This window comes from Hyla sarda, chromosome 2 (genome assembly GCF_029499605.1).
Source record: "Hyla sarda isolate aHylSar1 chromosome 2, aHylSar1.hap1, whole genome shotgun sequence".
Lineage (NCBI taxonomy): Eukaryota > Metazoa > Chordata > Amphibia > Anura > Hylidae > Hyla > Hyla sarda.
The window spans coordinates 236,063,479-236,135,567 of NC_079190.1; the positions used below are offsets into that span (position 1 = coordinate 236,063,479).

Genomic DNA, 72,089 nt, shown 5'->3' on the forward strand with positions numbered 1-72,089 from the left:
CTTTATTCTTTATATAGCGGTGCATAAACTCCATAAATGCGGGATGCCGAGAGTCCACGGGCAGACAAGGTAAACAGCTGTTTTCGTGCCGAACATGCAGCGCTTCTTCTGACCTCTGCGTGTTCAGTGCAAAAGCCGCTGTTTACCTTGTCTGCCCGTGGACTCTCGGTGTCCCGCATCTATGGAGTTCATGCACCGCTGTATAAAGAATAAAGACAACACTTGAAGTTATCTCCATACCGTGAGTGCTCCCTCTGTTTCTCTTTATTGCATAAGATGAACTGTCTTCACTAAGGGGTTGAGCACGGGAAGATTTACACCAGTGGTCCCGCTTACAAGTTCTGCTGCTGTTGCTAATACGCACCTGGAGAAATTATATTGAGAACTACAGCAGTGTCGGCCACTGTTTTCTTATCAAATCATATTGTATTCTGGTGAAAGGACATTTTCACTTAAAGGAAAATGGTCAGCCTGTCATACACTGGGCTATAGTGTGGGCGAACAGGAGTCCAATGAAGGGTCAAGAGAAGGCTAAAATATGTACCTTAGGTCCGGAGATACGTCCCCTAGAATATCCACTGCTATATTCTGTAAATTGCACATGTCCTAGTGTTGTGGAGTGGCTGGTCACATGACTGAGCACCTATGTATTTTAGTCAGTGACCACACAGTGTATTGGGTTTAGTGTGGGTGAACAGGTTGACCGTTTTCCTTTAAAAGGACATTCCCATCATAAGCACTTATGGCATATGCACAGGGGATACTATAAATATTTCATAGCTTAGTGTCCCACCTCAGGGATCCTCACCTTTCAAAAATATGGAGTTCCCATGACTCCTACTTCACTGATCCGTGCAGGCTATTCTACCCATAGATGTCAAAGAAAGGTGGGCACACCGCATTCTTTACCTAATTTCTATATATTGTCATGGAAAGGGCTATAAGGCTAGGTTCACTCTACAGAATGTCCGCACGGAGAATTTCCGTGCGGACATTCCGCAAACTGCAGGGACAGTACAGGAAGGTCTCATAGACAGCTATGCATACTGTGTGGAGTCCGCAGAAAGAATGGATGTGTTCATTCTTTGTGCTGACACGGAAATCGGAATTTCCGTGCCAAAAACAGGCACAGGAATTTTGCCGTGTGTGGAGAGCAGCAGAATCCCATTGAATTAAACAGGACTCTGCTGCAGAATTCTGCACGGAAATTCTGACATCTGAACCTAGCCTAAGGCTAAGTTTCTACTTGGTTTTTTGTCCTGCGTTTTTTGGGTAGAAAAAAAACGCCATTGCAATTTCCTGCGTCTGGCATTTTTTCTGCCGTTTTTTCATGTGTGTGGAAATAGCACCTTGGCAGTTTTTTTTGGGTACCCAAAATTTGTTGGCTACCAAAAAAAAAAAAAGGATGCAATAGTGATGTAGTTATAAAAATAACTACATCACTATAGTTACAAAATTTATATTTTTTCTAACTAAATTTTAATAAATTTTTTATAAAGTGTGTTTCACTTTTTTTCTCTATTTTTTTTATTTTTTTTTAGGTAGTACTACTACTCCCAGCACGGAACAGACTGTTCCATTATGGGAGTAGTAGTACCTGTACTTATAGACATATCGCCCCGGTGTCAGTTGTGACACCCGATGCGATCGTCAATAATATAGCAGAGATGCGGAACGGCTCTATACAACGCTCTCATCTCTGCGCTATACTCCGGCTGGCCAGTGATATGAATAGAACATCACTCATTCATATTTTCTGCCCAGAGAAAGGATTGGCCGGATTGTTGCAGCCAATCACAGCTCTCAGAGGGAAATATGAATGAGTGATGTTCTATTCACATCACTGGCCGGAGTACAGAGCAGAGATGAGAGCGCAGGAGAAAGCTGCTTCATCTCTGCAATAAATAGGACGATCGCAGTGGGTGTCAGTAGTGATACCCGCTGTGATCTGTTCTTAACTGCAGGTACTACTACTCCCAACATGAAGCGCACTCTGCTCCATGATGGAAGCTGTAGTACCTGCATTAATAGACAGATCGCAGCGAGTGTAATTTCTGACACCTGTTGCGATCTATTAATGCAGGTACTACAGCTATTAGCATGGAGCAGAGTGTGCTCCATGTTGGGAGCAGTAGTTACCTGCAGTTAAGGAAAGATCACAGTGGATGTCACTCCTGACACCCACTGTGATCCTTCTGTATAATATATAGATGCGGCCGGCCGCTCTTCTATGGTCCCCTGCACTGCCGTATATATACACAATTTCATATTTCCTGCAGAGAGCTGTGATTGGCTGGAACCATCTGGCCAATCACAGCTCTCTGCGGGAAATATGAATAGGTGTATATTTACGGCAGTGCAGGGGACCATAGAAGAGCGGACGGCCACATCTATACATTTTACAGGAGGATTGCAACTGGCGGTCTGTCAATTAGTACAGGTACTACTACTCCCATCATGGAACAGTGTGTTTCATGCTGGGAGTAGTAGTACTACCTAAAAAAAATTAAAAAAGAAAAAAGTGAAAAACATACACACACTACATTTTTATTGTCCGCTACATTTTTAGGTCCCTGCCCACCCACAAATTGATCCCTGTTTTAAAAATTAATAAAAATGTTGGTATAAAAAAGAAAAATTTTGTTAGATACAATTTTTTCCTTCACTACTTTTAATGGTACCCTATGAAATTTTATTAAAAAAAGGTATCTCCATCACTTTTTTTGGATCGCTAAAGTCCAAAAAGGAATAAAAACCGCCTGCAAAATGCCAAACTTAAAACCCACATGGTGTTTTTCTTGGCGATTTTTCACTCCCATAGACTTCTACGGGAGAAAAAAAACGCCACGATTTTGGAAAACCGCCAAGGAGCTGAAAAACGCCAAAAAAGAGTGAAAAAAAACGCCAAAAGGATTAAAAAGACGGGAAAGTGAAAACTGCCAAGTGGAATAAGAATTTTGCGATTTCTCATTGATTTACAGCTAACATCTGGCCGAAAAAATGCCATGCGGCTGAATTGGCGTTTTTCTTGGCTTTAAAAAAAAAAAAATTTTTAAAAAGTGGAAACTTAGCCTAAGGGTAAGAACAGAAAATGAGTGGATCCAACCAGAAAGGGGAAATATAAGGTGTTGTAATTACCTCTTCCAGGTACATCCATTTCTGCCTTTTCTGTCTAAATTTGTCGCACACAAAGTCGCAGTCTAAATATGTGCGACTTTTTTTCTGACTTTTGCTTTAGAGGATTTTTAGAACATGATGCATTCTAGTCTAATTTAGACGGAAAAATCCATTGATGCTGAATTTATCAAAAGCGACTTTTCAGCGACAAGTCGCATTGGCTGAAAGTACGCCGAAATGTCAGACCATGTTGGAGCAGGTTTAAATACAGTCTAAACCATAGATCCCGAAGTCTATGCACAGAATTTATCAAGAGCCGTGCGCCTTTTGATAAATTAGGCGCACAATAGACCAGCCAAACACACTGTAGTTTTTTTTATATTGATGCAGGATATAGACAACTTTGATAAATCTCCCCCACTGAAGTGATGTGCTAGTTGCCGAGCATGCGCAGTGTACTCACACACATCGCAGCCACCCCCCTGCTCCATGAGCTAGGCAGAGAGCAGCTGTGATGTGCGGGTATACTGCGCATGCGTGCTGCGATTCGCACATCGCAGTGTCTGCTCGTATCGGCGTATTGCCACTCCGAGCAGGCACATGTAAAGCCACCATGAAGGGGTCCTTCAGCGGCGGATCTGCAGTGTAAAATATGCTGTGGCTCCACTCGTGTGAACGTACCCTTAGGATGCGTTCTCATGAGCGTATTTTGACTCAAACTTGTGGCGTGTTTGGAAGGTGCGCGCTCTCCGCAGCAAATTTTCTGGTGCGGAAGATCCGCCTCAGACTCCACTGAAGTCCATAGAGAAACACACTGCGAGTTTGAAACAAAATACTCTTGTGTGAACAAGCCCCTCCCGTAGGCTTGCATTGAGGGGCGGAGCGTGACGTCACACGGGGGCGGAGGTGTGACGTCACACGCCGCCGGCCTTGTGGTCGTCCGTAATCAGACCCGGAGCGAACACGCTCCGGGGACTGATTACAAACGGGGTGCCGCGTGCAAGATCCCGGGGGTTCCCAGCGGCGGGACTCCCGCAATCAGGCATCTTATACCCTATCCTTTGGATAGGGGATAAGATGTCTAAGCACCGGAGAACCCCTTTAACAGCATACAAAATTAGTGCTATCTCGGGTATTCCCAGGTTGCAGTGCGGCTCGAGACATTACATCACCACTCAGGTGTTAAATTAAGCCTATCTGTTTCAGTAGATGGAGCGACCGCCGGGTGGAAGGACATCATTCTCCACAGGGCTCCAGGGAATTGTAGTTTGTGCTGCAAAGGATGGGATGACTGATGTGTGGGAGGGAGAAGAGTAAACTCACACTTACATACAAAGGATCTTGGGACTTGTAATTGGAAGGAGTGAACTCAAACAGGAAATAGCAATTTCACAAAAGGAAAATAGCAGTGTTATGGTGGAGGAGTCACAACAGCTATTTAGCCACTAAACAAGCATGGATCCTTCCTAAGCATGTCCATTACTGTCTGCCAGGTTAGCACTAAAGTCTGCTCATTTTGGGCTAAGCAGTCATGTACATAGTTACATAGTTAATATGGTTGAAAAAAGACATACGTCCATCAAGTCCAACCAGGGAATTGAAGGGAAGGGTGTAAGGGGATAAGGGGAAGGGATGTAGTTTTATAATTCTGCATAAGCATTAATGTTATTTTGTTCCAGGAATGTATCTAACCCTGTTTTAAAGCTGTTAATTGTTCCTGCTGTGACCAGTTCCTGAGGTAGACCGTTCCATAAATTCACAGTCCTCACGGTAAAGAAGGCGTGTCGCCCCTTTAGACTAAACCTTTTCTTCTCCAGACGGAGGGAGTGCCCCCTCGTCCTTTGGGGGGGGTTTAACCTGGAACAGTTTTTCTCCATATTTTTTGTATGGGCCATTTATATACTTATATACGTTTATCATATCCCCCCTTAAACGTCTCTTCTCAAGACTAAACAATTGTAACTCCTTTAATCGTTCCTCATAGCTAAGATGTTCCATGCCCCATGTAGGCAATTTTACTCAGTGATTGACATCTATCAGTGTATAAGTGTAAATATAGAGAGCTGTCAATCACAGAGTAGGACTGCCCCTTGACTACTTAGGACAGATGGAGCAAAGATGTATGTGAATAAATTATTAGTTATCCTGGAAATGTTCCTACAAATCTATATATTACTCTGCTCAGCTTCTCCTGCTTTATAACATAACACCTGGGCACTGTGTCAGATTTAAAATATTTGAATTTGTACATCTTGACAAAACATTTCTAATAAACTTCATAAAAAAATGATTTCCTTTTTACAGAAATCATGGTTTTCAAAAAACACTCCATACCATCCAGAACACAATCCTATCTGGCTGCAGCATCATCTTTGTCCCAGCTGAAACACAGGCAAGGACAAAATCCTGTAGGTGAAGGTTGGGCAAGCACCCTGCTGCCTGTCCTATCAGACTGCAGCATGGAAAGGGGGAGGCGAAGGAGTTAAAGAGCAGCCTGCAGTGATTGGATGAAGAGACCCAGCACTCAGGGATTCAGATGAGTCATGCAGAGTGCGGACACGCCCCCTCTAAAGCACAGAATGACAAACCAAGTGAGCAACAGATAGAAGGTATCTGTGAGAAATGTAGGTGCTAGACAAATAAAAATGATATTTACATGATCAGGATTAGGTTCTGAGTAATATAACTTTTGTGGGATATGACAGGTATGCTTTCAGATTTGACTGGATTTTCATTTTTGCATTTCATTTTTTTCCTTCTTGCCTTTTGTAATCCATAACTTTGTAAATTTCCCACCTATAGGGCCTGTTTTATGCAGCACCAAATTTAGTTTGTAATGACATTAGTAATTTAACCACCAAATCTGAGGCAAGGCCCCAAAAAATTTTGTTGGACGAATTTAAAATTCTAAAAATACATATTTCGTGTCTACGCAGCGCACTTTACAATTAAAATTACATGTTATCTTAATTTTATAGGTCAATACGATTACAACAATACATTTATATAAATTTTAGTTTACTACTTTTATGTAGATTTTTTTTTGTAAGACAATGCCTAAAAATGTCCTCTTCTAACACCTATAACACTTTCATTCCTCCGTATACAGGGCAGTATTAGGGTCATTTTTTTGTGCCATGATCTGTAGTTTTTATTGGTACTATTTTTATTTAGACAGGCCTTTTGATCAGTATATGAAGTGACAAAAAATCAGCAACTCTGGACTTTGGGAACTTTATTTTTATATTTATGCCATTCACCATGTGGGTTCATTAAGGTTATATTTTAACCCCTTAATGACAATGGACGTAAATATATGTCATGGTGACGTGGTATGTACACCATGATGTACATTTACGCACCACCATGATCGTGAGCACCAGCTATCAGCAGCCAGGGACCCGCCAGTAATGGCGGACATCCGCGATCGCGCCGATGTCCGCCATTAACCCCTCAGATGCTGTGATCAATACAGATCATGGCATTTGCAGCAGTGTGGTACTTTGCATGGATGATCGGATCGCCCGCAAGCGCTGCCGCGGGGATCCGATCATCCAGCATGGCGGCCGGAGGTCCCCTCAGCTGGATCTGGCCGTCTCCCGGGGTCTTCTGCTCTGATCTGAGATAGAGCAGACCAGAGCAGAAGAACAGTATTAGCAATCAACTCATTGCAATGAATAGTCCCCTATGGGGACATAAAAAGTGTAAAAAAAAAAAAAGTTAATAAATGTCAAATAAAAGAAGTAAAAAAATGAGAAAAATCCCCTCCCCCAATAAAAAAATAAAACGTTTGTTTTTCCCATTTTACCCCCAAAAAGCGTAATAAAAATAATTAATACACATATTTGGTATCACCGCATGTATAAAAGTCTGAACTAATAAAATATTTTGTTAATCATCCCATACGGTGAACGGCGTAAATGTAAAAAAAAATTTAAAAGTCCAAAATTGCTGCTTTTTTTGTCACATTTTATTCCAAAAAATGTTTTCTAAAAAATGAATACAAAGTTAAACCTAAGCAAAAGTGGTACTGATAAAAACTACAGATCATGGCGCAAAAAATGAGCCCTCATACCGCCCCATATACGGGAAAATGAGAAAGTTATAGGTGGTCAAAATAGGGCAATTTCAAACATACTAATTTTGCTAAAATGGTTTGAGATTTTTATTTAAGCGGTACAATTATAGAAAAGCATATAACATGGGTAACATTTTAATCGTATTGACCCACAGAATAAAGAAAACATGTCATTTTACCGGAAAATGTACAGCGTGAAAACATAACCTTCCAAAATTTGCTAAATTGCGGTTTTCTTTTCAATTTTCCCACATAAATAATATTTGTTTGGTTGCGCCGTACATTTTATGGTAAAATAAGTGATGTCATTACAAAGGAAAATTGTTTTTCCTCCCATACACTTCTACAGGAGGAAAACTGCATCTTGGGAGTGAAGAATAAGGGGGAAGTTTTTTGTGTTTTTTTTTTTGTGTTATCCCAAGTGGATGTGTACGTGTGTAAAAAGTGTACTGCCACCTTGTGATAGTGCCGAGTACTGCAGGCCATCATTCCCTTATGCATTTAGTATGTTCCCTTAGCAGTCCCTGAATAATAATCCTCTCATCTCCATAAATATAAATATATATATATATATATATATATATATATATATATATATATATATATACATACACACACACACACACACACACAGTTCAGCTGATAGCAAGCACATGAGCCCGTTCACTGTGCTCACAGACATTCGCCTATCCTTATACAAAGAACCCAGTATTCTGTATATATCCGTCGTGAGGTGAGATTTCCGAACTCATGCAAAAGTCGAACCGCTCGAGCGGTTCGACTTTTGCATGGGTTCGGAAATCTCACCTCACACCGGCATGGAGACGGTACAGCCGGCCAATCACAGCCTGCCTTACAGAGTACACACATTTCAGAAACCTTCTGCTATTGGCTTGCGACGCTAAGGTCTCTGATGGTTGGAAGAACGATGGGCGGGACTAAGCTCTTCGGGGAAGTGTACGGCTGTGACTGCTATCTACTTCCGGTCCCTTGGCGCACATTCATCCCATGGTCACAGGTTCCGGGCTGTATTGTACCTCAGTTATCCTTTAGTGACCATAGCATCTTATGTGTCCAGCATTAATGTAGCAGCGCTCCTCCAAGATGTGTATCGGGGGTTGTATTCACTGTCCCACACATAAGACTTCCTCACTGCTGTGTACTGTAGTGAACGAGAACTAAGTGTTCCTTCACATCCCCGGTCTAAGGCAGGGACCGGACAGAGCTCACGTGATCTACACCCTATCAGGTACCTGTGTGTATAGTATGGCCCATAGACGAGTGGAGTTCTATTATGTGTGTGATTTCTTTATATTGTATTTTTTTTCTACTTTTTCTAGATTAAACATTTAACTTAAACAATAAGAAAATATCCCACAAGGCTTTCTGGTTCATGCAGTCTCTGGCATCATTATTGTCATCAGCAGAGCGCACATCTGACATCCGATTGTGAGTATTTATAGGGACAGGTATTAATAAGATCTGATCTGTATTCTAAAGCACAGACAGGTGTATGACAGATGTGATCACCAGTCAGTAACCAGTCTGCCCATCCTGGTTTTTTATTATGTGGTATATTACACGAGTGATGGTATTGAGCCTTATGACACATTCCTATTAATGTGGGGAAATCTATTACATTGCTGACAATGTAGAAGATGCTGTATGGTTATGATGTACCTAAAGGCAGGGCTCAAGTCTTGCAGGAACTCATGGGAACTGAGTTCCTGCACTTTTTCCACAGCAGGAACGCAGTTCCTATTAGCAGGAGTCCTGCAGGACCAGTCCATAAAGGGGTATTCCGCCCCTAGACATCTTATCCCAGGGGTCCTGCCACTGGGGACCCCAGCGATCTTGGCTGTGGCACCCCAGACATCCGATGCACAGAGGGAACTTCACTGAATGACTGGCGAAGGGGGGGCAGAAGCTTGTGACATCACGGCCATGCCCCCTTAATGCAAGTCTATTGTAGTGGGCTTGATGGCCGTCATGCCCCCTCCTATAGCCTTGCATTGAGGTGCTGTGGCTGTGACATGACGAGCCTCCGGCTCTGCACCCAACGCTCTAAACGAATGCCGAGTGCAACAGGGAGAACACGTGGGTCCCCAACGGCGGGACCACCGCAATCAGACATCTTATCCCCTCCTTTGGATAGGGGATAAGATGTCTAGGGGCGGAGTACCCCTTTAAGTGAAAATCGTGGGTGAGTTCCCACTCTTTTTTTTCCCAGGACTTGACCCCTGCCTAAAGGGAATCCTATTTATAGAGCCATGTATTGGCGTGACTAGTCAACATAAGCAAAGCAATATTGTGCTGACATGTGTGCTGTATGAGGTTCAAGTTATACACTGACTTTTGTAGGGTGACAGCTTTGATTTTAGGTCTACCAGGACTACCCTTATAGAATGACCCCCCCCCCCCCCCCTACTGCTCTGTACACACTTTGGAAATATTATTGCGAATGTGGAATTTTTGGGTGGCAGAATCCTCCAGTGGAAGCCCATTTGTCAGTGGAACTTGGAATTTCGGCTCTTATTTTTGAATCCTTTGCATATTTGCAGAATCCACATTTAAGAGAGTAATTCAACAAGGAAATTCCTTGCAGAGTTTCCGTCGGCCCTTACTGTGGATTGGCTGGGAAAAAAGTCAAGCCAATGATTCCGTGTTACTCCAATAATGGGAACCTTCAATATCTTTTAGCATTTATCATTAGAATGGCTTAGGGAGAATTGCAGCATCATAGTTGTAGTCTTGTAGAAATTCTTCAATCTGTGCGTTCACAGCTTTTCACACCGCTCCTTTTCTACAATACTTATGCATCCTACAGAGTAAATGGAGGTATGCAGGCATTCTGATGCTGCATATCTTGTTGAGCGGTCCTCTCAAAGTGCTGTTTTTAGTACCTCTGGGGGAAAATTCCATCTGTAATCTGAAACCTCCCACGTAACTATACAAGTGCTGAACACTTAGCTTAGGTTGAAGTTTTAAAGACATTGGGGAGATTTATCAATACCTGTGCAAAGGAAAAGTGGAGCAATTGCCCCGTAGCAACAAAACGGATTGCTTCTTTTATTTTTCAGAGACCTCTATAAAAATTAAAGGCGCAATCTGGTTACTATGGGCAACTGCTCCACTTTTACTTTGCACAGGTTCTGATAAATCTCTCCCATTGTCCCGGCATATTCTCCCATAAATTCTGATAGTGAGCATGGAGTTGCAACTGCATGCTGGGTGGCTGATTCGCTTTGGCAAGCATCTAGTGCCCACCTAGTACTGTGCATAGGTACTGTTCTATTTATGGAGATATGTGCATGATACTCCCTGGGTAGTAGAGGTACCGTATATACTCGAGTATAAGCCGAAGCCCCTAATTTTACCCCAAAAACCCAGGAAAAGTTATTGACTTGACTATAAGCCTAGGGTGGGAAATGCATCATCCCCCCCCTTCATCATCACCACCTGTCAATCCCTTCATCAGTGGTCTTCAACCTGCGGACCTCCAGATGTTGCAAAACTACAACTCCCAGCATGCCCGGACAGCCATCGGCTGTCCAGGCATGCTGGGAGTTGTCGTTTTGAAACCTCTGGAGCTCTGCAGGTTGAAGACCACTGCGGCCTTCGTCATCATCCAGCCCCCCCCCTCCCCCCTTTGTTTTGTACTCACCTCCCCTCGGAGGGAAGTTAGGGTGAGCTGGTCCGGGCCATCTATGCTGCAGGGACCGTCCGGTGGGGATGGTTAGTCGTTGCAGGCTGTCCACTTTCACCGGGGGGGGCCTCTTCTCCGCGCTTCGGGCCCGGAGTAGTGACGTTGCCTTGACGACGACGCACAGGGACGTTGCGCGTGAACGTCCCTGTGCGTCGTCGTCAAGGCAACGTCTCTACTCCGGGGCCGGGCATGAAGCGCAAAGAAGAGGCCACCCCCAGTGAAGATGGACAGCCCGCAACGACTAACCATCCCCACTGGACGGTCCCTGCAGCATAGATGGCCCGGACCAGCTCACCCTAACTTCCTGCCGAGGGGAGGTGAGTACAGAACAAAAGGGGGGGGGGGGGGGCTGGATGATGACAAAGGCCGCAGTGGTCTTCAACCTGCGGACCTCCAGAGGTTTCAAAACTACAACACCCAGCATGCCCGGACAGCCGATGGCTGTCCGGGCTTGCTGGGAGTCTTAGTTTTGCAACATCTGGAGGTCCGCAGGTTGAAGACCACTGATGATGGGATTGACAGGCGGAGAGTTCACTCGAGTATAAGCCAAGGGGGGCGTTTTCAGCACAAAAAATCGTGCTGAAAAACTCGGCTTATACTCGAGTATATACGGTAACCCATTATGTCATATTGAGTGGCAGAGTATGCCTTGGCAACCCTTGTAAAAAATTAAAAATAAATTAAATATTACATGGGTACTTGACTGGATACTCCATCATGGGTATATGTCTGAAAACAATCATCTACGGTATTCTGTAGTATACTGTGATTTAGCTATATACTTTATTGGGCCAAACATTGTCTGTGACTACATTTAGTCTTCTTTACACCAGTGGACTGTGTAGTGAAAGGCATGACCAATTTAAGTAGTTTAAAAGTGTTCTTTTATTTTTCAGGAGTCGGTACCATGGGTGAGAGTTCATGTCTGCAGTATGTCAGCCCATATGCCTTTGAAGCAATGCAAAAAGTGGATGTGGTCCGGTTGGCAGCTCTGAGTGATCCAGAATTGAGACTTCTGCTACCATGTCTGGTCCGCATGGCCTTGTGTGCTCCGGCAGACCAGAGCCAAAGCTGGGCTCAGGACAAAAAGCTGCTTCTGCGGCTTCTATCAGGAGTGGAGGCAGTTAACTCTATTGTGGCCTTGCTCTCTGTAGATTTCCACGCATTAGAGCAGGATGCCAACAAAGAACAACAATTAAGGTATGTTATGTGTTTGAATTTTTTTTGGTTTTTTGTTTTTTCAATCAGATGCATTTACAAAAAAAAATGTTTTTCCTGTACAAAAGAGTAGAATTCCGATTAGTTTGTAATGTGCTTGTGACTGCCGTATTCTTCTTCATAGGCATAAGCTAGGGGGAAGTACTGGAGAAAGTATCTTGGTGTCACAACTTCAGCATGGCCTGACATTGGAATTTGAGCACAGTGATTCTCCTCGTCGGTTACGACTAGTACTTAGTGAGCTGTTGGCAATAATAAATAAGGTATGGATTTCCACTGTCTTGTTATAGACGTTACTAGTAACATTGATAAATAATGTCATTACTTTTCAGCCTGAATTCATGCTGTGTCCTTTCTGCAGATTTTCTTAGCTCTAGGGCAATGGTCTTCAACCTGCGGACCTCCAGATGTTTCAAAACTACAACTCCCAGCATGCCCGGACAGCCGATGGCTGTCCGGGCATGCTGGGAGTTGTAGTTTTGCAACATCTGGAGGTCCGCAGGTTGAAGACCACTGCTCTAGGGCAATGGGTGTTGTTTTTTAACTAGACATTTGACATTTATATTCTAAAGCACAGTTTACGTTCAGTGTAGTTTTAGTGTATTCTGATACAATGTATTCTGATGTTTTTTTTTTTTTTTTTTTTTTTATAATAGGTTGCAGATTCTAATGGTGAATATTTTCTGAAGTCATCTGAGCTCTTTGAAAGCCCTGTGCACATGGAGGAAGCTGCAGATGTACTCTGTATTTTACAAGCTGGTATGGCATTATCTTGCACATGTATTCTATGACACCTTTGAAATACTAGAATCTTTGGAAGTGTTACTGTCATTTTTAAAAAGTTTTGACATGTAGTCCAGACACATTCCGGAGATGCAATCGTGAGTAAAAGCCAGCCGAAGTGCACGGCAGCTAGCCTCACTCCCCAGCTGTCAATTAATTCAGATTTTCTCTTACTGGATTGGTCTATGTAACACCTACAATCCTCCTAGGAAAATTATCTAGCATGAATCATATACCTGGTAACAATAGATACTCACAGTATATACACCTATAATTGTCACCACCATATAATATCAAAAATCAATAAACTTTATTATAGCACAAGCATAGAAAAAACAAAATACAACTGGACAGACACCCCTAACCCATAAAATACATGTACCCCAAAAATTGCATGGGATCCCTGGTCACATCAAATACAATAATGGAGTATGCCAAATAGCTAATAAATCCTCCATACAGCAAAATGATGGTAATGTCTAGAGATGAGCAAACTTACAGTAAATTCGAGTCGTCACAAGGATAAGTCATCAACTGCCGAGCCGAGAAGTTCGTGACGAATCGAATTTACTGCAAGTTCGCTCATCTCTAGTAATGTCCTCAATACATAAATACACAATATTGAAAAATGAGAAACATCAAGCTATTACATTACCTATAGCAGGCATACTTCCAGTGGCCATCCAGGGACCCCGTGAACCCTCAACGGACGTCGTTTTGTGGGTCTCCCCACTTCGTCAGGAGGTATTTTTCAGTCACCAGACTTGCTATTTATGTGTATCTCCACCTATCGGCGCACGAGCCGATCACCGAAATCGCGATTCTGCGGCACCACTGGGCTTCCGCTTCCATGCAAACATGACAGCTTCCGCCCATGGATTAGTCTATGGACTGAAGTAAAAGAGTAGGATTGGGCAGCTGGCCAGGGAGTAAAGAGTGCTGCTGCGCACTTCAGCTGGCTATTGCTGGTGGTGGCAGCGGATCTCAGGACTGAGACCTAGTGTGATCTACACATGAACATTTTTATTTTTTTAGAAATGACACCAACCCTTTAAGCATCTTATCTAGTGCATTGTTGGAAAGGCGAGTTGCTATGTATTGTGTAGAAAGAGGTTGTGTGTACCTTTATTCAAACTCCTTCCCCGGATGCCCATCTCCAGGCTTCTTTTATTATAAGACAGAATATTTTCTTTTATGCCCATTAAATCTAACAGTATGTTTGCTATTTTGCTGTTCCTTTGCATAGAATTGCACACGCTTCTGCCGATCATTGACATGGCTGAAGCTCTCCTCCATGTTCGCAATGGGGCCTGGTTCCTTTGTTTGCTGGTTGCAAATGTTCCGGACAGTTTTAATGAAGGTGAGCTATTTATCACTGCAGACGTCAGACTTTATTTCATCTTTGTTGGTCTCTCTTTCACCTTCACTTTCAGCTTCCTATAGAGTTCTCTGGAATGTGCTGCAAATGTTCAAAACTCTGGATTGCAATGGTGTTTGTTAATGGTGTATTTACATGTTTCACAAAAATAATGTGATAAAAGCCAAATACACCGCTTATGTTTAGATCCCTGTCTCATTTGAAATATAATTTCTAATGGTTTTCCTATAGAACCATAGGTTACTTTTGTGTGTATATGTATTCCATTATAAGTTTTTATACTCATTTGTTTGGATCACTGTGTGTGTGATATCTGTGGAACCACTAACTTTCATGTTATTAGTGCCATCTAATGGTCAGCAAGAAAACTGCTGTATTCAGAATCAATATTCAAGCTGGCCAAACTCATTGATATCAAAGGGGTACTCCGGTGGAAAACTTTATTTTTTATTTTTTTATTAAATCAACTGGTGCCAGAAAGTTAAACAGATTTGTAAATTACTTCTATTAAAAAATGTTGATCCTTCCAGTACTTATTAACTGCTGATTACTACAGTGGAAATTCTTTTCTTTTTGGAACACAGAGTTCTCTGCTGACATCACAAGCACAGTGCTCTCTGCTGACATCTCTGTCCATTTTAGGAACTGTCCAGAGCAGCATATGTTTGATATGGGGATTTTCTCCTACTCTGCACAGTTCTTAAATGGACAAAGGGGTCAGCAGAGAGCACTGTGCTCGTGATGTCAGCAGAGAGCTCTGTGTTCCAAATTTTCCACCGGAGTACCCCTTTAACAGACTTGGTGTATGATCTCAAGTCTGTGATGTTCTCTCCATGTTTGCATGGGTTTCCTCCCACACTTCAAAACATTTTGAAAAGTTTAGATTGTGAGCTCAAATGGGGACAGGGACCAATTTAAGTGTACAACACTGTGGAATCTGTGATCATATATATATGAATTATTATAGTATATGCAAACCTGGCTAAGTGGATCTAAACACTTTGTATTAATGCTTGTAATGTTTATGGAAAAAACAGAGGAACTCTTATGTCTGAATGCTTTGCAGTTTTGTGTTACTGTTTTCCATGTAACACTTTACATACAGTAAGAGGTAACACAGGGAGTAGAGTAACGCATGACTGCAGGATTAGACTAAACAAAAAGCTTGTGTAGATACATGTAGGTCTGCATAGTTGCTCTACATAGAAAATGGTAGGATATTTTTTACACAAGATGAATAATATTTAATTGTAAATTATGTGTTTGTTATGAGTGAGCATAACCTTGAGTACGTAATTATTATCACTAATAGTAATATGACCTGAAAAAACACTAGATGCCAACTTACCCTGGCATTTACAAAGTTTCCTCCACAAAATCACAGTTGACCCATTTTGAGGCTATGTTCATACACAGTATATTAGGCCACAACTGTTTTACGGCTGAAAGAATGGACCAATCAAAATATTGCTGAAAAAAATTGACCAAATAGGTTTTGGTCTATATAGGTCTTTTTATGAGGCTTAAGAAAAAAAATGGCTATAAAATCTGTGTGGGAACATGGCATGACCATGCCGGTATCTATGAACTGTGGAAATATTTTATACATAAATCTAAACACCATTAAATACTCATTGATGTCATCAATATGTTATGTTTTTTTTATAGTTTGTAGGAGCTTGATAAAAAACGGAGAACGCCAAGATGAAGAAAGTGCTGGTGGGAGGCGCAGAACTGAAGCTCTTCGCCAGTTGTGCAAAATGAATCCAGCTCAGGCCCTTAAAGTACGAGGCATGGTGGTAAGTAGTTTAAGCGGTTTTCCTTTTTCCTTTATACTAACAGTTGTCATGCTTCAAAGAAAATTTAAGTGTGTTTTTGGCGTGTGCTTAACTTGTGACAGGTAGAAGAATGTCACCTTCCAGGGCTTGGTGTAGCATTGACATTGGACCATACCAAAAATGAAGCTGGTGATGATGGTGTGAGTAACATGGTGTGCTTCGTAAGCGGGCTACTCCTTGGGACCAATGCAAAAGTTAGGACCTGGTTTGGCACATTTATCCGCAATGGTCAACTGGTAAGAGTTCCATTTGAGAGATATGTATTTTTATTTATTTTTTATATTATTATGATTTATATATTTTTTCTGTACAATAATTATTGTAGATTTAACCTACTGTTGGTAAATTTAATGATAAAATTTCCATAGAACAACCAGATATTTTTTGCATAATTATATTTTTCCATTAATTTCTGCCTCTGTACGAACAATGTTCATTCTGATTTTCACCAGAGAAGACGAGAAAACAGCAGTTCAGTGCTGTGGCAGATGAGGAGACAGCTCCTTTCGGAGTTAATGGGAATTCTTCCAACTGAGAAAAAGCCACAGATATCAGAGGGAGGAGATATTGAGCATGGAGGACCTACATGTTGTGGACTGAAAGAGGAACATGTAGTCAAAGCCAGTGCCCTGCTTCGCCTGTATTGTGCCTTGATGGGAATCGCCGGCCTAAAGTAAATGCCCCTTTCAATTTTCACTGTTGTTAGCTTGTCTGTAATATTGTAACACAGGACTGGGCAAGCTTCGGTCCTATTAAGTATGCCAACCAGTGTCTCCTAGCCACATGGCTGACCAATTTATAAAAACTGTATGTATTTAATACTTTTTCATCCATCAGCTATGTTTTTGCATTGTTTAAATGCAGTGTAAGGGTCTATTCACACAGCAGAATTCCCACTTGCGGAATTAAATCCCATAGACTTCAATGGGATTCCGCACTCCCATTCATACTTCTGAATTTCCGCTTGCAGAATTCCGCAAGTGGAAATTTAAAAGTTTGAATGGGAGTGCAGAATCCTATAGAAATTTATGGGATTTAATTTGAGGGGGAATTCCGCAAGTGGGAATTCTGCTGTGTGAATAGACGTTAAAGGGGTACTCTGCTGCTCAGCGTTTGGAACAAACTGTTCCGAACGCTGGAGCCGGCGCTGGGAGCTCGTGACATCATAGCCCTGCCCCCTCAATGTAAGTCTATGGGAGGGGGCGTGACAGCCGTCACGCCCCCTCCCATAGACTTGCATTGAGGGGACGGGGCTATGATGTGACGAGCTCTCGGCTCCAGCATACGGAACAGTTTGTTCCAAACGCTGAGCACCGGAGTACCCCTTTTAACTGTAAGGTCAGTTTCACTTGGTTTTGCAAACACATTAGTGGTAAGAGGAGCTATTATACTTAGCAGTATTTTGTATCTATGATGTAACAAATAGTATGGGCATGGATGCTTAAACTAAATGGAATACTGTCATGAATAAAGCTAAAAATATTGGTACTGTATGATGGTATTTTTAAGAAATTGCCAACTCCTCAACCGAAGCAGCTTGCTTTTCATTGGCTTTAACCTTTTATTACAGTATTAGTTTTTATCATTTTAGGCCAACAGATGAAGAAGCAGAGCAAGTGCTTCAGCTCATGACCAGCCGTCCTCCTGCCACTCCTGCTGGGGTGCGATTCGTCTCTCTTTCTTTCTGTATGTTGCTGGCGTTTTCCACACTAGTAAGGTGAGATATGCACTAAACGCTTTTCTTTTACACATTTTAACTTAATATAATCTGAGATGTGAAACTGATAGGTCATCCCTAGCATATCTGCAGCAATTTCATTCTCTCGATCAATAGATAGAACCTCAACAATCTCTCATATTGTTGACATACCCCATGTCATAGATTTTTTTTTTTTTAACCGGTTGCCGTCTTAGGACGAGCCATCTCGTCCTGAGACAGCAAGCTGTGTATGGCGCAGGCTCCCAACTCAAGCCCGCACCATGCTGGCCAACCCTCAGCTGATTCCTGTAGCTTACATCATGCCCGCCCCCTCAATGCCAGTTAACATGCGGAGATTGCCGCGGCCAGCTATTAACCCTTTAGATCGCCGCTGTCAACGTTGACAGTGGTGTCTAAAGGGACATTTAAACCTTCCCTCGTTGTCCAATGGGAGCTGGAGGGCTTGCCTCTCCTTCTTTCCTGGCTCTGAGATTGAAGAGTCTGTCTGAACCAGGCTTTATCAACCGAGCGCACAGCATACAGATCAATGTGGTTTTATGGAACCCCATTGATCTGTATGAGGAATCTACTGATTCCTCCTAAAAGTCCCCTAAGGAGACTATAAAAGTGAAAGAAAAAAAAAAAAAATTTTGAATAAAAAGTTTAAAAGAACACCCATTAACCCCTTCCATATTAAAGGTTTGAATCACCCCCCTTTTTCGAAATTCCATATAAAAAAATATGTAAACATATGTGGTATCGCATAAAAAAAATAATCCAAAAAAAATAGATAACCACCATTTACAAAATGTATTTAAATTTTTATTGAAACATAAGTTTACACCTAACAAATACCGATAAAAAACATGTATGCATGATGGAAATGAGAGTAATTCATATAATGAAAAATTAAATGGTAGAAAAATTCACAAAACAATAGTGTGTCACATCTCTTACAAAATAAATATCAAAAGGACATTTTATGTCTAGCAGCATGTGTATAATGTAAACATATATATTACACCATACAAGAATTGCACTTCAATACTATACACAATGTTAACTGTAAACCAAAGCTATATTGCACTTCATGGACATACACTATATTACACTAGTAGTTAAGTGCATATCAAAAAGGTGCTCTAGGAGTTACACATCAATTGTATTGTACTGGTACAAATATAGACTGTGTACGGGCATACATTATATTGCATATACTGTAAGGTGCACATAGAGAAGGTACTGAAAGAAAGTTGTGACCATCAATTATATTGCACTAGTGTTAATATAGACTATATTGTGCAAATAATAATACAAAGTGCAAATGACTATAACATAATGAACAAATACACAAACATCTACACCTCAGTGCTGTTAAAGGGGTTATCCAGGAAAAAACTTTTTTTATATATCAACTGGCTCCAGAAAGTTAAACAGATTTGTAAATTACTTTTACTAAATTCTATAAAAAAAATCTTAATCCTTTCAGTACTTATGAGCTTCTGAAGTTGAGTTGTTCTTTTTTTGTCTAATTGCTCTCTGATGACACGTGTCTCGGGAACCGCCCAGTTTAGAACCAAATCCCCATAGCAAACCTCTTCTACTCTGTGCAGTTCCCGAGACAAGCAGAGATGTCAGCAGAGAGCACTGTTGCCAGACAGAAAACAACTCAACTTCAGCGACTGATAATTATTGAAAGGATTAATATTTTTAAATAGAAGTAATTTACAAATCTGTTTAACTTTCTGAAGCCAGTTGATATATACACTTTATTACACTTTTATACAAAGTCCACACATATATTATTTATATAATTCTTAAAGGTACCGTATATACTCGAGTATAAGCCGAGTTTTTCAGCACGATTTTTCGTGCTGAAAACACCCCCCTCGGCTTATACTCGAGTGAACTCCCCCACCCGCAGTGGTCTTCAACCTGCGGACTTCCAGAGGTTTCAAAACTACATCTCCCAGCAAGCCCGGGCAGCCATCGGCTGTCCGGGCTTGCTGGGAGTTGTAGTTTTGAAACCTCCGGAGGTCCGCAGGTTGAAGACCACTGCGGCCTTCAACATCATCCAGCCCCCTCTCACCCCCTTTAGTTCTGAGTACTCACCTCCGCTCGGCGCTGGTCCGGTCCTGCAGGGCTGTCCGGAGAGGAGGTGGTCCGGTGGCATAGTGGTTCCGGGCTGCTATCTTCACCGGGGAGGCCTCTTCTAAGCGCTTCGGGCCCGGCCTCAGAATAGTCACGTTGCCGTGACAACGACGCAGAGGTGCGTTCATTTTCAACGTACTTATGCGTCATTGTCAAGGCAACGCCTCTATTCCGGGCCGGAAGCGCGGAGAAGAGGCGCCCCCGGTGAAGATAGCAGCCCGGACCACCTCCTCACCGGACCACCTCCTCTCCGGACAGCCCTGCAGGACCGGACCAGCGCCGAGCGGAGGTGAGTACTCAGAAGTAAAGGGGGTGAGAGGGGGCTGGATGATGTTGAAGGCCGCAGTGGTCTTCAACCTGCGGACCTCCGGAGGTTTCAAAACTACAACTCCCAGCAAGCCCGGACAGCCGATGGCTGCCCGGGCTTGCTGGGAGTTGTAGTTTTGAAACCTCTGGAGGTCCGCATGTTGAAGGCCGCAGTGGTCTTCAACCTGCGGACCTCCGGAGGTTTCAAAACTACAACTCCCAGCAAGCCCGGACAGCCGATGGCTGCCCGGGCTTGCTGGGAGTTGTAGTTGTGAAACCTCTGGAGGTCCGCAGGTTGAAGACCACTGAGGGCGAATGATGAGAAGAGGATGATGAAGGGGGGGGGGGGTGTGGGGATGATGAAGGGGGGTGGGGATGATGAAGGGGGGGGGTGTGGGATGATTACAAGGGGATGATGAAGGGGGGATGTGTGGGATGATAAGGGGATGTGTGGGATGATGACAAGGGGATGATGAAGGGGGGATGTGTGGGATGATAAGGGGATGTGTGGGATGATGACAAGGGGATGATGAAGGGGGGATGTGTGGGATGATGACAAGGGGATGATGAGGATGTTAATGACGGGTCTGGATGATGACAGGGGGGATGATGTATTTCCCACCCTAGGCTTATACTCGAGTCAATAACTTTTCCTGGGATTTTGGGTTGAAATTAGGGGTCTCGGCTTATACTCGGGTCGGCTTATACTCGAGTATATACGGTAATACATTTTTGGTGCTACACTATTTTTTTTATTATTTATTGAGGGTGAGGTGGGGGGGCTCGGTGCATGTGTGTCGCTTCCATTGTATGGTATTCATTGTTAGTGTTTGGCTACTTTAACAGCACTGAGGTGTAGACGTTTGTGTATTTGCTCATTATGTGATAGTCATTTGCACTTTGTAGTATTATTATTTGCACAATATAGTCTATATTAACACTAAACAATAGTGGTACCAATAAAAAAAATTCAGATCACGGCGCAAAATATTAGCCCTCATATGTCCCCGTATATGGAAAAATAAAAAGTTATAGGGGTCAGATGATGACAATTTTACACATACTAATTTTGGTGCATGTAGTTATAATTATTATTATTTTTTTTAAAGTAGTAAAATAAAATAAAACCTACATACATTATATATCCTTGTAACCGTATGAACCTACAGAATAAAGATAGGGTGTCATTTTTTTACCGAAAAGTGCACTGCGTAGAATCAGAAGCCCCCAAAAGTTTTTAAAAAAATGCGTTTTTTTCCCCCAATTTTGCCCCACAAATATTTTTTTTCTGGTTTCACCGTAAATTTTGTGGTAAAATTGGTGGCGCAAAAAAACAAGCTGTCGTATGGGTCTGTGTGCAAAATTGAAAGCGTTATGATTTTTAGAAGGTGATGAGGAAAAAACTCTGTGTCCTTAAGGGGTTAAAGTGGGGTTTCCGACATTAAATGTTTGTGTTTTGTTCACGTCATCATGCATTTCAGATCACTAGATCACTTCATGCAGTACTATTAATTGTTACATTTTTTTTATCTTTTTTGTTGCATGTGTACTTCTGTTCTTTTTAAATGTTTTCGCACATAATGCAGTTATAGTGCAAACCTACCGTATATACTCAAGTATAAGCCGAGTTTTTCAGCACGATTTTTCGTGCTGAAAACACCCCCCTCGGCTTATACTCGAGTGAACTCCCCCACCCGCAGTGGTCTTCAACCTGCGGACCTCCAGAGGTTTCAAAACTACAACTCCCAGCGAGCCCGGGCAGCCATCGGCTGTCCGGGCTTGCTGGGAGTTGTAGTTTTGAAACCTCCGGAGGTCCGCAGGTTGAAGACCACTGCGGCCTTCAACATCATCCAGCCCCCTCTCACCCCCTTTAGTTCTGAGTACTCACCTCCGCTCGGCGCTGGTCCGGTCCTGCAGGGCTGTCCGGAGAGGAGGTGGTCCGGTGGCATAGTGGTTCCGGGCTGCTATCTTCTCCGGGGGCGCCTCTTCTAAGCGCTTCGGGCCCGGCCTCAGAATAGTCACGTTGCCGTGACAACGACGCAGAGGTGCGTTCATTGCCAACGTACTTCTGCGTCATTGTCAAGGCAACGCCTCTATTCCGGGCCGGAAGCGCGGAGAAGAGGCGCCCCCGGTGAAGATAGCAGCCCGGACCACCTCCTCACCGGACCACCTCCTCACCGGACAGCCCTGCAGGACCGGACCAGCGCCGAGCGGAGGTGAGTACTGTACAGAACTAAAGGGGGTGAGAGGGGGGCTGGATGATGTTGAAGGCCGCAGTGGTCTTCAACCTGCGGACCTCCGGAGGTTTCAAAACTACAACTCCCAGCAAGCCCGGACAGCCGATGGCTGCCCGGGCTTGCTGGGAGTTGTAGTTTTGAAACCTCTGGAGGTCCGCAGGTTGAAGACCACTGAGGGCGAATGATGAGAAGAGGATGATGAAGGGGGGGGGGTGTGGGGATGATGAAGGGGGGTGATGATGATGAAGGGGGGGGTGTGGGATGATGAAGGGGGGGGTGTGGGATGATTACAAGGGGATGATGAAGGGGGGATGTGTGGGATGATAAGGGGATGATGAAGGGGGGATGTGCGGGATGATAAGGGGATGATGAAGGGGGGATGTGTGGGATGATGACAAGGGGATGATGAAGGGGGGATGTGTGGGATGATAAGGGGATGATGAAGGGGGGGATGTGTGGGATGATGACAAGGGGATGATGATGAGGATGTTAATGACGGGTCTGGATGATGACAGGGGGGGATGAGGTATTTCCCACCCTAGGCTTATACTCGAGTCAATAACTTTTCCTGGGATTTTGGGTTGAAATTAGGGGTCTCGGCTTATACTCGGGTCGGCTTATACTCGAGTATATACGGTACTTGGGTAAAAACCAGCCTAATTTTTCAAGCTATCTTAGCAGCAGCGTGTATTCGGGGAATACTTTATTTATGTCGCACATTTGTTTCAGTACACCAGAACAGGAGCAGTTGATGTTGATGTGGCTCAGCTGGATGATAAAAGAAGAAGCTTATTTTGAAAGGTAAGCCTTTGTGGAAATAAAGTAAGATGCATATATATATATCTATATAATGTTGAATAGTTAGTTGTCAGAGTAATTAAGATTCTAAAATTATTATTAACTTGTCCTTTACAGTACAGCTGGTGTGTCTGCCTCATTTGGAGAAATGCTGCTATTAGTTGCCATGTATTTCCATAGCAACCAGCTGAGTGCCATCATCGATTTGGTCTGTTCCACACTGGGAATGAAGGTAAATAAAGCCATGTTATTTCTGCAGAATTAGGGGTGGTGCATTCTCTCCTAAAGTTATAAGCTTTCCTTGTTCCATAAATCAAACCAGTCTATGATTCCAGTCTTGATAACTGTGGCATATAGGAATATTATATAACATGATTAATGCACCACTATGAGCATGTGTTAATGTAATACAGTGGTCCCTCAACATACGATGGTAAACCGTTCCAAATGGAAAGGGATCCGTGCAATGTAAAGTATAGTACAGTGGTCTACAACCTGCGGACCTCCTAGATGTTGCAAAACTACAACACCCGGCATGCTGGGAGTTGTAGTTTTGCAAAATCTGGAGGTCCGCAGGTTGAAGACCACTGGTATTGGAGGTTATACTCACGTGTCCCTGCTGCTCCGGACCGTCACCTCTGCCCTGGATGTCACCTTCCATCGCTGTCGCCGCGTCCCCGGGGTGTCCCCAACGCTCCGGCAAGGCCTCTGCTTCCCTGGCATCCTCGCTCTCCGTCGCCGCCATCGACGTGATCGCCGCTATTGGATGACGGGACGGCGTGCGCAGCGACGTGATGTCGACGATGGAGAGCGCCGACAATGCAGGGGATCCCGAGGACAGGTAAGTGATCGCCGCTGAAATTGTTCCACTCAAAGAAAGAACATGTTCATTCTTTGAGCAGAATTACACAAGCACTGCATAGCCATCAATTACGCAAGCACTGCATAGCCATTCTGCGAGCGTAGATGCAGCGTCCATTGCTCAGTGTGTACGCACCCTAAGAAGGATTTATTAGGGCACCCACCAATTCCAGGGAGTGCTGTACATACTGCATTGATTGGTTCAGCTAGGCAGTTATATGGAGGCAGCTGAATCTTCACTGTCTACAAATTCTGAGTGGTCTTTGGGAGAGCTGGATGACAGCCCCTTTGGATGCATATGTAATATTTTGTAGTATGCATCCCTATTCTCTGAAAACCATTAGGTGTGATTGTTTAGACAGGGCTGTGGAAAGTATAACTGGGTTATTTTTCCTTTTCAGATTGTCATTAAGCCAAGTTCTCTTAGTAGAATGAAGACTATTTTCACTCAGGAGATATTTACAGAACAGGTTAAGTCTTATCTTTTATTATGGATATATATGTGTGTATTGTTTCCACTCCAAATTTATGGTGAAATGATTGTCTTTCCACTTTAGTAATATGTCCTCAACATGCGCTGTCACCAATGCCTTTAGTATGATTTGCAACAATTAGGTTGTGAAGGCCTTGAGACAGCTCTTTGCTTTTACCCATCATGAGATGTGTCTTGTGTGACACCTTAACAACCCTTTTTCATTTCACATAATGTGAGTAGTATAGACAGAATTGCAGTGGCGCTCTTGTCTTTTATGAACAGTCCACATTTCTTTATTGGAACACCATCACACAACAAGTAATGCATGGAGGGAGCGGACAGAAGGGACGACCGTTTCATAGCTCTCTGCTCCTTGGAACCAGTCAAAGCAACATTGAGCTGCAAAATGGTCATTGTCCTTTCTGTCTGCTCCTTCAGTACATTACCTGTTATTTCATGATTTTCCAATAATGAAATATGGATTCTTTATACAAGACGTGAGTGCAGCTACTATTTTATGTAACTGTATGAGTGGCAGAGCACCAGTATGTCTGTGTATAAACTTAATGAATTTGTGGATTCACCTCATTAGTGAACCAGATGTTGAGGGCAGTGAGGAAATACCACCACAAATGTTAGTTGTTTTTTTTATTAAATTTTTTTTTGTTTACATAATTTTTATTTCTTTTTTTAGAAAAAAATGGAAAAGGGGGGGTTTAGTTTAAACTTTTTTACTTGTACATTCTACGTCCTCTTAGGGTTTAAAAAAAAAAAAATCCTTTTTTCAGGTGGTCACAGCCCATGCGGTTCGAGTCCCTGTTACAAGCAATCTGAGTGCAAATATTACTGGTTTTCTACCAATTCACTGTATATATCAGCTTTTAAGAAGTCGAGCTTTCACCAAGCACAAAGTGTCAATAAAGGTAAGAGGTTTCTAATGTCTGAAGCTATTTACTTCTTTAGTTAGAAACTGTAAGTGTCTAGTATGTTTTAGGTGAATTTGCGCTTTGGTTTATACAGCAACAATTGCTGGAAATCCACTTTGTGAGGGGGAAAAAAAGGTGGGGGTGGGGGAGGGGGGTTGCATGTCAGTAGCCTGGATGTGGGACATAGGGTACAGAAAACTGAAGCCATGCTTTGTATTTCTACTTTTGGATTCCAGGGTGGATTTTTCTAATAGAAATATAACTTGAAGGTAGGGTCACATGTAGCGTATACACAGCGTATTTCTTGCTGTGAAAATCTGCTGCACTGTGGGAAATACACTAGGATCAGTGTGCCAAAGATGACTTCTCATAATTGATCCCTTGTTTCAGGACTGGATCTACACTCAGATATGTGAGACAACTACTCCTCTTCATCAACAGCTGATTCCACTCATTGATGTTTACATTAACTCAATCATCACTCCAGCATCAAAGTCCAGCCCAGAAGCCACCAACAAACCAATCACAGAACAAGAAATATTAAAGGTTTTTCAGGGTCACACAGGAGAGAATTTTCGTCAAAATCAACGTAACAAAATTACTACTCAGTTGCTTTTACTCTATTACCTTCTTTCTTATGAAGAAGCTTTACTGGCTAATTCAAAAGCCTTAGGTAAGTGAATTTTAGTTGCTTAGGTTGGTACAAAAGTTATTATTCAATATTCTGCTTTTGTGGGGGTATAAAAGCAAACCTTAGCTTTTCTGGAGCTGAAGGTGATTGCCATACCGCTAAAATTGCCTTTCTTCCTCTGCAAAGTCTCGAGGCGTAGCGAGCTACTCAAGTGCCACAGCCTGGCATGCTTCTTTCTCTTTGTCTGACTGTTTTGATTGCAGGGGGTTCAACCACTGTGACCCCCCCACCTCCTCCACCACCACCACCAATAACAAGGATCCTGTGTCCCCTGTCTGAATGGAGCGCTCAGATAGTTATCATAAGTAACAAGTATGCCCTAAGTCTTGAATCAGTCTTGTTCAGTAGAATGATCTTACTTTTTGAAGTATGTTACTGTGTTTATATTTAACTCCTTAAGGACTCAGCCCATTTGGGCAATTATATTTTTACATTTTCGTTTTTTCCTCCTTGCCTTCTAAAAATCATAACTTTTTATATTTTCATCCACAGACTAGTTTGAGGGCTTGTTTTTTGCATGACCAGTTGTCCTCTGTAATGGCATCACTCACTTTACCATGTATGGCGCAACCAAAAAAAATACTATTTGTGGGGAAATTGATAAGAAAACCGCAATTTTGCTAATATTGGAAGGTTTTGTTTCATGCTGTACCTTTTACGGTAAAATAGACCTGTTTTCTTTCTTTTATGGGTCAATACGATTAAAATGATACCCTTGATTACATACTTTTCTAATATTATACCACTTTAAAAAAATTGCAAACTTTTTAACCAAATTAGTGCATTTAAAATCCCTCTATTTTGCTGACCTATAACTTTTTCATTTTTCCGTATAAGCGGTGGTATGAGGGCTAATTTTTTGCGCCATGATCTGTAATTTTTTTGATACCACATTTACATATATAAAACTTTTAATACATTTTTCTAAAATTTTTTGGGAATAAAATGTTATAAAAAAGCAGGAATTTTTTTTTTACGTTCACGCCATTCACCGTATGGGATAATTAACATTTATATTTTAATAGTTCGGATATTTACGCACACGGCGATACCAAATATGTTTATCGGCTATCTTCTGCTCTGATCTGCTTGATCTCAGACCAGAGCAGAAGACGATGGGAGACGGATGTAGGCAGGTGAGGGGACTTCCGTCTGCCATTACAGATGAATGCATCGCTGTGGGGGATCAGATCGTCCTCATTAAGTGCCGCACTTCTGCAGATGCCGTGATCTGTATTTATCACAGCATCTGAGGGGTTAATGGCAGACATCCATGTTATCGCTGATGTCAGCCATAATCGGCGGGTCCCTGGCTGCTAATAGCACCTGGGACCTGCCGTGCATGACCTCAGCATTGCTCCTATGCTCTAGGTTATGTATAGGACGTAAATATACGTCCTGGTGTGTTAAGTACCACCTCACCAGGACGTACATTTACGTCCTGCATCGTTAAGGGGTTAAATCTAATTTACATAAAAAACCAAAACTGTAGTTTTCAAATTATTAGATAGTTTTCAAATAAAAGATATACAAAGCAATAATCTGGAAAAAATATATTTCTTTCTGGTGTAATTACAGCGGCCATGCAGAAAAAACCAAAGTCTTACCCTTCATTATTAATGGATCAGATTCCAATAAAATACCTTATAAGACAAGCACAAGGCTTACAACAAGAACTTGGAGGTAAGTGATTGTATGCAAATGTATGTTTTTGGTCTATTTGATATATTCTGCATGGTAACAGCATATCTATATGTTGTGCACTCAAATGCTGTCATTAAATGCTCTTCATATCTGCCACCATGATCACAACTTTGTTTTACATTTCCAAAAACGCTAATTTACTGTAAATATAAATTGTCAACGATCTCAACAGCTAATATTGCATAAATTATTGTGTGATCCTAAAACAGGAAATACTGTGAATGTAACTATATGTTACAGCTTAAAACACTGTTGGCAACATTGGAGAGACTAGCAAAGGATTTGGGCAGAGTACATCACCTTACTTTACTGCTTTCTGTTCCCAGGCTTACACTCTGCCCTGCTGCGCTTGCTTTCCACAAACTATCCCCATCTATGCATTGTGGATGACTGGATATGTGAGGAGGAAATTACTGGTACAGATGCTCTTTTAAGGAGGATGTTGATGACAAATTCTGCCAAAAATCATTCCCCAAAACAGCTACAGGATGGTAAGTTTAATAAATATGTATAGGAGAGTGTGAAAACTGTGGTGGAATGGAAAAATTGCAACTTTACTTTGGCAAATATTTAATGTTTCCCTTTTTTTCTATTTTATTTTTTCTTTAAAGGAAAACTGTCACATATTTTCTCCCGCACTATCCACTGGTATTGGTGGATAGTGCGGGAGACGCTGATTAAAACGAGCCCTACCTTGGTCTGATCCGCGCCGCCGTTCGCCCGCACTTGTAGTTTTAATCTCTGTGTATATCCGGCTGTAAATGGTAAAGGCGGTGCTTCTGCGGGCTAACGGACACTGACGGTGCTGGGGGCAGGGCATTATCGGCTTATCGGCAAGGTAATTGCCGATACCGATAATGCCCAAAATTGTGATTATCGGCCGATAATATCGGCCATACCGATAATTGGTCGACCCCTACTGAGTGATACTTGCAAAGTATCCTGGGGGGCACTGCAGGAGACTACAATAACTTTAAAGGGGTTTCCCGAATTACAAAATCAAAGCTGAATTCTTAAAAATAACAGCCCTACTCTTGTATTAGGGTTGTGTGTGGTATTGCAGCTCCACTCCTTTGAAGTGAATAAAGCTAAGTTATAATACCTTACACAACCTGTGGGCAGGTGTGGTGCTATTTTTGAAAGAAGTTAACTTTGTTTTTCTATTCCGGGATAACCCTTTTAATGCCCCAATTGTGGTCAGTGATGGACTAAGTACGGGCTAATCCCCTCATGTACACACTTATTTTGCAGGACTTTTTGCTACTTCCCTTGTGTACACATTTTGCATGGTCTGATGCACTATTGAATACGTCTAAATAAACATGTAAGTGTGGGAAGTGGCCTCAGTGTATACACAATCTGATTAAAGTAAATAAGGGGCCTAGTGCAGTGTGTTGTAGCATACAACAACATCCTTTAATGGATGGCAAGATGACCTATACTTGACAAACTTAATTAACGCAGTGTGAACTTAGCTTTATTCATGTATAATGTTTTTTAGTTTTTAGTGTTTATAGGTATGTTTTTTTTTGTTTTTTGCGAAGCATTTTTACAGCTTCAGAGCAGCCATACACAGGTGATGCAAATTCTAGAGCACTTGACTCTGCTTAGTGCCAGTGACCTCATCCCATATGCAGAAGTTCTCACTGCCAATATGAGTCTACTACTGAATGTTGGTGTTCCACGCAGGATACTACAGACAGTCAATAAGCTTTGGATGACCCTGAACACTGTAATGCCAAGAAGGTAATATCTATAGCTTTTCAGTTTGGCTATTGCTACATTTAAGTTATTCTTTTCTGTATTTGTATATTTCAGACACTTATGAACTACTCTAAAATCAATTATATATTTATTTTTATTAATTTTTTTTACTGTTTTTTTGCACTACTCAAACAAAAGCATACTAAATTGTGGGCTAAAGGCTAGGACAGGAGTGTCTGATTGTGTGAGAACATCATAGCAAGTAGAGCCTGCATCTTGCAGCTCAGTTGGGGGGGGGGGTGAGTTAAACTGCTGTAAAATAAATGATACAGATGACTATGAAGTCAGGGATACTGTTTGTACACAAGTCAAAAATAGACATGTGTTGAAAGTTAAAATATGAATAGAATTTTTAGTTATCTATGGCAAAGTTTGTTTGTGCTTTAACATTTGTGTTTGATGACTTTGTTTTTTGAAATATCGCTCTTTAGTAGATGCTATACTGTAGATAATTTTGTATTTACCATGAATATTTTCATTCTTTAAATTTGTTACATTATTGTTCATTTCATCAGCTTTGATTATATAATCTGAATCCCACTTTAGACAACAGCTCAATAAATAGGATTTTTTTTTTTGCTTGTATCATTGGGGGACACAGAAAACTGTGGGTATAGGCTGCTGCCACAAGGTAGTGGACATAGAGCTGAAAATTTTAGCTCTTTAGCTCACCTTACCAGGAGTGGAGATACGGAGTATCTATAAGGCCACTGGTGGCAAATGCTCTGGCTCAAGAAATCTGGTTCTCTTCACCTTCTTTTTTGTTTTTTTCTAGCCCCTATTTTAAGGGGGAAATGTGAAGAGGAATAAGGAAACTAGGCTTCTAGCCATGTTCTTACTGGTGCTACATCCTCAAGCCCTTAAAGTTAGGTCCCACAAGATCCTCCCTTGCATATAGGTCTCTCCTTACTTTGGTTCAGTCTAATGTCCAAGACATGGGTCTGCAAAGTAGACACTTGGAACTACAAAATTAAGTTTGTCCCCATGCCTCCTGTCTACTTATTTTTCTGTAGCATTTTTGTAGTCCTATTCATGCCTCAGTCCTTGATCGTTTTTTATTTTTCAAGGTTTCATGCTTTTAGATGTAGCCATGTTAGATTCAGGGCATCTGAGTATGTTAAGTCCATCAGCACTTCCCAAGGTTTATCTGTTTAATCTAATTTGTCAGTGTGCCGCTTTCTCCTGAGGCCTGAGATTGCACCTCTTGAACCCACGAATGTGCTTTTCATGATGGCTCTTCTTCACTCCAGAAGGATTTGGACATATGTAACAAGGACACTATTGCTCTTCCCACTGTCCATTCAGTAGGATAACGTTCCTAGTCATGGTACACATTCCTTTCATCAAAAACCCACATTGTTGGTTGATTTTGGCCCATAGTGATTGATCTTCAGCCTTGCCATGGAATAAGGATGTTCTTTTTGCTAGTCAATCTTCCCAGTAGAGACTAACATCTACAGTATGGGACACCCCTTGAGGTGGAGGGGGAGATTTTAAGTTTTTGTTTATTTATTTTTTTCTTCTATGGACTTTCCTGCTAGAAGGACATCTAACTATATTAAAACCTCCAGGCGGGTCTTGCAGTGCTGTGGTGTTGCCAGGATCATATTGTGTGCTGTTCTCTTACTGAGGAATATTACAGCTTTATCTGCAGTCTGGCATAGGTTTGGGCTACTAGATATCAGACTTCCCCCAGTAGAAAATGTGTGAACCCAGGAGAAGTGGTCTCTTTAACCTTTTGGCTTGTATAATGGACACTTCTGTTATTCCTTGGGATAAGCTCAACCTCCTGTAAATCCTACAATATTGTGAATAACATAACTGATCAAATTAATGTTTTTTTCATTCCATGCATTAGAAGTGGAATCCTTACCTTGTTCTGACATAATACCTGCTTGTTTTTCTACAAGGAACCCAGGATTCTATCCAATTGCCTCCATATGCGAGGCGTTGGATAGGTTCCAGGAATTAATCAAGCAGGATTTGGTTAATTTGCATAGAGAAACCTTACTGCGCAATTGCAAAGTTTGAACATCAATCTAACTGAACGTTCTGCTTTGTCTGTGCTGTGCAACAACCACGATCTTGTGGTGCGCAGTGCAGACAAAGATGGTTCTGTGGTCCTACTTAATGCAGGCTTATACAAAAAAAAAAATGAATGAGGAGTTGCTTATTGACGTGACTACATATAGAAAAATCACCTCCGATCCCACTAATGCCATTCAAATAAAATGAAGTGTTTGTTAAATGATGGACAGGCTATGGGGGTCCTTGATCAGAGAACTGCGGAATATCTATATGTAAACCACCCAGTCAACCATATCTTCCATATGTTGCCTAAGGTTCACAAGGGGTTCCCCCCCCCCCTTATTGTAGCAGGGATAGATGAGAAATTGGGTGGATGGATATTTGCAACCTCTTACTAAAATCACAGTTTTTTATTAGGGATACTAAACACCTTCTGGGCATACTTGACACAGTATGCTGGACTGACTAGCTTAAGTGGGGCACTTGTTATGTCACATTACGGCCTGTCTGCATTACAGTACTTTTTGGATCACTACAGTACATATTTACTAAAATAATCTTTGTTTATGGCGGTGGAGTTTCTACTCGCTGATAATTTTTTTGTGTTTCGCGGACAATTCTATTTGCAAACGAGGGGGGCCTCTATGGGGGCGAAGTACCCCCCCCCCCCTCGTTTGCAAATTTATTTATGTCCGTTCTTGAAGAAAAACATTTTTTCTTTATCCAATCCATTTATTGAACATTTGCACTGGTTAGGGTGTTATATTGATGACTTGGTAGTGATCTGGAAAGGAGAAAAGGAGGAATATGATGCCTTCATTGAGTATTTAAATCATAATGCCATGAATTTGAGTTTCACGTCATGTTATGGACCTAATGAAATTCCATTTCTTGACGTGATCCTCACCAGCCAAGATGGATCTGTAGTGGTCAAACTGTACAGAAAACCCATAGCTGGCAACACTATTTTGCTGAAAAAAATCATGTCATCTGGAACATGTAACCAATAATATCCCCTATGGAAAATTTAATAGACTAAAGAAGGAATTGCTCTGCTATAGACATATTTAATAATGAAGCCAAAAAACTTACCGATCGTCTTCTCCAAGGCGGTTATTATAAACAAAACATTGAAAGTGCTAAGATTCAACCCCTGTCTCTGAACTGACAGGATTTAATCTCTTGGAATAAAACACCAGACAAGTGCAAACAGAAGGAGAATAAAACTTTATTTTTTATTTTTTTTATACATCCTACAGTAGACAGTTCACGCAAATTAAACAGATTGGACAACACTACATTCCTATTGTAGAATATGATAATATTTTGAAACAAATAGTGAATGAAGGTATAAACTGTGTATCCAAAAAAGCTCCCTCTTTGAGTAATCTTCTTTCCCCCAGTGAATTTAACTAATTTCAACCTACAACTTCTCATTGACTTACTTGTAAGGGTAATTATGGTATCTTCCTCCTGCGCCACATTCCCTGGTATCTGCCTTCCATGGACACCTTTTACGAAGGTCATGACTTTTAACTAATTTTCACAAACCATGCTGAGGGCCATCACAGAAGTCATGCTAACATTGGTATGAAGTGAAACCGCTTCCTCTTTGTTTTAAAGGGGTACTCCGGCCCTAAGGCATCTTATCCCCTATCCAAAAGATAGGTGATAAGATGTCTGATCACGGGGGTCCTGCAGCGCTGGGGATCCCTGCTATCTTGCATTCAGTACCCACCCCTGGGAGCTGCGCGCAGCGCTGCAGCCTCTGAGTCTGTGGGGTCACGACTATAGGGTCGGAGTATTGTAATGTCACAACTCCGCCCCCGCAGTGCAAGTCTATGGAAGGGTGTGTGACAACAGCTGGACCCCCGCGATCAGACATCTTCTCCCCTATCCTTGGGATAGGGGAGAAGAGGTCTTAGGGCCAGAGTACCCCTTTAAGCCTTTGCTCCTGCAGGGATTGGTTTTAGTACTTCACTGTCGTTTCCTTGAAGGCCTTGTTTTTGCGCATTGGCTTCTGCAGTACAACAATATGACCTACATCTTTTACATCTTTTTAATTTTCAGGCTGTGGGTGATGACTGTGAATGCTTTACAGCCTTCACTAAAATTGGTTCGGAGTCATAAGTACACTCAGAATGATCTCATGATTGACCCTTTAATTGTATTGCGCTGTGATGCCCGAGTCCTGAGGTTAGTTTTAAACTTGCTTTTTTCAGAAGTATTAGTGGTTTGCATGTTTGGATTTTTACCAACCATATGCTTTTTCTGTGTTGCCAGATGCCCACCTCTGATGGATATTACATTACACATGCTGAATGGCTACCTTTTAGCATCTAAAGCTTACTTAAACTCTTATCTTAAAGAAACTGCAGACCAAGACATTAAACCTTCTCCTAGTAATGCAATGGCTGCTCTGGCAGGTCAGACAGAAACAATGGAGGTTACAAGGGAAGAACTAAAAAATGCTTTGCTTTCAGCCCAGGTAATATAATCCACACCTGCAAATGTTTTTTACTGTCTAGTATCCTTTGCAGGACCTTTGTAATAATCATGCCCAAATATGTCATCATAGGATAGTGCAGCAGTGCAGATTCTGTTGGAGATCTGCCTTCCATCAGAGGACAAGAATCAGGAGCAGCTGGAAGAAGACAGTCTACTGTGCAATCTACGAGAAGTGCAGTGTCTCATTTGTTGTCTCTTGCATCAGATGTTCATAGCAGACCCAAACATTGCAAAACTTGTTCATTTTCAGGTATGCATAACCTTTCATAAGACTACTGGTCCTGTTGTGTTATAGATTAGCTGTGTTTGCTTATTTAAACAGTACGTCAATATGAAGTTCCCAGGGAATCTGATATATTGCAAACTTTATGAATATAGTATAATACCCAATAATTACATAAAACCAACATATGTAATGAGAATCTTTGATCTTGTACTAGATATACCTTACATTGAATGTATCAAATAAAGTTTGTAATATACAGCTCAAGTTCAAACAGGCAGACCTTTCCACGTTTGCTATATTTGAGGTTTGCACTTTTTAATAAATTAGACACAGTTTTATATTTCAACCACCCTGTCCAAATACACTGGCCGGAAATATGGCAATAATAATAAATTAACCATTATTTATTTTTAGGTAGTTTAATAGTGAAATATAACATACCATTGATTTAAGAATTTAAAGGTTATTTCTTTTTTTCTACCCTCTCAACCAGGGTTACCCTTGTCAACTTCTGCCTCTGACAGTTGCCGGAATCCCATCAATGCACATCTGTCTTGATTTTATACCTGAACTTATTGCTCAACCAGAAGTGGAGAAACAGGTTACATTTTAGTACATTACTTAATGTATATTATCCCCAGCGAAAGCACGAATATTCTACTGCATAACAAATGGGAAAATGGGGGGGGTGTCAAACTTTTTTTTTAGGAAGGGGTTAATTTACTTTTATTACCTTTTTTTTTTTTTTTTTACACTTTGATGCAGGTAATGGCCCTCCCGCCACACACTCAGCTGATTGGGACATAGCTATCTCACCGCAATGGTCCCGATCAGCTCCGTTGAGCTGCTGGGATCGTTAACCCCGCCTTTTAGATGGCTCGGTCAACTTTGATTGTGGCGAATAAAGGGTTAACGAAGGGCATTAACCGTGGATCCTGGCTGCTGATAGCAACCAGGACCCACCTGGTATAAAGCGTGCTCAGCTGGTGAGCATGCTTCAAACCCCAGTAACTGGACCAGGGTGAACAGGTCCCTAAGGTGTTAAAGGGGTACTCTGGTGGGAAAAAAAAAATTCTAATCAACTGGTGCCAGAAAGTTAAACAGATTAATAAATTACTTGTTTTAAAAAATGTTTTCCCACCGGTGTCCCCTTTAATCAAACAAACACTCTGTAGTAGGCATAAGATCCGTATATCTGAAATTACTGTAACAGAATATTATGGTATTGCTGCTTGCATTATGTTTTCAGTGCAGTGCAGCTCTACATTCCATATGTGTAATAGTATTAAACTACTCATCTGGTAACTATTTCTATATATCAATAATATTTCTTGTATGAAATTTAAAATATTTATATTGAGGTCAGTACTAACGTATTCACTTTTACTATTGCAGATATTTGCAATCCAGCTTCTTTCACACTTGTGTATTCAGTATGCATTACCAAAGTCTCTCAGTATGGCTCGCCTGGCTATAAATGTAATGGGGACCCTCCTCACAGGTATTTATATTTTTAATTTACAAAAAGTGAAATTTAATTGTTATGGATTTTTCACACTATAGACTAGATATTTTGGGTGAAAATGCCATCTCTAGCATGCGGTGATAGGACAGTTTGGAAATGTACCATCTCCATACACAGCAATGCAATATATGCACATTTTGCCCAAAAAATTAAGAGTCTTTGTAGTGTGAATGGTGCAGGAGAACAATGAGAGGCTGCTGCACCATATTTTCCGCAGCAGAATTCCACTCGGAAAACACGTAGTGTAAATGGACCCTAACGTGTAACATTTCGAAGAAGGAAAGCCTGCATATACACAATCTTCCCTGCAAGTGATCCACTGGAATGCCAAACCAGATCCATCAACATAGGAGAGACACAGTCACAGCAGAGTCCATCTGTAAAATTGAAAGTACAATATTTCGGCTGTGTAGCCTTTCACAAGCACGCTTGATAGAGGCTACACAGCAAAACATTGCACTTGCAATGTTAATAATACTTGTAATATTAAGGCTATGTCCACACTACTGAAATTCAACAGGTGGAATTCCACTTGCAGCAGGTGCTGCCGAAATCATTGATGCTAGGCCTGTTTGAATGTGTGCCGTCTCTATAGACGGCAATACAGTCCAGCGGAATTCTGCCCAAAGAGCAAACATGTTCATTCTTTTGGTGGATGTCCTTTCTGCTGGCTGAATCCCGTTGTGGAAAATCCACAGTTTGCACAGAGCAGAAGAATCCCATTGAAAACAATGGGACTATTCTGCAATCGGAATTCCACTAGCTGAATGTCCAGAGTGTGGACGAGACTTAAGAGTTTTCTGTCCTGTCTGGTAAATCTCTGCTTTCTCTTGCGCTTCTCATTGGGGGAAACCTTACTGATGGGTATATGCTCTTGCCACTAGGAGGCGCTGACACTAGGAAAAAAAGTCGGCTCCTCCCTGGCAGGATATACCCACCCACCTGCAGTGAGGTAATCAGTTTTAGCTAGTGTCAGTTAGGAGGCCAGACGTGGCTCTGTGGGGCTCCACAGGCCTTGTCTTTTTTCTTTATTATTTTCCTAGCTTAAGGCTTAAAGGGGTATTCCAGGAAAAAACTTTTTTTTGATATATCAACTGGCTTCAGAAAGTTAAACAGATTTGTAAATTAGCGTATAGATGAGTAGTTCGGCACTGCTAACTTCTGAACCTGAAAGCGGGTGGACACTAAGTCGCTGTAGCGGAGTGGGGATACGGTGGTGCTCGGACTCGCGTAGAATATACCATCAGTGCATGAGAAGATAAAGAAAAGTCGGCACTCACCGGGTTTCCAATTCAGCAGATTTTATTGCACGTTACTCACAGCCGTAGTACAATTCTCGGGGAGACGACGGATGGTACAAGGGGGGTACCACAGAGAGCCTCTCTGTGGTACCCCCCTTGTACCATCCGTCGTCTCCCCGAGAATTGTACTACGGCTGTGAGTAACGTGCAATAAAATCTGCTGAATTGGAAACCCGGTGAGTGCCGACTTTTCTTTATCTTCTCATGCACAGATTTGTAAATTACTTCTATTAAAGAATCTTAATCCTTTCAGTACTTATGAGCTTCTGAAGTTAACGTTGTTCTTTTCTGTCTATGTGCTCTCTGATGACACCTGTCTCTGGAAACGCCCAGTTAAGAAGCAAATCCCCATAGCAAACCTCTTCTAAACTAGGCGTTTCCCGGGACAGGTGTCATCAGAGAGGATTTAGACAGAAAAGAACAACCTTAACTTCAGAAGCTCATAAGTACTGAAAGGATTGATTTTTTAATAGAAGTAATTTACAAATCTGTTTCACTTTCTGGAGCCAGTTGATATATATAAAAAAGTGTTTTTTTTCCTGGAATACCCCTTTAAAGTTTATTTTTTTCTCTCCTTTCTTATTTTTTTCTAGCGTGGGGCGACAGGAGCATGGCGCTGCCTGATCCCCCACATGCAAGCTAGGGGCACGGCGCATTGGATGAGAATGACCCGTGAACCCCTCCTTGCCAACAACCAGCGCCTGGTGGTGTACCTTGGGTCCAGGTCCCCCATTCGCCCTTGTTCGCCATGTCGGCAAAAGGCAGGTGGCACTAGCTGGTCGAAGACTTGGAGGGTGAGTATGTGGCGGAGGTGAGTATATTATCCCCCCCCACCCCCCTCTGAACCCCGAACGAGTATTCCCCCCCCCCCCCTCTCTCTGTGTGCAACCATCGGTCCCTACTACTGGGGTGGGTTTTTGGGGTCCGGGCAACGAGGGGTTAACCCTCTCTTTTATTCTGCAGCTTCTGCTGCATCTCCTTTCTATCTTGGCCTTATTGAGGGGGTCTCATGTTGGGGGGTCCCTCAGGTCCCCTGGGGGACTGGGTTTCATACAATCTGGGTCCTGTGGACGTCAGTCGCCGGCATTGTGCAGCGACTCGCTCCACAGGAGTTAATGCGGCTCATTTCCTTCTCGCCAGCTACTTTTGCTGACAGCTGCCGACCGCAGAGAGAGGTGCAGTCGGCACCGTGGGATGTCCGACGGCGGTATGCAGCCGGGGTCCATGTCTCTGGCGGAGCATGGCCGCCTCTCGGCACATAACGGCGGATAGCTCCTCCCTTCTTCTTCGCTGTTTAGCACGCGAGCCGGGGTCTCTGAACTCCTCCCCAGCTCGCGCGCTCATGACTGTGTCCCGCCCCCCTTCCCCGTTGTAGGGGCCGGTGTAGCACACTATTTTCTGGCTCCCGCTGCAGCAGTCCGACGGGAGCTCGCGGCCCTCTGTTGACCTCTCCCGAGCGGTGGCGGTTTTACAGGCTTTTATAGCCCTCTATGAGCCGGCACTCCTCCAGAGGATAATCCTGTGCTTATGGGCAGCTCTTGCGGAGTGCCCTGCGCCCACTGCCCCCTCCCATGTGTAGGGCCGGAGTTCTGTGCCTTACTGTTTAAAAAAAGTGTGTATGTATGTATATGTGTGTGTGTGTGTGTGTGTGTAGATAGATAGATAGATAGATAGATAGATATTCACACACATATACATGCATTACTCTTGGTCACTCAGACCATTTTTTGGTGTTTGCCACCCTCTTGTGGCCAACACCTGTATAGCAGTTTGATTTTACTGTCTCTTCATGAGTCAACCACCGTGGCTGGCGGTTCCCAGGGACTCGGGTTCCCTTGGAATCAGGGGTCATGTTCCAGTGATCTCTTCCCTTACTTGACTAGTGCTGCGGACTCCCTCATCTGGCACACGGTCCTCAGAGGAATGTTCTGGTGGCATGAATCGGACCGGAATTTATTATGCAAAGGGCTGCGGCGGCTCACTCTCTGTACCCCGCTAACTGGGGCGAGATGCCTTATACAGTGATCCCTAAACTTACAATGGCCTCAACAGTGAAATGTGCCCCTGGCCGGAAGAACCGACCAATCAAAATGGGCATTTTACTGGTAAACGGCTGTATTACTGAAGCTTAAACACTGACACAGACAGTGATTTACAGCTACCAGCAGATCTTTCTTTCTTTTATATGTAAGAATTTGCTTTTATCTTTTTATTTATCTACTTATTTTTCCTTTTTCCTATTTTTGGATGCACTAATTACCAGGTTTCCATGGACTTCTGGTCCCAACCTACAATGGTTTCACATACAATTGCCGTCCTGGAACCGATTAATATTGTATTTTGAGGGACCACTGTACATTCATCAGCTCCCGTAACGGCAACTGCAATTCTGGTACCTCACTACAGCGGAGTGTTCCTTTGTCTACTATGGTCCCATTCCCATAACCCTAACAGTGGTCTGCGTGTTTCTCTACACCACCTGTCATACATCGAATGGCTGATGTATCTGTGGCTGGAGTTCCAGTACCTCACTGCTGAGTGAGGTGCCGATTGGATAATTCTTTGTCTTCTATGGGCCTTTACCATTAAGCCGGACGTTGATCTGCATAGTGGCCTACACCTCCTGTCATACATCCACGGCAGGTATATCTGCATATGGCGTTCCGGTACCTCACTGCTGTGTGAGGCGTCCGACAGAGAATTCCTTCATATACTGTGGACCCATACCTGTAAGCCGGACAGTTGTCAGCATGGTCTCCTGCAACCGCCTCTCTCCGCCAGATGACTGATATACTGTGGTTGGAGTCCAGGTTCCTCTCCACTGTGCAGGTGCAGACGGACCGACTACTTGCCTACTGTGGACACCTACCAGTCAACCGGACAGTTGTTTGCATGGTTTCCTACACCACCTGTCACCCACCACTCAGCTGACGCCTCTGCGGTTGGAGTTCCGGTACCTCAATGCGCTGCGAGGGGTGGACGGATTGGCTCGTTGTCTTCTATGGACCCATACCAGTAAGCCAGACAGTTGTCTGCGTGGTTCCCCGCAACTTCCTGTCACCCGTCACACGGCTGGCATGTCTGCGGTTGGAGTCCTGGTACCTCTCTACTGTGCACGGTACTGAAGGACCGACTCCCTGTCTACTACGGACCCATACCAGTAAGTCAGACAGCTGTCTGCATGGTTCCTACCTATGGTCACCCATTCCATGACTGACAAATCTATGGTTGGACTTCAGGTATCTCCCTCCTATGGGAGTGCCCGACGGGGTGTCCCATTATCTCCTATGGCCTATGATAGTGAGCCAGACAGGGGTCTGCAACTTGGTCTATACCGCATTTCTTACATCAAACAGCTGAGGTATCTACAGTGGGTGACTAGGTACTCCGCTTTTATGCGTGGTGCAGACGGAATTGAACCTTATCAGTTGGTCAGACGGTTGTCTGCATGGTTCCCTATGTCTACCTGTCACCCCTCTCCTGGCTGCTGTTCCTGCGTTTGGCTTTTCCGGTACCTCACTTTGCGAGTTGTTCGTCGGAGAGTCTCCAGTACTGTACTACGCAGCCTGACATCTATCAACTGGCTGATGTGTCTGAGGCGGGAGCCCCGGTACCCCACTGTTTAGCGGGGTGCCGACGGTCTGGCTCTTTGTCTACTCTGGCCCATAACGGCTAGCTATGCTGCGGTCTGCATGGTTTTCTATGCCACCTGTCTCACATTACATGGCTGATGTCTCTGCAACTGGAGCTCTGGTTTCTCTCTGCGTTGCGAGGTGCCTGTCGGAACGACTAGTTCTCTCCTATGGTTTCCTTTCCAGTATTCCATTCCGTGGTCTGCATTTTTCCCTGCCGTCTGTTGCGGCTTACGGGTTTTCGGCGGAGATCCGGTTCCCCAATACTATTGGTGGTATGCCCGGAATGTCCCACGGCCACTTAGGGTTGACAGAGATGCCTCCCAGGGCTTCTCTGCCTCCCTCTATCTCCAGGGGCTGGGTGTATGTCCATGGCTCTTGGCCTTCCCGCCCTCCAACCTAGGTCTTTGGGGCACAGTTTCCGACTGTCTGACAGTTCTTTTTCTCCACACTTCTGGTGTGGTTCTTGGTCAGCCGGTCTGTTATCTACACGGTGTCCGCTGGCATCACTACCTTACCTCAAAGCGGCCGTGAGCATAGCCAGTTTTTTCCGTATTTCTCTGCTGGGTGAGGGATCCGGGGTGAGGTCCCTACAGGTACGCAGGTTGCTGTCACTCGAATGTTCCTTTTGGTTGTTTGGTTTTTTACACCACCCACTTTTTACGGGAGGCTGCATGGAGTCATCCTGTGTGCTCAGGACTCTTTTCCTGCTGGCCAGTCGGTTTTCCGCATGCCTGTCTACTTCATCCGGTCATCTCCCATACTATCTCCTCTCGGGGGACGGTGGTTGGGGTACCCCACTTCCACAGTGATGTTGCTTAGTGCGTCACCCGTGTCACCCCATGGACTTTGTGCCAAGCATCAAATACTAAGTTGGCAACTCTGTCTAATGGCTGGCGTCTCCCTTCACTGGGTGTTTCAGTATGCAGGACCCGGTGTGACCATGGTCCCTTCTCCACATAGCCAGACTGGGTCTGAATGTTTGTCTTAACTCTTGGTCTCTTTCCTCCTTTCCTCGATACTGCGGCTGTAGTCTGCTGGTTCTTCCAGGTGCTGTTCCACGGAGTGTGTCTCTGTGGATTCTTGGGACCTCCTTCTACCTGTCAGTCAGTCTCTGTGTGCAGGTTTCCTGCTTCCCATGCCTTCTTCGTTAGATGTCTGCGTTTTCTCGGTGTGACTGCCTTTGTACCCCATGTCTGTGTTCCTATGTACATTAGGGCCGCTCGGTGGGTGTGGAGCCCTCCTTTCTTTTGTTCCGTGGGGTAAGCCTCGGGGTTTTTCCGGTGATTTTGCTTCCGCGGTCCTGTGGTGATTGACCACTTTTGTTCTGCCATGAGGCCTGCGGGGCGACAGTCAGTTCCGCCTAGGCACTGTGTGTTGTACTATCCCTATGCCTTTTACGGCTTTTTCTCTGCTGCACTCTTTCTCTTCTTCCTGTTTTTACGTGGCAGGGTCGTCCGGAGTCTTTTGGCAGACTTTTGTTTTTCCTTACTCTTCTAGGGTCTTCATTTTCCAGGTGACCCTAACACATTCCATTCCTTGTCTGGTCCCCCCCAGAGGTCGGCCTTTTCCTGGGGTCCTAGTTCATTTTCCTGGACGAGTGATCTTCCAGGAGCTGACTTTCTGGCTTTAGTTTGTCTCCGACCTGGGGGCTCGTCCACGGGCTCCGTGGTCGTGTGAGTGCAGTCTTGGGACTTGTTCCTTCTTCTCTGGAGGTTGTACTTTTCCCACCCTAGGGGACTGCTTTGGTACGTCCCATCAGTAAGGTGTCCCCCAATGAGAAGCGCAAGAGAAAAGGAGATTTTTGTACTCACCGTAAAATCTCTTTCTCGTAGCTCTCATTGGGGGACACCACACCCACCCATTTTCTCTTCTTTATGTCCGGATTGTTCTTTCCGGTTCTTGAGTTATCTCTCCGAGATTCCTTTCCAGGGTCCTTCAGACGTATTTCTTGTTGGCTTCTCCTACTGCTTTTTGACAAAACTGATTACCTCACTGCAGGTGGGCGGGTATATCCTGCCAGGGAGGAGACGACTTTTTTTTCCTAGTGTCAGCGCCTCCTAGTGGCAAGAGCATATATCCATCAGTAAGGTGTCCTCCAATGAGAGCTACGAGAAGGAGATTTTACAGTGAGTACAAAAATCTCCTTTTCTTGTTGAAATGTAGGAAGAATCAGATAAAACAGAATAGATCTTTCATTATTACAGGTATTATATGCAGGGAGCGAGCAGAGTAAGAAGTCTGTTGTGGCTCTAGCCAATAGCTGCAGAGTGCAAAGAAGGGAGTGTCAACAAACATTTTTTTTTTTCTTACAGTGTTAACTCAAGCCAAGCGTTTTGCATTCTTTATGCCAACATTGCCATGCTTGGTGCCATTCTGCCAAGCATTCCCACCATTATATGAAGAGGTCATGTCTTTACTCATACAGATTGGGCAGGTCTGTGCATCAAATGTGGCCACTCAAACCAGAGATGTTGACCCAATTATTACACGTAAGTTCATTGTTAGCAGGAGAGATACATTTAATAGTAATGGTTGATCTGTGGAAGAAATCTGTTGACATTCATATGGTGGCTTGTCTTGTGGCATCTGTATCCACCTATACTGATTTCAATAAAAATACCATCAAATTGCATGAAAATGAACATAACAGAACAAGGATTACATCTTGACCTAAAAATAGCAATAGCTGATAGTACAAATGCTGCGTTATAGGTAATATATACAATGGGGCAAAAAAGTATTTAGTCAGCCACCAATTGTGCAAGGTCTCCCACATAAAAAGATTAGAGAGGCCTGTAATTTTCACCATAGGTATACCTCAACTATGAGAGACATAATGAGAAAAAAAAATCCATAAAATCACATTGTCATATACCATGGCAAAATATGTATTCATGTTGCATTGTGATTGCCTGTCATTTGTGATACATGTTCTGCAAAATTTCTGTCGGTATGTCCAGCTCTAATTCCATTACACACCTATCTGCATTACGTAACATTTCAAAGAATCTAGCCTGTTGTGATCTAGCTGCCAGGAGACGACCGTCTAAGCTATGGCTTCCAGTGACTATTTGGGGGCAATTAACATGACTGTGCTAATCAATGGACACTGCTTGCCTGGATGGTAAATTTAACACCTTCCCAGACAAGCAGACTCGAAGGCCTGATGTCAATAGATCAAAGGAATGTTTGGGACGTAGCTCCCTGTAGAAATGCCATATCTTCCAAATATTAGATATGGGGGTCAGGGAAGTATTTCCGCAGCCCCTATATTATACGGTTAGATTCTCAATCATACTACCTTTAAAATGAGTCCTCACATGATCCTTGTGTATTGATCCCTGCCCGAACTGTATGCGCTGGGTAAATCATACACAATAAGGGGGTCATGTCAGGTACCCCTAGAAAGAGGATTTGATGGAGAACCCAAATACAAAAAATGATGTGGGTGCCTGACCCATGATAACAGTTAGGGGTAATTTCCTATTCTTTGGGCACAAGGTTATCAGGAGGAAGGGGGCAGAATCTATCTCTCCTCCTTGTCCTGCCCAGGGGCTGAACATAGAAGTGTCACCTGTCCATAGCAGGGTATAAAACTGCAGACCTGGGGGGACTAGGGGCGCTTGCATGGGGGACGAGATCTAATTTTGGATGCCAGACGCCATTTCCTACCAGTCCCCATGGGATAGAACTCTAACTTTTGTAAGTAAGGACTCTGTTTTTTCCCTTTTATTTTATTTTCTGTGTGGTGAAACTTTTCCTTGTTAATATCTATTTTTATATGTACTGTGAATATTTTTCTTTCATAATAAATTATTCATTTATTAAGTACCGCCTTATGTCTGGTAAAACGGACATACATTGCCCTTGAAGAGAGCTAAGTTATAGTCTTAAATTTACTTACCGGTTTGGCTACATTATAGATTTGGATTAATCTTTTTCCTGTTTTTATATACTACTGGGGATAGTAGATTCTATTTGGGAATTGTAACATATCCAGATTGGATTGATAGCTTCCTGTCGGCTTGAAACAGGCAGGTGGTGACAGCGATTTAATTGGGTGGTGTAAGAGGGATTTTTTTATCATTATTTTCGGTCTAGTGCAGACAAATAGTGATTTTATAGATAATCCTACCACCCGCACGTCTCGGTTCGTGACACACTGCCTGATTTTCAAAGGTTTTCTATGGGGTTGAGATCTGGAGACTGGCTAGGCCACTCCAGGACCTTTAAAATGCTTCTTATGAAGCCACTCCTTCGTTGCCCTGGCGGTGTGTTTGGGATCATTGTAATGCTGAAAGACCCAGCCACGTTTCATCTTCAATGCCCTTGATGATGGAAGGAGGTTTTCGCTCAAAATCTCACAATACATGGCCCCATTCATTCTTTCCTTAACACGAATCAGTTGTCCTGGCCCCTTAGCAGAAAAAAGACCCAAAGCATGATGTTTCCACCCCTATTCTTCACAGTAGGTATGTGTTCTTTGGATGCAACTCAACATTCTTTCTCCTCCAAGCACGACAAGTTGCGTTTTTACCAAAAAGTCCTACTTTGGTTTCATCTGACCATATGACATTCTCCCAATACTCTTCTGGGTCATCCAAATGCTCTCTAGACAGGCCCGGACATATACTGGCTTATGCAGGGGGACACGTCTGGAACTGTATGATTTGAGTCCCTGGTGGCGTAGTGTGTTACTGATGGTAGCCTCTGTTACTTTGGTCCCAGCTCTCTGCAGGTCATTTACTAGGTCCCCTCGTGTGATTCTGGGATTTTTGATTGCCGTTCTTGTGATAATTTTGACACCACGGGGTGAGATCTTGCGTGGAGCCCCATATCGAGGGAGATTCAGTGGTCTTGTATGTCTTCTATTTTCTAATAATTGCTCCCACAGTTGATTTCTTAACACCAAGCTGCTTGCCTATTGCAGATTCAGTCTTCCCAACTTGGTGCTGGTCTACAATTTTGTTTCTGGTGTCCTTCGACAGCTCTTTGGTCTTGACCATAGTGGAGTTTGGAGTGTGACTGTTGGAGGTTGAGGACAGGTGTCTTTTATACTAAAAAGTAGTTCAAACAGGTGCCATTAAAACAGGTAATGAGTGGAGGAAAGTGGAGACTCTTAAAGATGTTGTTACAGGTCTCTGAGAGCCAGAAATATTGCTTGATTGTTGGTGACCAAATACTTATTTTCCACCATAATTTGCAAATAAATTCTTTAAAAATCAGACAGTGATTTTATGGATTTTTTTTTCCTCATTATGTCTCTCATAGTTGATGTATACCTATGATGAAAATTACAGGTCTCTCTCATCTTCTTAAGTGGGAAAACATGCACAATTGGTGGCTGACTAAATACTTTTTTGCCCCACTGTAGGATGAAAGTGTAAAAGTATTGTGCGCTGGTACCACAAGCCATTGCCATTTCCCTCTGCAAATGTCATCCATGTGTTTGTTAATATTCAAGCAATTTATCAATAACGGTTAATCAATTTTGCATTATTACATTATTTCTAGCGTTCTGGGAGCGTTGTTGGTTTGTTTCAGGCAGATATTGATTAGAAGGTGCTATCTAGGTCTTTTTTTTTTCATTCTTAAAGGGCCCCAAATCAGGGCTTATGAAATCATGGCTTTGTCCAAGCCTGTCCTTTAGCTTGAATTAAGTCCAGTACGTGAGGGTGGGCTAGCACTCCCCTGTGCTCTCTCTCCTGTCTGATAGCACTCCTGTGCTCTCTTTCCTGTCTGATAGTGTTAAGGATGGGTGCGGATGAGGCCTTAAAATGTGAGTGACTGCTGTTGTATACCGCTGAGTGCTGGTACAAGGAATACACACCAGACATTATGTTGGTATAATATCTCCTTCTCAGCATACTGGCTAAAGAGCTGCCCCAATGAGTTCTGTTTATTAAATGGAAGTACATTGTTTTTACATTTGACAAAAAAGTAGGTTAGTTATGACATCAAAATCATCATATTACATTTTGATTGGTTAGTTGAGCTTTGTCTCGGTATATATCAGCATATTTAAGCATTTATTTCTTTCTTGGCCAAAGTTCACTTATGCGGCTCTTTCACTCTGAAACTGGAAAAACACAGATCTTTGCCATTCTATACAATCTGTATCTTCTTCAAATGTTTTGTCTTCTGACGTCTCATCTTGGGCCTCCAGGCGTCGTTCCAAGGTCTTCATTTTAGTTTCAAGCAAATAGCAAGCTGGATATATAGCGTACGTAACAAATATCTTTTTTTCAGCATTAGAAATGGTATATAAATATATAAGTATTAACCCCTTAAGGACCCTTGACGTACGCGTACGTCATGACACCCTGGTACTTAAGGACCTATGACGTAAGCGTACGTCATGGACCATTCCGGCCCCTGCCGTACACCGGGTGGGGAATGGACCGGGATGCCTGCAAAGGCCCAGGGGGGTCATCAGACCCCCCCCATGTCGGCGATCGCGGCAAATTGCAAGTGAATTCACACTTGCGATTTGCGCGATTCTGGGTCATTACGGGTCTATGGTGACCCGGGATAGAAGAGGGACCACCAATAGCAGATCGGGGGGGGGGGGGGGGGGTTACTTTAGTTTTCCCCGTCCTGCCCACCCACAATAGGCAGGGCAGGACGGGGAAACCCGACAGGGACCGGCGCCGAAGATCCACTTACCGATCCGGAGGCTGCGGGCGACGGAGATCGGCGGGCGACGATGTCGTGCGGCTAGATCCTACGGAAGCCGGTGAGTTGCCTAGCGACATCTGGAGGGTACAGTCTGAGATCACTAGATAGTGGTCTCTAACTGTAGCCCTCCAGATGTTGCAAAACTAAAACTCCCAGCATGCCCAGACAGCTGTTTGGGCATGCTGGAATATGTACTTTTGCAACAGCTGGAGGGCTACAGTTTGAGACCACTATATAGTGGTCCCTAAACTGTAGCCCTCCAGATCTTGCAAAACTACAACTCCTAGCATGCCCAAACAGCTGTTTGCTGTCTGGGCATGCTGGGATTTGTAGTTTTGCAACAGCTGGAGGACCACAGTTCGGAGATCACTTTGCAGTGGTCTCTAAAACTGTAGCCCTCCAGATGTTGCAAAACTGCAAATCCCAGCATGCCCAAACAGCTGTCTCGGCATGCTGGGAGTTGTAGTTGCGTACCTCCAGCTGTTGCATAACTACATCTCCCAGCATGCCCTTTGGTGATCAGTACATGCTGGGAGTTGTAGTTTTGCAACAGCTGGAGGCACAATGGTTGGAAAATACTGAGTTAGATAACAGAACCTAACTGAAGGTTTTCCAACCAGTGTGCCTCCAGCTGTTGCAAAACCTCAACTCCCAGCATGCACGGTGTTTCAGTACATGCTGGGAGTTGTAGTTTTGAAACAGCTGGAGGTTTGCCCCCCCTGGTGAACGTACAGGGTACATTCACACGGGCAGGTTTACAGTAAGTTTCTTGTTTCAAGTTTGGGCTGCGGCAAATTTTTTGCCACAGCGCAAACTCCTAGCAGGAAACTTGCTGTAAACCTGCGCCAGTGGGAATGTACCCTAAAAACACTACACTAACACATAATAAAGGGTAAAACACAACATATACACCCCTTACACTGTCCCCCCCAATAAAAATGTAAAACGTATTGTACGGCAGTGTTTCTAAAACGGAGCCTCCAGCTGTTGCTAAACAACAACTCCCAGCATTTCTGGACAGCCACTGACTGTCCTGGCATGCTGGGAGTTTAGCAACAGCTGGAGGCACCATGTTTGGGAATCACTGGCGTAGAATACCCCTATGTCCACCCCTATGCAATCTCCAATTTAGTCCTCAAATGCGCATGGCGCTCTCACTTCAGAGCCCTGTCGTATTTCAAGGAAACAGGTTAGGGCCACATATGGGGTATCTCCGTACTCGGGAGAAATTGCACTACAAATTTGGGGGGGCTTTTTCTCCTTTTACCCCTTATGAAAAGGAAAAGTTGGGTGCTACACCAGCTTTTTAGTGTAAAAAAAAAAAAAAAAAATTTACACTAACATGCTGGTGTTGCCCCATACTTTTTATTTTCACAAGCGTTAAAAGGAAAAAAAAAGACCCACAAAATTTGTAACACAATTTCTCCTGAGTACGGAAATACCCCATATGTAGGCGTAAAAATGCTCTGTGGGCGCATAACAAGGCTCAGGAGTGAGAGCGCACCATGTACATTTGAGGCCTAAATTGGTGATTTGCACAGGGGTGGCCGATTTTACAGCGGTTCTGACAAACGCAAAAAAATAAATACCGACATGTGACCCCATTTTGGAAACTACACTACTACAACTACACAACTACTATCCTCATGGAAAGTAATAAGGGGTACAGTGAGCATTTATGCCCCACAGGTGTCTGACAGATTTTTGGAACAGTGGTACGTGAAAATGAAAAATGTAATTTTTCATTTGCACAGCCCACTGTTCCAAAGATCTGTCAAATGCCAGTGGAGTGTAAATACTCACTGCACCCCTTATTGAATTTTGTGAGGGGTGTAGTTTTTAAAATAGGGTCACATGGGGGTTGTCCACTGTTCTGGCACCACGGGGGGCTTTGTAAACGCACATGGCCCCTGACTTCCATTCCAAACAATTTTGTTCCCAAAAGCTCAATGGCGCTCCTTCTCTTCTGAGCATTGTAGTGCGCCAGCAGAGCACTTGACGTCCACACATGGGGTATTTCCATACTCAGAAGAGATGGGGTTTCAAATTTTGGGGGGGCATTTTGTCCTATTACCACTTGTAAAAAAAAATTATTTGAGGGAAAACTAGTATTTTAGTGGGAAAAAATAAAATTTACACATCCAACTTTCACGAAAAGTTGTCAAACACCTGTGGGGTGTTAAGGCTCACTGGACCCTTGTTATGTGCCTTGAGGGGTGTGGTTTCCAAAATAGTATGCCATGTGTTTTTTTTTTGTTTTTGTTTTTTTGCTGTTCTGGCACCATAGGGGCTTCCTAAATGTGACATGCCCCCCAAAAACCATTTCAGAAAAACTCACTCTCCAAAATCCCACTGTCGCTCCTTCCCTTTTGAGCCCTCTACTGCACCCGCCGAACACTTGACATACACATATGAGGTATTTTCTTACTCGAGAGAAATTGGGTTACACATTTTAGGAAGATTTCTCTCCTTTTACCCCTTGTAAAAATTCAATAACTGGGTCTACAAGAACATGCGAGTGTAAAAAATGAAGAATTTGAATTTTCTCCTTCAATTTGCTGCTATTCCTGTGAAACACTAAAGGGTTAACAAACCTTTTGAATGTCATTTTAAATACTTTGAGGGGTGCAGTTTTTATAATGGGGTCATTTGTGGGGTATTTCTAACATGAAGGCCCTTCAAATCCACTTCAAAACAGAACTGGTCCCTGAAAAATTTCGATTTAGAAAAGTTTGTGAAAAATTGGAAAATTGATTCTATACTTTGAAGCCCTCTGATGTCTTCCAAAAGTAAAAACATGTCAACTTTATGATGGAAACATAAAGAAGACATATTTTTATATGTGAATCCATATATAATTTATTTGGAATATTCATTTTCCTTACAAGCAGAGAGCTTCAAAGTAAAAAAAAATTTGAAATTTTCAATTTTTTCATAAAATTTTGGAATTTTTCACCAAGAAATGATGCAAGTATCGACAAAATTTTACCACTAACGTTAAGTAGAACATGTCACGAAAAAAACTATCTCGGAATCAGAATGAAAGGTAAAAGCATCCCAGAGTTATTAATGTTTAAAGTGACAGTGGTCAGATGTGCAAAAAATGGCCGTGTCCTACAGTAAAAATTGGCTGGGTCCTTAAGGGGTTAATATATGTATATAATATATATATATATATATATAGATCGTCAGTCAGAATCATTTTAATCAACTTGTCAATAGCACTCCTCTGTACTCTCTCTCCGGTCTGATAGCACTGCTCTGTGCTCTCTTCTGTCCTATCAGACGCAGAGTACTAGCCCACCCTCACTTGCTGGACTTTGTCCGTGCCTGTGCTTCAGCTTGGACAAAGCCATGATTTATTAAGCCATGATTTCTCTAAAAAGGAAATAAAATTCTTATGTAGTATATTAGAAAAGGTAATGTTTTGCCAAAATGTACAATATGTTTTTTGTTTTTTATCTTACAGTGCTCATTTAATGGTCATATGTAGGATTATACTTAATATAAAATTTCATGTGGACATAGATCCAGGCTGCTTTACCCGCTGCACCTACAGGTGCATGTCTATGGAACCTTTAAAATCTATTCTATAATAGTTTACTGATGATGATGTAGAATTAAAGGATAATGCTGAGGAAATGTAGTAACATCAGGTTGCTAATTCAGTTCTTAGTATAAGGGGTACACAGCAACAAAGAAAGATATCTGCACTCAGCGCAAGATAAGTGACCAGCTGCTCCTAAATAGAGATGCTGTGGGATCCTGGAAGTAACTGGTGCAATAGCGTTCAGAAGGCTTTCTGAACGCTATGCACCGGTTACCTCCAGGATCTCACGGCATCTCAATCTAGGAGCTGTACCACATTGTATATTTGCCTCCCTCTGAGCTACACCTTAGTTCCACGGTTGATGCAGTGATTGTCTCATTACAGCTGCCCATACCTAATAGTAGCCACCTCTTTTCCTCTGTTAACACTAGCTATTCAGTTCTTAGTATGTCTGTTGCAATGCAATAATCGATGATGTTCATATTGTGTGGTCTTCTTTATCTTGCTTTTTCCTTAACAGGTCTACAGCAACTCAAAGAGAAACCGAAGGAACTTTCAAGTGCCATCAACCTTTTCCCACTTAAGGTTGCTGCAGCAAAGGATCTGGAGAGTTTGGATCCAGATGTCCAGCTCTGTCATCAAGTTGAAAATACCATCATTGATATCTTTAACATAAGTGTCACAGGCATGTAAAGACTTTTTCTTCTTTAGACTTCTTTAGTAAGACTGAGTGATGGCACCATGATCCACAGTAACATAACACTTTATGTATGTTTGGATGGCTAAGTTACTATGAACACCATTCATGACACCCTACCAAGGTGGAGAGACTTCCATGTAAGGAAAAAAAGATCCTGCTATTGAATTAAGATTTCAGTAAGCCTTTCTGACTTCTGTGATGAATTTTGGCTTTGCCCCTTGCTTTTTTAACTTAAGTCATTTGTGATATCGGCTACATGGTCCCAGGCATGGAGCAGAGCTGGAGAAAACTATGGCACATAGTTCCAGGAAACAGCACTTGCCCTGAATGTTAAAATGCTACCCATGTGCTGAAGTAAACATGCAGGTAAAACAGTGCCTCATGGCTCAGCATGGCATTTTCTAATTTCTTCTGCGTAAGTGATCCATGACCTGTATAGTAGACACAAATGAAACATCCACTTTGATTTTGTGTAAAATAAACAATTCCGTAGTGTACTAAGACTTCTAGCTACAGACAAGGTGACGTTATAACAACATAATCACATGTACTGTTACAGATTAGGATGTTCTTAATTTGTTGGTGTACATATATAACAGAACTTGTCCAGTTTGCCCTTTTAAAAGAATAGTTGTGAAAGCTAATGCTGTAACCATAAACCAATTAGAAACCAGTTGGGATCAAATGCTAAATTGTGTTCACAATTTTTTTTTTTATATACATTTTGTGTATATATTGTCCATATATATTGTCCATATATATTATCCATATACAGTATGTCATGTATTTGTGTTTGTTTGTTTTGTGTCTGTAAATAAGACAAATTGCAATGACTCTGGAAAATGCTGAAAATCCAGTGTTACTACAAAATCTCCAACTATTTAACATCTACAATTGCATTACATTAGTTTTTTTTAGTAATATTTTATGCAAGAAATAGATTTTTGGTGATCAGCTCGAAAAATATACAATATTTTTTTCATGTTTTCCACCATGTAGAAAGTCTGATGTGAAGCACTGTAAAATAAATTTTTTTTTTTTACTGTTTTTGTATTTATTTTTTATATCTATATTCAGCGTGATAAATAGAAAAGAAATCCTATCTGAAAGTAAGTTCACTTGATTGTAACTGCAGGAAAACCGTTGCAAGTTACGCTACCATTTACTTCAATGTGTTTGCCGAAAGTCCGCAATAGTGGCAGATTGCCTATAAGAGCCCAGCACTAAACCATTGTTAACTCCCAACAAACATACCTCCGGCGTCAGAACAAAGGATAATTCCAGATGATCAGACAAGAATTCCATCACATTTCTCCAGAAAGGCATAACACAGGAGCAATTCTATACTGCATGCAAAAGAGTGCCTCTGTCCCTCCCACACCTGAAACAAACATCAGACCTCGATACGATGCAGTCTAACGGGAGTATAAGTGGAGAATAAGCCTGAAATGAGTCATGGACACTAACCACCGTATGATAATAAGTCTTAACCACTTCCTTCCACACTTCCTCTGAGAGACTAGAAATATCATCAACCCATTTCAAATGCGCAATAGCATACTTGTCCGGACCCACCGATTGCAACAAAGCATCTACCGAAGTAAGGGGTTTAGACAGGTCGGCGGTTCCCAGGAGCAACTCCAAGTCATTAAACACAGGGATGACTTCCAGGGTGCCAAACTGGGCAGAAACCGCATGTCGCAACTGAAGATACCTGTAATGGGCATCCTGAGGGACATTAGAACGCCTTCTCCGGTCAGTAAATGAAGGAAAGACAGTCCTTTCCAAACAAGTGCATAGTGAATTTAACTCTATGGGAGCTCCAAAACCCGGCCGCCTCCAACTCCCGTAGGTGTTCCAAATGAGGATTACCCCCACAGGGGTGCTCGGAGAGAAACTACCGGTTGAGGAAAGCGCCCAGAAACCACCGACCAGACCGCTGCCACTGTCTTAATAGGAGCCAACAAGGATGAAGAGGAAGCATACCTGAACAATAGACAAAGGGTAGGCAAAAAAGCAGGGGCCTCCAGCGGCTCCACGTAGATGAATGAAAGGAGTAAATAAAACTTGACTTTTATTCCATCGGATATCCATGGTCATAAAACACAAAAAGCAAAGGCAACCTGTACAATGCATTAGTTAAAGTCCCATACAAACCCATCATAGCCCCCGCCAGGGCCGTGACGGCATTAGAGAGATCCAGGTCAACCGACCAGGCTGCATACACCAGCTGTGAAGTTAGAAAATAGTTATGCATATTAGGAACTATACAAGGAGTGAAATACCCCATTAATAATCGTCGGATCAGAGCTAAGTGTCCCATCCTGAGTACGTATACAAGGTATGGAAGCCACAGGACAGCTCTCCCTTGACAAGTAAGCCAACAGTTTACCATTCTTGTCCCCAAATTCAAATAAGGCTTCCCTCTCTGCCAGTTTCAAGTGCACACAATCCTTCTGTACAATCAAAAGAGACCGCTGTGCCATAGCCCATTTCCTTTCTGCCTCCAGAGTAGGGTCCCTAACCACCGCTGCCTCTAGGACCCCTACTTCAGACTGTAACACCCTTTCCTTATCACCTAGCTCCGCCCTCCTACCCGCCACACCAGCCAAAAACGCACAACTAATAGTCTCTTTTTATACGCATAGCACTGGTTCAAAACATCCGGATGGGAGGCATTATGTGTCCAATAATCAGAATGTACAACGTCTAAAGCGGAAGAAACCTCCTCCTCCTGAAGCCACCCCGGATGCATTCTCCACAGTATAGAGGAAGGACCTGGGACCCAGGGACAAAGTAACTATCAATGCAGATTGATCTGAGATCCCTCTACTGGTGTAACACACTTCACTCAATGCTGGCAGTAGGTCAGCCGTAGCAAATGCGAGATCTGAGAAGGCCCTGTGCACTGTGCAATAAAAGACGACCAAATCATCCGGATATTTCCATCTCCATAGTTCGGTGAGGCCCAGCCCCAGACGCCAAGAAGCCATTGCAGATGAGTCAGGTTACGCAGCACTGGTGCAATCAAGCCGAGGATCAGGAACAACGTTGAAGTCTCCTATGAAAAAGCACAGGGTCAGTAGGGAAAGATGTCAGCTTATTCGTAAGCGAGTCTAACAAGGCAACATGAAAGGGAGGAGGCACATATAAAGAGACTAGCGTGAAACAGAGGACAGTGAACAGTGTAGGATTACATATCTACCAAAGTGGTCACAGGAAACTTGGTAGACTAACCGTGGAGGGGACCTAGATACAAGGACTGAAACCCCTCTAGCTGAAGATGAATAAGAAGAGTGATGATACCCCCTCGCAACCCACGCTCACCTGAGGGCCAACACCTTCTGACCCGTACGGTGAGCTGTAAACAAATGATGTTTGGGGAATGTCTTTAAGGGACCCCATCATGAAACAAGTGGGAAGAAAAACAGGGCACGATACTCCACACAGAAACCATTTTACTAGGAGAACTCCCAGGCATACCACATTCAACATGACTACAAGGACAGACAACAAAGACACCACAATACAGAACAACAAGAACACATAAGAACTGTAAAACATTCCCCAAACAATTCCCTGTCTAAGGGCTGGTTCATATCACGTTTTCTCCCATAGAAAGCTCAAACAGCAGGGAGGAGCTAAAACCTTGCGCTCCCGTATGTCTTCGTATGCGCTACCGCATGTAATTCATTTCAATGATCCGGCCGGAGTGAAACGTTCGGTCGGCTCATTTTTGCGCTGTATGCGCTTTTTCCCCGGACCTAAAACTGTGGTCAACCACGGTTTTAGGTCTGGTTGTAAAAGCGCATACAGTGCAAAAATAAGCCGACTGAACGTTTCACTCCGGCCGGCTCATTGAAATGAATTACATATGGGAGCGCATAGAAAGGCATACGGGAGCGTGAGGTTTTAGCTCCCCCCTGCCGTATGCGCTCCCGTATGGAGAAAACGTGATGTGAACCCAGCCTAACACTAAACCAGTGCAGACCTATAACCTAAACCAAAAAACAGAATCAGGTGAGTGCGGGAGCTACTTACAATCCACCTAACCACCACCTCCCGCCATCCCAGTATAGCTAAAGGGCAACAACGCCCTAACCCCCTGTCAAGGGAAGGACCTAAGGGAAACTCGCACCTCGGGCAGCTAAACCACTAACTAAGAAGGGAGCAGGCAGTCCAAAAGGGAAAGTAGTCCGGCGGCTGAGCAACTCGAGGGGCAGCCTCCACCCACTGCAGTGCCTCAGGAGGTGAAGTGAAGAACTTAATGGTACAGCATGGCATATCTACAGCCATTGGAGCGAAGCTTGGCTCTAATTTCAGTAAATTGGGTACATTGCTTTCGTAATTCCACGGAGAAGTCCGGGTAGAAGGAGACTCTGCTGTCACTGAAGATAACTTCGCCTTTAATCCTCACCGCTCGCAGGATAGCGTCCCTGTCTTTGAAATGGAGAGCGGGGGGCCGGGATAGGTCTGGCAGGGACCCTATGGTCACAGTTGCCATCAGAAATATCGGGGCTCCATACACCGCTTCAGGCCAGGGCCCCCCATCACCCCACTCAGGAAGGTAATGCCCCAGTATACAGTGACCCCAGTAGATAGTTTCCCTATGTAGGTCATGCAGGTAGGTAATGCCCCCAGTTAAGTAATAATGCCCCCAAATATACCCTGGGGTCACATTCAGTATATCCATGGTGGGTAATAATGCCCCCAGTTATGTAATAATGCCTCCACATAGCAGGTAATGCCCCCCAGTTATGTAATAATGCCCCCAGTTATGTAATAATGTCCCTCACATAGCAGGTAATGCTCCAGTAGGCTAAATAATGCCCCCACATACGTAAATAATGCCCCCACATAGATTTTCTAAAACAAATATTACAAATCCACTCACCTTTCTGCCGATCCTGCGCTGAGGCTGGGCGGCGTGGGACTTCTCCGGCAGGTTGTGTAATGAAATTACATAATCACGTGGCCTGCTGCGCAATGTATGCTCTTGTACATACATTGCGTACGCTATTTGCGTAATGTACGTACAGGAGCCAGAAAATGCTATAGCCTGTACGTACATTATGTGCGCAATTTGTGCACTGTACGTCCAGAACCTGGAGACCGCTGTTTACACAGCAGTCTCCTGCTTCTGTACTTCTGCTGCTGCAGGGGGCCCGGGCACCTTACTGGTGTACTGGCTGTACCCCCCTGACAGTGGCCCTGCCTATGGGCCTGCTCCACCGAGAAGAAAGGAGAAAAGGTATCCGCAGGTAAGATCTCTTGAAGCCAGGATTCAAGGAATGCCACAGGATCAGCCTTTTCCGGAAGGCCCACCAGCCGAACTTTATTGCCCCGGTGGCGATTCTCGAAATAGTCAGCTCTTTCCACCACTCCCCTAAACTGATGCTGCAGGTCGTCAATTTGTTGAGGGACAGGGCGTTAAGTACCCTTCACTGCAGAAACTCTTGTGTTCCACCTACGTGGTGTGCTCGCTTAACTTTTGAGTCTCCTGGCGCAGGATGACAAATTCTTGTCTGAGCTCATCCACTTTAGAGATCATGGAAGTATGACAGGAGGTTATAGCAGACAGAATTTCAGTAAAGTGGAGGTTTATGGTGGCTCCATCATACTGCATCCGTTCCGGGGACGGAAGAGGCGACTGACCATGAGGAGGAACTGCCTGAGGGGCCCTCAGGTCTGGAGAATGGACTCAATGCCTTAGCAGCATTGGCCGCCACTTTGGTAGGGAGGGGTGTTTGAGCCACAGAGTCACGTTGTGAACGTCTGCTAGCCTCAGAATGGCCGTACTCAGAGGAGACATCATCATCAGATGAAGGATGAGCCATCCCAGCTCCTGACATATTGGGGGAGATTTATCAAAACCTGTCCAGAAGAAAAGTTGCTGAGTTGCCCATAGCAACCAATCGGATCTCTTCTTTCATTTTTCAGAGGCCTTGTTAAAAATGAAAGAGGTGATCTGATTGGGTGCTATGGGCAACTCAGATACTTTTCCTCTGGACAGGTTTTGATAAATCTCCCCCATTATGTTTTGATCTTCCTGGGCCACCCATCGCAGCAGACACAGTCACTTAGCAGGGCAAATAGGAGCAATGTAGGGCACCAGAAGAGAGGAACACCACATGTTGTACACAGGCCAGACGTCTCCAGGTAAGATAGCACAAAGATCCGCAGCAAACACTCCAGGTATCAGCAAGCTCAGTAGCAGGGAAGAGTCTGAACCTTTCAGAGTATGCAGTCCACTGATGACTTCACATAGGAGAGCATCCAGATCTCCCCAAGCACTCCAGCTAAGTCACAGCAAGCCCAGTAGTAGATAAGGGCAGAGCAGTTCAGAAAAGTGCTGCTGCAAGGGAGAAGGCACCTAGCACACAGCCAGTACTCCGTCAACTAGAAGACCCAGGAGCAGGAACAGGCTGATAGATCCAGGAGAGGCAGGCAGATATGGCGGGGGGTACTCACTGGTGCAGCAGTGCAAATCAGCCCAGGCAGAGTAGGGAATGGGTCCAGAGGCAACCACAGGACAATAGCACCCTCGCCGGGCCCCACAAGTCCTCAGGAAGGATCTAAGCCACCCTCCGGTATCACACTGTAGAGACCTGTGCTGCAGCCCAGCCGTACAGGAAGCACGGGCAGAGCGGAAGTCGTCAAGGAGACCCAGCACAGGATAAAGCTCTGCCCAGGAAGGCCAGTAATGGTGTAGTCTCCAGCCACTGCAACCAGGGACCAGCGCGGGATCCAGATGAGCAGGGGACACCACGGAGCACCTCTCAGGATCACAGCCTCTTCTCTGGCACCTCCCAAGGCAGACTACCTCCGCAAGCACCCGCACAGCCGCCGTCCGGCCCTTCCAAGGATCCGTGCACCGCTGCCGGCACCCCGAAGAAGAGGCACCAGGGATCTTCTCCACCGCATCAGGAGACCTTCCGGAGCCCAGAGCACCCCTTCAGATAGGTATCACCGCAGGTCAGTGTCACTGCGTCTGCTCAGCTCCCCATGCAGGCCACGCCCCTGCATCAGTTTATTTGTAAAACCTGTTGCTAAATCTACTTTCACGTCCTTATTTGGGCTAAGCAAGAAGCTATATTTTAGAAGTGGTCTGGTGCCATGCCTTTTTGTTATTGCAGGAGGCTGCCTTTGACATTTGTGCCAAACAAAGGTCAACTGCCCAAATCTGTATCTAGTTTTATGCCAGCACAAGTTGCATCAATATTCCTGCTTACGTTATTTCGTTTCACAAATACACTTTTGTAACAAGGGTTTTAATAGTCTCCTGTATAACTATACTTTGGAGAGAGCAAATGAGAAAGACTAAGACCTGTGTCACACAAGCGTAAGGCTAAGTCTCCACTTGGTTTTTTACACTGCGTTTTTAGGTAATAAAAAACGCCTGAAAAATCGCCAGTGCAAGTGACATCATCATGCTTTTTTTCTGGCGTTTTTTTCATTTCTGTGGAAATTGCACCTTGGCGGTTTTTTTTTTGGTACCCAAAATGTCTTGGGTACCAAAAAAAAAGGATGCAGCAGTGATGGAACTTTTTTTTATTAAACGCAATGTATATATGTTATAACCCAATTTTTATAATTTTTTAATAAAGTGTGTGTTTCACTTTTTTTTTTAAATACATTTTTAAAATTTTTTATGTAGTACTACTACTCCCAGCATGGAACAGACTGTTCCATGCTGGGAGTGATAGTACCTGTACTATTGACATATACTGTCCATAATATAGCAGAGAAGCGAGGGGGTCTATACATCGCTCGCCTCTCTGCACTATACTCCGGCCACTGATGTCAACAGAAATTCATATTTCCCACCCAGAGCTGTGATTTCAGCCAATCACAGCTCTGAGGAAAAGATGAATGAATGAGCGGCCGGCCCGGGGTATAGTGCAGAGCAGGGATGTGAGCGATGTATACAGTTGCTCCATCTCTGCTATAGATAGGACGATCACAGCGGGTGTCAGTAGTGACATCCACTGTGAGGTGTCCTTAAGCAGGCACAACTACTCCCAACATGGAGCACACTCTGCTCCATGCTGGGAGCTGTAGTACCTGTATTAATAGACAGATCGCAGCGAGTGTAACTTCTGACACCAGCTTCAATCTGTCTGTTAATGCAGGTACTACAGCTCCCAGCATGAGGCAGAGTGTGCTCCATGTTGGGAGTAGTATTACCAGCAGTTATGGAAAGATCACTGCGGGTATCACTCCTGACACCCGCTGTGATGCTCCTGTATAATGTATAGATGCAGCGGCCACTCTCCTATGGTCCCCTGCACGGCCGTATATATAAACATGTTCCTATTTCTCACAGAGAGCTGTGATTGGCTGGAACCATCTGGCCAATCACAGCCCTGCGGGAAATATGAATAAGTGTAAATATACGTCAGTGCAGGGGACCATAGAAGAGCGCCCGCCACATCTATACATTATACAGAAAGATCGCAGCGGGCGAACTGTCTATTAGTACAGGTAGTACAGTGGCGTTGCTAGGGTTGGTGTCACCCGGTGCGGTAGAAAATGGTGTCACCCCCATACCTCCCCCCTCCCCCCAGTAAGTTTTTAGCCTGTTGTGACAGACAACACTGTTGTAGCGCATTGTGAGAAATTCCAGTATAATAATCAGATATACCAGTTGCCACAGAATGGGAAAGTGTTAAAGAAGTTTTCACCATTTAAATATACAGCTCCCAGAATTACTTAAAGGGGTACTCCACTGGAAAACATTTACTTTTATATCAACTGGTGCCAGAAAGTTAAACAGATTTTTAAATTACTTCTATTTAAAATCTTAATACTTACAGTACTTATAAGCTGGTGTATGCTCCACAGGAAGTTGCGTAGTTCTTTCCAATCTGACCACAGTGCTATTTGCTGACACCTCTGTCCATGTCAGGAACTGTCCAGAGCAGGATAGGTTTGCTATGGGGATTTGCTCCTACTATGGACAGTTCTTGACATGGACAGAGGTGTCAGCACAGAGCACTGTGGTCAGACAGAAAAGAAATTAAAAAAGAAAATAACTTCCTGTGAATCGCTTATACAGCAGCTAATAAGTACTGGAAGGATTAAGATTTTTAAATAGAAGTAATTTACAAATCTGTTTAACTTTGTAGCACCAGTTGATTAAAAAAAATGTTTTCCAGTAGAGTACCCCTTTATGCAGTGGTGAGGTTATGCTGGGAGTTGTGGTTTCACTGACCATAACTGTAGAACTGACAATTGACTACAGCTCTGATAGGACACAGAGAGGAGAATACACAATGATATCAGTGACGTCTTCTCTATAGTCTTCCCTTATCTAATTCAGATGGTACATACCGCCTGGTCCAGCTAAAACTTCTGTCTGTAGAATGTGACGCCCAGACGTCTCCTCACTATGTCAGCGCATTCTCATCCTCTATATGAAAACAATTATTATTATAAACCTGCCAGACACTGTATCCTCTAAATATAATACTATTATACACTATACTCTGATTATAAACCTTCCATACACCATACCCACTGAATATAATACTACCACACACTGTACATTCTGAATATAATACCAACACATACTGTACCCTCTGAATATAAATCTGCCACATACTGTACCCCTGAATATAATACTATCACATACTGTACCCCTGAATATAATACTATCACATACTGTACCCCTGAATATAATACTATCACATACTGTACCCTCTGAATATATTACTACCACCCACTGCGCCCTCTGAATATAATACTTAGAGATGAGCAAACTACAGTAAATTCAACTCGTCACAAACTTCTCGGCTCGGCAGTTGATGTCTTTTCCTGCATAAATTAGTTCAGCTTTCAGGTGCTCCTGTGGGCTGGAAAAGGTGGATACAGTCCTAGGAGAATCTTTCCTATGAATGTATCCACCTTTTCCAGCCCACCGGAGCACCTGAAGGCTGAACTAATTTACGCAGGATAAGTCATCAACTGCTGAGCCGACAAGTTCGTGATGAATCGAATTTACTGTAAGTTCGCTCATCTCTAATAATACTACCACAAACTGCGCCCTCTGAATATAATACTACCACCCACTGCACCCTCTGAATATAATACTGCCACAAACTGCGCCCTCTGAATATAACGTTGCCATACAGTGCACCCTCTGAATATAATACCACAACCGCAGTAACACCCCTCAACATCCGTTAGCTGATGCTATTACCACGGGAGGGGGGTATTGGTGGTGTTGCTAGTGGATGATCGGGGTGCTACTACTGGGGGGGGGGTGTTGCTGAAGGATGAGGGTGCTACTGGCCATCCCCCCTGGCAGTATCACCCCCATCATCCATCGGCAGGATCATCCTCCTGGCAGGAGCACCGCCATCATCCACCATCAGGATCTGCTGCTGTGGGGGGGGGTAGTTGCTGGCGGATGATGAGGGTGCTACTGCCAGGGGGGGGAGCATTAGGTAGGCAGCAGTTCCCCCACATTAGGTAGGTAGCAGTTTCCCCACATTAGGTAGCATCTTTTCCCCACATTAGGCAGCATAGATTCCCCACATTTGGTACCAGTTTCCCCACATTAGGTAGGTACCAGTTACCCCACATTAGGTAGCAATTTCCCCATATTAGGTAGCACAGATTCCCAACATTAGGTAGCAGTTTCCCCACATTCGGTAGCACAGATTCCCCACATTAGCTAGCACAGACTCCCCACATTAGGTAGCATAGACTCCGCACATTAGGTATCATAGACTCCGCACATTAGGTAGCATATACTCCGCACATTAGGTAGCATATACTCCGCACATTAGGTAGCATAGACTCCCCACATTAGGTAGCATAGTCTCCCCACATTAGGCCGCAGGTTCCCTTGCAGGTTCCCCACAATGCGTCAAAGTCTCCCCTCTCACACACACACATGCACACAAAAAAAAAAAACACATACAACACAGAGAGACACACACTCACAAACACACACAGTCAGAGAGACACACACTCACAGACAGACACACAGAGTCACACAGTCACACACACACAGAGTCACACAGAGTCACACACAGTCACACACACACACACACACAGAGTCACACAAACACACAGAGTCACACAAACACACAGTCACAAACAGAGTCACACAAATACACAGAGTCACACACACACTCAGAGAGTCACACAAACACACACAGTCACACACACACACACACACACACAGAGTCACACACAAACATAGATAGAGACACACACACACACACACTCACCCATCCAGCGCAGCGATCCTTCTCACCGGGCGCAATGCGAAGTGACGTAACTGACGTCCCCCTGCGCGGCCATGCGGTGTGACGTCAGGCCGGCGCAGACGTGGGAGCGGAGGCCGGGCACAGTACTGGTGAAGGTGAGGGGGGGGCGTGATGACGGACGGGCGCACTGAAAGGGGGGGGGGGGGTGCTAACGGACGGGCGCACCGCACACACAGCACAGGGGGGGTGTGCTGACGGATGGGAGGCCGGTCGGGCACATAGGGGGGTGTCAGTGTAGCTGGGGAGGGGGTGTGGGTGCTTCGGAGCGTCTTGGTGTCACCCCATTAGGTTGGTGTCACCCGGTGCGGGCCGCACCCCCCGCACCCGGGTCGCAACGCCACTGAGGTAGTAGTACTCCCATCATGGAACAGTGTGTTCTATGCTGGGAGTAGTAGTACTAACTAAACACACACACAATACATTTTTATAATTGTCGGCTACATTTTTATTTCCCCGCACTCATAAATTGATCCCTGTTTAAAAAGTAGTATTTTTTTTTTCAAGAATATACATTTCGTTACATACAATTTTTTCCTTCACTGCTGTATATTTTTGAAAAAAAATTTTTTAATGGTACCCTACGAAATTTTATTAAAAACAGCTATCTACATCACTTTTTTGGATCGCTAAAGTCCAAAAAAGATTAAAAACCACCTGCAAAAACGCCAAAGTTAAAATCCACATAGCTTTTTTCTTGGCGTTTTCTCACTCCCATAGACTTCTATTGGAGCAAAACGGCACGATTTTGACTAAAAACGCCGGTTTGAGGGAACTACAGCGTTTTTTTCAAAACGCCAAAGAGCGGAAAAAAACACAGAAAAAGTGAAAAAAACGCCAAAAGGATTAAAAAAACGCCAAAGTGAAAAAACGCAAAGTGGAATTCGAAATTTGCGATTTCTCATTGACTTACAGCTAACATCTGGCCGCAGCGTTTTTTGACCCAAAAAACGCCATGCGGCAGAATTGGCGTTTTTCTTTGCATTTTGCAAAAATAAAATGGAGACTTAGCCTAAGGGTATACGTCTGTAATATAGATATAAAATACAGACATATGGTGAAATGCCATTAGTTTGCCTTGAATATTGCACCTGTATTTTTGCACAGTAAATACCATTGAGCTGTCTTCTAGACAAGACATTGGATTATAATTTGAAAAACAGATGCAAAATAGATTAAAATGCTGATAAAATAGGAATAATACAGGTACATCCATATATTACATTCCTGGAGAGAGCCGGGACCCCGTACAGGAGATTGCAGGGGGTCCCAGCGGTCGGACCCCTTTGCGATCTAAAACTTATCCCTTATCCAGTGGAGTAAGTTTATGTACATAAAATACCTCCTTTAAATAGAGGCATTGGCGCTAAACAGGACAAGCTCCCCCTACTGTAGGAAAAAGCTAACATGCTAGCCCGACCTCCTGTAACTTGTCGTGAATATAAAACTTTTTTTTTTTAAAGTGCGCAACAGTAAAACTTCCACTGAAAAAGTGGATAAAAACTGTCTACTCCACCAAAAAACTTTTTAAGGGTTGATAGAAGATTGTCAAGATGGAGGAACCCACCGGACACTGAGGGACCATGCCAAGACTGGAGCCAGGTTTTTTATAGAGGATCTTCTAATTGGCGGTTTATTCGTTTTACTTGTGTTCTGTAAATTTTTATTCAATAAAATTCTGTCGTCCTACAGGGTCATGGGGTGGGGAATACCCCATCTGTGCTGCTGGAAGGACATAAGGGAATGCAATATTTTAACTTTTGTTTTTCAATAAATTAGCAAAGATTTGTAACATTTAGTTTTTACTTTGTCATGGTGTAGTAAGTGCAGAATGATGGGGGAGAAACTTGAATTTTGCACAGAACTATGCAGAGAAATGTATGGCCAGTCGGGAAGCAGAGCAAAATGCCGCTGGCTTCCCCAGCCTATAACTCATAATTGTGGTGGATTTCATGACTAAGACCAGATGCGATCTACATCTTTTGACATGTATAATCATTTTGTTGTTTTTAATGAAGGTAACACTTTAAGTGGCCACTCTTCTCTCTATTTCTGTTAATCTTTCATTGTGACGTTCATACATCGCGTTGTATTCATACTGCTATTAAAACAGCTGTCATACAATTTTTGCACACTAGATGGCAGCAAAGGAAAACATTTACACTTTAGCTATTACAAAACTATTCTTTCATTTATTCATGGTACTGACCCATGTGGCAGAATGATCGGATTTTCTACAACAGATAATCTGTAACATTTCTGCTGCAGAAAAACTGCTCAAATTCCTGTGGATAAATACCACCAACTGGTTCGTTCTAGGAAGTACCCTGAGTATTGTTCCCCAACCTGTGGCTTTCTGGGTGTTAAAAACTGGAATTCCAATTGTGCCCTGACAGCTGGAAATGGCTATGGAGTTGTGGTAGCTTGGGGGGTGCAGGGTGAATAGGGTGTAGCATTAACCCTTAACTGTCGTGACGCCAGGGTGCGGGTTCCTCTGCATATATATATCCTACGGCCACCCGTCCTAGGAAAGCAGGAACGATAGGGAGGAATAAAGGATTGTCCACAACCGGAATTGTAATAAACAGGAAATAACTTTACTGCAGATTTTATGCAGGATGCAATCAGCAAACAGTCTTTACAAGAGGACCGGACTTTAGGCTCCTCACAGGTTGTAGGGAATAAGCTTTGAGGCTTGCTTTACGCTGTTCCACTGAATTTAGGGGTTTGATTTAGGTTCAGTAGTCACGTAGAATTAGCTGAATTGGAGTTAGGTAGACTCACGGTTATCAAGAAGTTGAAGAGATAGGCTTCAGGCCTAATTAGTCTTGTAGATTTGTACAGAGCTCCGCTCGCTGTCATATCCCGGGAGAAAGAGCGCGATGATTGGACACAGCGCCCTTATATCTGAAGGGGCAGGCTCAAAGTTTATTGGTTCCCCAAACCTGTCAGTCCTATCACAAAGGATTGTGGTACATCACATGACTAAATAACATGACCCAAAAGGTCCTTAACTTTAGCATAACCCATTTACTATGAATCACATGACCTAAGCTCCTGTAAGTAACCTTTATATTATTAAATATTTTGAATATATACAATAAACTACAGATTTATGAGGCGACTGAGGGTTATCCCACTAATAGAATCCTAACAGCACGGAGGAACTCTGACTATGGGGACTTACGACCAAAGGTACAGGACCATGTCCATTACCGGGACACCACAGAGTTATAGTTTCATACCTAACAACTTTTGCAAAGAGGGACATACCAGGCTGCGTTCATAGTGTGGCCCTTAGCGACTACCCTCAGCCATGTCCAAGCATGTCCAGCCTCTGTCAATATCCTCCCACTACTGTACATAACACATCACAAACACTCCATTCATTGTTTATGGAACAGTGCCTCTTTATAGAGAATTAGTGAAATCATGGTCCACTCCCTTTTATCTTGTGGACATTTCTCCTCCATATTCGTAATCGGTGGGGTCCCAGGGTTAGTCTCCCACCAATCATCTAGTAATCCCCTATTCTGTGGATATGGTATAATTTGAAATTGTGTGAATACTTCTTTACCAGCCTGTCACCTGAGTTTAGGAGGACTTCCTTTACTGAGAACAATAACCGTTATGATTACCACTACAGACCATATAAGTGATTACAATGCAGTTATATTCAGTGATGTCCCTACATAATTCTTAAATACCCCCACACTATAACCACTATCAATACCAGGACAGACCACAAGAGATTTCAGTGCAATTACATCCGGTGACTCACATCTTCTCTGTCTAGAGTCGTTCACTTACCTTTTTCTTCTCCATCCAGTTCAGATTGTCATGACAATTTTTCCCAGCAATTACTTGTCTCTGCAGAATCTGCTGGACAAGAATTATAGGTTCTGCACTTTTCCTGCACCTATTATGCCCAAACAGTAATAATTCCCCCCTTTTTGTCCCACATAGTAGAGTGGGTAGATAAGTGGCAATAGTAGGTAAGTCCCCCCATTAGGTAGTTAGGTCACTCCAGAGGGTAGATATTTCCATTTTGGTAGTTTCCTCGTTCCGAAGGTGCCCTGAGTAGGTAGGTTACCCCCTCTGGAGACAGTTATCCCTGAGTCTGTAGAGCAACTCCTGGAGAAGCCCCCCCCCCCCCCCCTCCACATTTAACTACACTTCACTAGGTCACATTTACAGTTAAATGCTAGATAGGCAGGGGACACACTCAATTTCATTTTTGCTTTTTCGTCTTTTCCTTTACTCCTATAGTTCAAGCCACAGACCCATATGAGGGCTTGTTTTTTGTACAACCATTTATAATGACATCACTCGTTTTACCCAAAAATGTAAGGCAAAACCAAAAACATTATTTGTGTGGGAAAATTGAAAAGAAAAATGCTATTTTGCTAATTTTTTAAGGTTTCACTTTCACACTGTACACTTCATGGTTAAAAATGACATTTTCTTTTCTGTGGGTCAATAAGATTAAAATGATACCTATGCTTAAATACTTTTCCATTAATGTACTGCTTTAAGGAAAAGCAAAATAAGTGTTTAATTTTGCCCTATGTGACCACCTGATACCAAATATTTTTTTTTTTACACTTTTTGGGTAAAATGGGAAATGTGCATGAAGCCAGCACCTCTCCAGGACAGGACATAAATGTACGTCCTGGAGCGTTAAGTACCAGGACGTACATTTGCGCCCTGTGTCGTTAAGGGGTTAATGAAAGTAATTAACCCCTTAAAGGGGTACTCCAGTGCTTGGACATCTTATCCCCTATCCAAAGGATAGGGTATAAGATGCCTGAATGCGCGGGTCCTGCTGCTGGGGACCCCCGTTATCATCAGCCCCCAGAGTATGTTCGCTCCGGGTCTGATGACTGATGACAGCTGTCACGTCCCCTCCCATTGGCTTGCATTGAGCGGGCAGAGCGTGACATCACAATACTCCGGCCCCGTGATCGGCAGTCATCAGACCCGGAGCGAACATGCTCCGGGGGCTGATGGTAACTGGGTGCTGCATGAAAGATCACGGGGGTCCCCAGCGGCAGGACCCTTGCGATCAGGCATCTTATCCCCTATCCATTGGATAGGGGATAAGATGTCTTAGTGCCAGAGTACCCCTTTAAGGACCACGGGTTTTTCCACTTTTGTTTTTTCCTCATCACTTTCTAAAAATCATAACATTTTGATTTTACCACCTACCTACCTATATGAGGGCTTATTTTTTGCACCACCAATTGTACCTTTCCTAGCGTCCCTCAGCAGCACAATATGGGGTGTCTCCGCCCCTGTGAGCCAATAGGACCTGGGATTTTTTAATGAAAATAAAAAAATGCATAAGGACCTCCCTTAAGGGCTATATAATCGCCCTGCTCACACCAAGACAGTGAGTTTTTTTCTGTCCTGATGTTAGCACGGTCGCTCCAGTGCTCCCAGTTTCTTTCCTTAAAGGAGTACTCTGGTGCAGAGTATTCCTGCTCCGTTCTGCCCGGGCTGCAAAATAAATGAAAATGAACCATCACTCACCTCCCTGGGTTCCCGCGGAGCATCACTACAGCTGTCCGGTCCTCCGGTCCATCCTCTTCATACTTCCGGGTGTAACGAAGCGTCACATGGCGCTCAGCCTATCGCCGGCCTCCGCGATGTTATGCCTCGGCCGGAGATAGGCTTAGCGCCATGTGACGCTTCGTTACACCCGGAAGTATGAAGGAGATGCACCGGAGGACCGAACAGCTGTAGTGGCGCTCCGCGGGAACCCAGGGAGGTGAGTGATGGTTCATTTTCATTTATTTTGCAGCCCGGGCAGAACGGAGCAGGAATAATCTGCACTAGAGTACTCCTTTAATCAGTGTTTCTTTCCCTCAACAGGATTTTTATTAATAGGATTGCGCTGCTTACCGAGTCCCTGGACGCCGCTTAGCTGTACATCTTCTCCGGTGCAAGGCGCCATTTTCCTGTAGCCAGTCATGTTGTAGCCCTACTTCCGGTTTCTAGGAGTTGCTGGCTGGTCGTGGCTCCGGGCAGCGGGCTCCATTTTCTTGTAGTTCTTTTCCAAGAAGGTGGCGCCGCCTCAATTCCGGCAACCCGGAAGCGTTAATTCTGCAGCGTTTTTCCTCGCTATGGGGGAGTTAAAACCTGGGGAGTATTTTTATAGTTATTGTGCTGGAGCATAGGGATTCAAACTGGGGGAAGAATATAATCCTCAGATTACTTACAGGAAGTTGGGCCATGACCCGGAAGTGGGTGTGGCTTAACTTTTGGAGCATATTTAAACTCCCTCTGTTTCTTGGCTCATTCTCTTGGAGCCATAGTGTGGTGGTACTGTGTGCTGTTGTATGAATAGTGAATGCTCTATCTGTATACTGCTTTCTAAGAGTGTATTCCTTTCTGAAACGTAGGTTAGGTTCCTATTGGTCCAATTTTTTTCCTATACTTGTTATAGATTTTTTATATGTAGATATGTTATTTTTTTCTAGATGTCCTCTATGGAGTCCGGAGGATCAGGAGGGCGTAGAGAGCCCCATGGGAAATCCTCACACAAGCGGAAACATCTAGAGTGCAGTTCCTGTAGAGTCCCGCTTCCTGATGGGTATGACTACCCTATCTGCACTTCCTGCCATCCCAGACTTCCACCAAATCAGGAACCATCTATGCAGGATATGTTTTTGTGGGTGAAGGATTTTGTTTTTGATTCCATTAAGGAATTTAAGGACTCCCTGGCTGTTGCCCCACCTGCCAGTAAAAAACCTAGGAAAAGTGATACCTTGATCCTTGTCCATTCCAATGAGGAACTCAGAGTCTTGGATGAGACCAGATCATCAACTTCTGAGGAGGAAGAACTGCAGGGAAAGACGCATTTTCCTGCAGATAAATTTCCAAGGTTTATTAGAGCAGTGCAGTCTGAAGGTGCAGCAGCTGAGGATGGTGAGGTCCCGTCCACATCTAAGGGGCCCAGCGTGTTTTCTGTCAGTGAGTCAGTTTCAGAACTCATGAAAGACGAATGGGTTGATCCTGAGAAGGCACCTGTTCTTAATAAAAGATTTAAGACTTTATATCCTCTCCAATGGATCGCCGTATGGAGGTCACACTCAGACGATCCTATACAGCATCATCCAGCCAGTGTGCTGTGGGTAACGCTTCTTATGAGGTAATAAGTGCAATGAAGTCCTGGATCTCTAGAGTACAGGACGATATAGATCTCTGGGGTCAGTAGAAGTGACATTCTCAGGTCCTTCAAGTATATTAATCTTGGTATGGATTATTTACAAGACTCCAACCATCAACAGATGAGGTTAGCAGCCCGTAATATGGCCTTGTCCTCGGCGGCCAGAAGAGCCCTTTGGTTAAGACCTTGGCCTGCGGACAGCCACTCCAAATATATTTTGTGTAATATGTAATTTAACCCGGGCAGACTGTTTGGTCCGGGCTTGGACATCATTATGGAGGAGCTGTCGAATAAAAAAAGGAAAGAATCTGCCATTATCAGATAGGTCCTTTTGAGGCCGCTATGGTCAATCAAGAAGAGATCGCTCTCCACAGAGGACCATACAGCAGAGAGGATCTGGTCGAGGCAGGAGTTCCTCCTCATCAAGAAGAGGCTCTTCCAGAGCTACAGGCTCAAAAAAGTCGGAGTTCTGACTCAAACGGCACTCCAGTAGGAGGCCGACTTCTGTTTTTTCTTCCAGCCTGGCAGGCTTTAATAAAAGATTTTTGGGTATTGAGAATTGTAGAAAATGGTTATTTCCTCCCCCTTATGTCACCCTCCAGAAAGGTTTCTAAGATCTACAATCCTAAAGACTCCAAAACAGAAGATTCTGGAGAAATCTATCTTAGAACTCATTGCAGGTGCTGCAGTAGAGGCAGTTCCTCTAAAAGAGAGAGGCCGAGGAGTTTACTCTCCTGTTTTTCTTGTTCCAAAACCAGGAGGAAAGTGGAGGCTCATCATAGACCTCAGATACCTGAATCGGTTCATAATAAAAAGCAAGTTTCGTATGGAAACTATAAAGTCGGTCAAGACCATTTTGCACAAAGACGATTACATGGCATCACTAGACCTCAAGGATGCCTACTTTCACATACCGATTTATCCGGGTCACATAAAGTTTCTCAGGATAGCAGTCTTCATCAAAGGAGTACTTCACCATCTACAATTCTGAGTCCTTCCCTTTGGGATCTCAACAGCCCCATTTGTATTCACAAAGGTGGTATCCTCCATGATGGCGGTCCTCAGGGTTCAGGGTATAGAAGTGATACCCTACCTGGACGATTGGCTAATTATAGCCAGGACTCAGGAAGAACTTTGTCTCCATACCACCATAACTCTGGAATTACTCCAGAATTTAGGTTGGCTAATAAATTTCCAGAAGTCCCATCTAATACCCTCTAGGGTGATAACCTTCTTAGGTTTTCAGGTGGACTCCCACAATATGACAATCTACTTGTCACCAGCAAGGAAGGACAGGATATCCAGGGGATGTCAATTCCTTCAAACACATCGCAAAGTGTCCCTGAAGACCCTGATGAGATTTTTAGGTCTCCTATCCTCCTCAGCGGAAGGCTGTCCCATGGGCTCTATGGCACATGAGATCTCTCCAAGCAGAGATTCTTCTGGCCTGGGACAGAAGGATTTCCTCCCTGGATACTCTTCTCACTATTTCTCCCAAAGCTCGCACATCCCTACAGTGGTGGGCCATTCCCCAAGACAGAATGTCTCTTATAGAACCTCCATGGTTACTGTTGACACCAGACGCCTCAGGGTTGGGCTGGGGTGCCCACCTACTGGGAAGAAAAATAGCTGGCAAATGGAGTCTAGAAGAACTACCTCTCTCATCCAACATCAAGGAGTTGAGGGCAATATACTACGCACTTCTGCACTTTGCCCCCCTTCTGCAGGGGAAAGCTGTCAGGGTGAGATCAGACAACATGT

At 43.6% G+C, this 72,089-nt stretch overlaps 1 protein-coding gene across 1 annotated transcript; it reads left to right on the forward strand.

Moving 5' to 3' along the window:
• The first annotated feature begins 8,151 nt into the window (after nucleotides 1-8,151).
• Nucleotides 8,152-52,901, forward strand: INTS2 (integrator complex subunit 2). Its single transcript, XM_056556698.1, has 25 exons — nucleotides 8,152-8,444; nucleotides 8,536-8,644; nucleotides 11,798-12,101; nucleotides 12,244-12,382; nucleotides 12,776-12,878; nucleotides 14,149-14,262; nucleotides 15,949-16,079; nucleotides 16,181-16,354; nucleotides 16,571-16,791; nucleotides 17,710-17,835; nucleotides 23,241-23,312; nucleotides 23,427-23,541; nucleotides 24,572-24,640; nucleotides 25,434-25,568; nucleotides 25,962-26,244; nucleotides 27,841-27,945; nucleotides 28,293-28,457; nucleotides 29,511-29,712; nucleotides 33,829-33,954; nucleotides 34,042-34,246; nucleotides 34,337-34,516; nucleotides 34,986-35,093; nucleotides 35,888-35,993; nucleotides 43,266-43,442; nucleotides 51,702-52,901. The coding sequence occupies exons 3-25, from the start codon at nucleotides 11,809-11,811 to the stop codon at nucleotides 51,872-51,874; spliced, it is 3,522 nt and encodes a 1,173-aa protein (XP_056412673.1). The 5' UTR covers nucleotides 8,152-8,444; nucleotides 8,536-8,644; nucleotides 11,798-11,808; the 3' UTR covers nucleotides 51,875-52,901.
• Nucleotides 52,902-72,089: the final 19,188 nt, after the last annotated feature.

Coding starts and splice junctions, on each gene's coding strand:
- INTS2 (XM_056556698.1), top strand. CDS start 11,809: ATGGGTGAGAGTTCATGTCTGCAGTATGTCAGCCCATATGCCTTTGAA. Junction 12,383..12,775: donor TGTTGGCAATAATAAATAAG/GTATGGATTTCC, acceptor TTTTTATAATAG/GTTGCAGATTCTAATGGTGA. Junction 24,641..25,433: donor AGGAGATATTTACAGAACAG/GTTAAGTCTTAT, acceptor TCCTTTTTTCAG/GTGGTCACAGCCCATGCGGT.